Below are 72,089 nucleotides of genomic sequence, written 5' to 3' on the forward strand. Positions count from 1 at the left end.
ACTCAAATACGATGTTCACGAGGCAGTTATTTTGGGCCCGTGTTGTTTTCAGAATCCCTCATTGTTTGACAGGGCAGTACTGGATTCATAAATGTCAGCAAGTCTGTAGCTGCTCAAGGAAGTGCCCACGGTTCGGGGTCTCCTGCCTCAGGATGCATACGACCATCAGAAGAAGACAGAAAGGTCTGTACCAGCAATCGTCAGGGATGGAAGAGGCTGCTCAGAGCAGCAACGGCATTTGATATCATTCTGATGAACCCACACGAGTTTATGGGGCAAAGGATGTGGTGAAGAGCAAGGAGGCAGTAGATCTGAATCATCTCATTCACAGTCCACACTCTTCAGATTTATTAAATGCATGTCAAGGCATCAGTTGGTCTTATGTAATGAAAGCTTAGCCAAGAGAGCAATATTGGTGAATGAGAAGAAGAGGAAAGGAATGTTTATTGAGCACCTACTCTGTGTCTTGAATGTGCATTATCTCAGTTTTGTGAAATGGCTGGTATTTGCCCCCTTGGAAGAGGTGAGAAGACAGAGGCTTCAGAAAGGTCGAGGAACCTGGCCATGGTCACACAGCAGTAAGTGATAAAGTAAGCCCAGACCTTGAACCAAGGTCTGGACTCCAAAGCCTGTGCTCTTTTCCTGCTCTGTGTCAGGCACCACAGCCCCAGATGCCCATCCCACCACAGCATGACTTCCTGTAAGCAGGAGCTGTGTCCTCAGCAGTATACCAGAATATAGAGATATTGATTTATTTATTAAATATAAAGATATATATTTATCACAGTGGAACCTTTAATAAATTCATATTGAACAAATGAAATCAGGCAAAATCAAAATAAATAGTCTGGGTCGTGAAGGCACTCAGTCAGAAGAAGAGCTCCGGGGTCCTTTCCTGTCAACCTGGGACACTGCCACAAATAGCCACACACTCTACAAAGCCCCTGAGCCACCAAGCACCACTGGGGCCGGTTGGTTACACACGGGGACTGTCACACTGGAGCTCCCAGGAAGATGCGGGAAGGGTGGTCCACTTAAAATTCTGTTATACGTCATGCATTACCTTAGCCTTGACCCCAGGCTCCCAGTGGTGGTGGATAACTCTTGCTAAGCCTGGAGTGAAGTGTGATCAGGCCTGAATCAGTCAGCTGAGCTCATGGGTTGCAACAGCTGGAGATGTCCAGGTTTCTCCCTGCAGGGCTTCCAGCAGGTTGGGCTGGTCCCTGGCTGGTTGGGGCTTGGGGTTTTTCTGAGAGGCCAGCTAGGGTCGGTTCACACTGAAAATGAAATGAGGAGACAAACAGACTGTGGGTATGAGGGCAAACCAAAATGAGGAACAGAGAAATCATTTGCCAAGACCCAAGGACAGATGGTGAACAAAAGTCAAAGCTTCAGAAGCCAGATCACAGCCAGATCCACTGGAAGCTAGAAGGGATGAGTGAAGAGGGTCTGAGTCTATTGCTGTGAACAAGAGGGCCTGGGTCTTTCCTTATGATCCAGCAATCCCACACCTGGGCATATATCAGGAGGGAGCTCTAATTCAAAAAGATACATGCACCCCCATGTTAATAGAAGCACTATAGACAATAGCCAAGACGTGGAAACAACCTAAATGTCCATCAACAGATGACTGGATAAAGAAGTTGTGTATTTTTACAATGGAATACTACTCGGTCATAAAAAAGAATAAAATAATGCCATTTGCAGCAACATGGATGGATCTAGAGATCATCATTCTAAGTGGAGTAAAGACAGAGAGAGAAACAAAAATACCATATGATATCATTTGTATGTGGAATCTTAAAAAAAGAAAGGGCACAAATGAACTTATTTACAAAATAGAAACAGAGTCACAGATACAGAAAACAAACTAATGATTACCAGGGGGAAAGGGGAGGAGTTTGGGGTTTGCAGATACTAATTACTATGTATAAAATAGGATATAGACAACAAGGTCCTACTATATAGCACAGGAAACTATATTCAATATCTTGCAATAGCCTATAATGAAAAAGAATATGACAACAAATGCATATATGTATAACTGAATCACTATGCTGCATACTAGAGATTAATACAACAGTGTAAACTAATTATACTTCAATTTAAAAAAAGGAAAAAAAAGGGGGCCTGGGTCAATGGCTATGAGCTTGCAGCTCATCTCTGTGGGCTCAGCAGTCAGGTTGGGCTGAGGCAAAAGGTAGAGGAAACCTGAACCCCTCTTGCTCTCATCCTAACCTGGAAAGGATTCAAATGTCCTGGCCTTTGCAGATCCCACCCCCTCCTCCAGCAGTGCCGTGGAATAAATCCGAGATGCCTCTGAAAGCTTTCTCTTGCCGGGCAGTGGGAGAGGTGAAGATGAGCACTGGGAGTGTGCTGACCTCCCACCACCCATATTTTCTACGACACCAAGGACTGTACACCATGATTCTCCCCTTGCTTCTGGAATCTGTTAGGGTTGAGGGTGGGAAGAATGGGCCAAGTGTCTGACCCTGGGCCTGCCATTCCATTCAGGCCACGATGAGAACTGCACGTGCTGGAGTCATCACCATCCATGGAGAGAACCCCTTACAGCAATAGATCTGCTGACAGAATTTATGAATCCATCATTAGCTCCTCAGAAACAACGAGGCTATTTCTTGCCAGCACTCGGGGATGAAGGATGTGCTGTGCATGCTGACAAACATCTTTTACAGTTTATAAATACCATAGCACGTGCTCCCTGCTCCAACGGGAATATATCCGGTTTGCCTGCTGCAGACAAGGCACAATTTCATCAGATAATTGCTACTGGAAAAAGAGCTGTTCATGTGCTTCGTGCATCTGGCCTTACAGCATCATGGAACTTTTCAACAAAATGTATACTCATGTTGGTAGCTGGCAGGATTCATTTGGAAAGAAAGCCGTGTTAAAATAAAGCTACGCAAAATTTCAGGAACTATATTCATTGATTTGATGTTTTTTAATGACACAATAAAGCCCATCATAGATACACATGTAGTTGCTTCTTCTCTTTGTTTTCTGAGAAAAGGGCCTCGTAACAGCTTCTTATTATGCAGTGTTTGTAGAACATACATGAAGCATTTTTACATCCTCACAACTGTGATCTTGTTCCGTTTTCATGCATTGAGACACCGAGGCTGAGCGAGCATCCCAATCAAAAAGAAACAGATCTGGAATGCAAACAAAAGGTATTCTCATTTCAGGTCCAGTGCTCTTTCCCATCTTCAAATACATTGCATCTCAGTGACATTTCCTGTTCTCCAAAAGCCCTTACAATCCACTTAAAAGTTGCTCCATCATTAAATGTGATTCTTCTGTTTTAGATTTATATTTCTTAATTTGAAATTAGCTTCAGGTGTCTTTTCACACAATAATACTTCATCAATTTCTACTGACACCTGTAAATGTCTTGCATTGAAATTGTGTTTGATTTCATTCATGTACTATAATCAGACAGAAAATATCAGGTCCTGCCTGGGTACCACTTGAGATAAGTCAAAAGAAGACTTGCACTACAATTAACATGGAAGACCACTCCTGGAGTGCCTGTTCTATGAAAGGCACTGCACAAGACACTTTGTATTGATCGGCCAATTAAGTCCTTGCACTATCTCTATGTGCAGATGAGAAGACTTGGACTCAGAGAGGTTAAAGAGCTTGTCTATGATTGCAGACCAAGCTAGGATTCAAACTCAAGCTTGTCTGACACCAAAATCCATGTTCTTATCCAATGTTCCTTTCTCCTAACCAGTAAGATGCCCTATATTAACATACCATTAAAATGAAGGCTTCTTAACAATGGTATAACTTTTGGTGTAGTAGGCTGAATATTGGCCCCTGAAGATACCCAGATCCTCATGCCTGGAACCTGGAAATGTTACCTTATGGGGCAAAGGAACTTTACAGTCATGATTAAATTAAAGATCTTGACATGGGACAATTACCCTGGATTATCTGAGTAGATCCTAAGTGTAATCACAAATCCTTATAAGAGGGAGGCCAAGAGATGTGTGACACAGAAGAGAAGGCAACATGACCACACTGGCAGAGATTGGAGTGATGAGTCACGAGCTAAGGAATGCAGGCAGCCATCGGAAGCTGGAAGAAGCACAGAATGGATTCCCACTCCATGTCCGGAGCCTCCAGAAGGAACCAGCCCAGCTAACACCTTAATTTTAGCCCCTCAGACTTGGTTCAAACTTCTGGCCTCCAGAACGATGAGACAATGAACTTCTGTTGCTTTAAGCCGCTAAGTTTGTGGTAACTTGTCACAGCAGCCACCGAAACCTAATACTCTTGGGAAAGTTATTTCAGTTCTCTAACTACAACACCTACCTTCATTTGGGTGTTAGTCGAATAAATACTTTATCTTCTTCTCTTACCTTCCTGGAAAAAAAAAAAACCAAGTAAAATTTTCAAAACTGGGATTCTTTTTAGCAGGAGAAGAGAGCTCAGGATGGAAACTGAAGGGCTCGAAGAACACAGACATTCCTTATTCAGGGGCGGTTGTGGCTGGTTCCACCTTCAGGGAATGTGAAACAAGGACAAAGGAACTTTGAACTGCTGTCGGCAGCATTTAGGTTAAATGTAAGCTGTAAGGTGCGTTCTCTCAGCCGCTGGAGTTTTTTTTTTTTTTTTTAACTGAGAAAATAGTTAGGTATCTCAGATAATTTGAAAGTCTAAGCAGAAACCATTTCAATTACTTCTTGAGGCTCCCTGCTTTCCTGTGACTCTTTAGTGCATGATTTGTAGACGTTCCTACCTGAACCAGGTGGTCAGAGATGCCAGGAAACTGGAAAGTAATGGCTAAGCAATGCCTTCTAAGACTGGATAGTTGATCGTATTGAGAAATTATTATTGCGTTTTAGTTTTACGAGTGGCATTGCAATTGGATTTAGAAAAAAAGATTATTCTTTAAAAGATACTTACTGAAATATTTATGGATTCCATGATACACCTGGTACTTGCTTCAAAATAAACGGGAGAGGAAAGGAAGTGAGTTGGGGAGGAGATGAAATAAGTTTTTTATGAGATGGTAGTTGTTGAAGCTGGGTGGTGGCGCCTGTAGGTACGTGACACTGTTCTTGCAACTTTGCATGTGTTTGCAATTTTGTATGTGTTTGCAATTTTTCACAATTAAGAGTAGGTAAGAAGGAAGGAAGGAGGGAGGGAAGGAGGAAGGTTAGGGAGGAGGCTAGGGAGCCGAGGGGAGGGAAGAAGGAATTATGATTGTGTCCCCGTCTGAATTTGGTCCCTATGTTGCTTCATGACCTTGGGTGAGTCACTCATTTTCCTTCTTTTTGAACTGGGAAGATGGGCCAGGTGACCTCTCCTGTCCCTCTGAGCTGTCGCATTCCATGGCTTTGGGCAGTGCTTTGCCATTCTGGGAGCCTTCTCTTGCTCAGCTCACCCCCTCCTCTCTCCTGGGTACCTAACACTTTGGCATTCTTCCTGGGAAGGGCAAAGTAAGAGATGCTGAAAATGATGAAAGGTTAAGCCACGGAGTGATTGTCAAGCAAATCAAAACAAGGCACCCATTGATGTTCAAGAGCCCTTTCACTTACATCACCCTCTAGTGTTCTGGGGGCCTTCACCCCTCATCGCCACACAAAGGGAAATAAAGGAGTCTCTTGCAGATGTTTTTTAATAGCCTAAGTTTTAAGGCAAGCCATAACCTGTGCACCAACCACAAGAAATAAAACCTCATTAGTTAGGACTCGACTGATAGAGAATATGAGAAAAATTAGACAGCAGGTTAAAATCAGCTTTATGCAAATTTACAACGTAAACAAAGTTAAATGGGAACTAGCCAGTTTTTAAAAAGAAAGTCAACTACGTAAGTATCAGAGGTAGAAAGGAATCTGGTGGTTATTACACACACCTCCAACCTGAGAAGACAAGCTCAGAGAGGGGCTGCCTGGTCTCCTGGTCACACAGCTAATTAGCCCCAGTGCTGGCACCAAGTCCCCAGGCTTCCCGCTGTCCCACTTCTTCCTTAAACTAGACATACAGATGGGACGAGTCACAAGTTCTCAAGAACTTGAGAAATACCTTTTTGCTAACACGAAGCAAACTTAACCTTAAATTGAGCCATATGGAACCTGCTGTCATTCTAGGTCAAAAATGATAGAATAATGGCAATTTCATACGGCACAAATCACCCTTTTCTGGATGTTTGGAAAAGCTTCTCCAATAACATCAATCAACCTCTGTAAAATAGAACAGGGGTCTCAGAGCATGGAAATCCCAAGGCAATGGCCCGCCAAGACCTTGCAGACAGAGACAATACCAAGTGTCCACCAAACTCTAAGTTAAATAGCTATCAACACGCAAGGATGAGCTCAGGCTTGCACAAAAGCAACTATGACCAAATATTTCTGGCAACAAAACAAAACAAACAAAAGCAAGAAGAGCAGCAAAGTTACGAAGTCTACCTCTATGGGCATCGCTAGACCCCCACATGGAAAAAGTGGGATCAGCGCATCTAAAGGAAGAAGATCCTTTAACTAAAGAGGGGTGGTCGGAAAAGGCGGGGAAATACAGAAGCCCCAAAGGCAGGGATTAGCTGTGCCTGTGACTGGGACCTGTCCAGGGTCAGTGACGTTTTTTTTCTCAAAGGCCGAAAAGAACTCACTGGAATCTGAGACGATGCTCCCCAACAGCTCAGGTGTCACCTCCTCCAGGAAGCCTTCCCTCACTCACATACACATTCATAAGTCAGTAGACTTATCTATTTCCCATCAGCCTAATGGTCCCTGAGAGCAAGGACCATGTCTCATTCTTATATTCCCAGTTCCTATTCTGAGCACACATCCCAGTAAACACACAGGTAATGCTGACTGGAGACACAGGGAACTGAAATCCCCCAGAGGAGAAGGACTGGGAGGGAGGAAACCAAGCCTGGTGGGTCCCTGGGTGCTTCAATGGCCTTCCAAAAAGCCATGAAGAACTGCTGCTGAAGATAAAACAAATCTGAGGAGATGGAGGAAGAGGTCACAGGGTAGGACAAGAAATTTGAAAGAATTAAATTATGAAACTCTGGCCCCACCCAAATGAGCCCTGCTGCCTGGGACTGCTCACTCAGAAACGGGCAGCGCCACTTGGGTCAGGTTGCCTGGCTTGCTCCTCTCCCTCGGTGCTCACACCACTGCCAGCATCCCTGAGCAGCGGGCGTTCAGCACTGACTCAGCTCTTCCCGCGAGAAGGACCTCACTGTCTCAACACGTGGGAGTGAATGACCGGTGACTTGCGTGCGTCGCGGGAAAGCTGAGAGAGGCAGAAACACAAGAAGGCACTGCAGCTCTTTGTCACTAGAGGCTCAATGATGCAGCATGAGTTCCAACTAAAAAGTATGGCAGAGACTGAGCCGAGGTTTGAGGGAGAGATTTCCAGCTGGCCAAGCCCAGAGGGAAGGCACCCCCACCACTGGCAAGCTACCTCCAGGAATTAACACATGATATACAATTCCTTTAGGGCTCCAACCAGAAGAGAAAAAGGATCCTAAAAGAAGGATCTTCTTGAGTACCCACCATTGAAGAGACATCCCTGGATTCTTGTAGAAACCCAGGTTTCCCACTGCATCCATCACTCAGGGTCAGGGGAGGACCCTTGGAGCCGGCTCCAGCTTCAGGGCTCTCTAGAAAACTCTGCTCTGTCAACAAATGCGTCTGCTTTCTGAGTCGGAAGAGGAAAGGTACGTAAGCCAACGTTTCCCCTTTCGTCTCAAGTACTGGAAAAATCAACATCTGACAGAGTTTGTTGCTCCTCAGATGAGCATTGTCCTCACGTATCCTTAAATCCACTGCTGAGCCCAGCAGAGCAGGGGGCAGTGGGAGGCAATGTTCCAGACACTGGCTCTGAATCTGGCTCTCCAGGTTCTATGCCCAACTCTGTTACTCACTGTGGGAACTGAAGCCACTTTTCCTGTGAACCTCAGTGTCCTCATCTTAAAATGGACACAGTCATAAAGCCTTGCTGCTAGGATGAGGTAAGGAGTAAATGAGATGGTATAGGTGACGTCCTTACACAGTAGCTTATTATTATTAATACATCGTTATTATTACAATCACTGTTACTGTTACTGTTACTACATCAGCAGTCTTCAGTGATTTTATTACTCATCGGGAAATCTTCAATAAAACTGGATTCCTTCAAAATTATGCTCATGCCAATATCAAAGGCATTTGAGGGGAAAGAAATATTTTTTTAAAAGGCAGGGGAAGCTCCCAGATTGAAACGTGACTATAAACCGTGTTCAATTATATCCATCTCAGGAATTAGAGAACAATTAAAAAGAGTGATGAGTCAAAAAGTTACCTTCATCAGCCAACCCACAGAGAACGTCCTTCTTTCAACAAAATGCATCTACGAGCATAAAAAAATCGGATAATGAATCCTTGTGACTCTTCCATTCAGAAGATCTCCCAGAAGGAAGCCAGTCTGACAGCACACGTTAGGAGTCGCTGTGTATCTCCAAAATTCAGATTTTTAGCTAAATTCTCTCTGCATGGGATAGAATTGCTGTTTTACTGCCCTGGAATGAGTATGTACGCCTCTTCTTTCTTTATGAGGGTTTTCTACGGAAGAGGAGGACATGACTGCCTCTAAGGCTATTTTTAAATGTTGGCTCATTTCATAGCTGCTGGCGTGGCTTTGCTCAGTGATTCAAGTTTCACTCCTGTGGCCATAATGAGTCACATCTGTGTGTTTGTACAACATTTCTCCTTCTTCCATTCACTGAAAGCACCTCTGCCTGTGCGCCTGTAGGTTTACTCTGCTCTGCGTAATTTTCAGGTGATGGGATTTTATCTCAGCAGCAGAAATTATAAAACACAAGATATACACTGGAAACATATCTGTAAAGGCACGTGTTTCATGCACACATGCTGATATGAGTATGTCCTAAACATGTGGGTGCGTAATCGGTTTACAATGGACAGTGTGGTTTAATCATGAACGTGTTCTACCTCTCTGCCAACCACCACCGAGTGTCCTGAGCAAAAGAACCAGCCCCTTGTGGATGTATATTCAAAATTCAGTAACATCCAGAAAGGACTCTTGATGCTCCAAAAAGAGCATCTCCCTCCCAAGCCAATCGTGAACATACCGAAATGTTCTTCCTTAACATAAAAACATACAACCAAGACATTCTCTGTACTGAATTAGGCAGTTTATTAGGCTCCTAAATTCCATGTCTAGAGCATGAACATGGATTTACATGCATTTTCTCACTTGTGGATCTTACATGCATGTAGTCTTCAGTCAGCTGGGCCTTTGATTCTACTTGTCGGTAATTTACAATTAGCTCAATGTGAGTAAATGATAAACACAGAATGATACAGAAGCCACAGCAACAAGTCCCATCCAATACCATTTACCTCTTTTTTTTTCCAAAATCGTATTACAACTCTCTCTTGTAAAAAATAAATTTCAGAACAAGGCATTTAATTCGCCTCACTGAGAAAAATAAAGACATTTCTATCATTTCAGAGCAATGAAATGTCCGACTATGGCTGAAAAGTACACCCTGAGAATTAAATGATTTTAACGAACCCATTGAGGTTTATAAAGCTGTGTTAACCTAACATCGGGAAGGGGCACAAGATACAGGCACAAACGTCCCTGCTCATTTTGCTGTGCAGTTCTCCAAGGATGCCATGTTATAAACATCCTCGTTGTCTTCAATGCTTGAAGCATCCGTGGAATCGGGATCGCTCACCACGATTCCCACAGAAGAGAGACTGGTGATGAAGGCGTGCATCCGCTGGGCATAGATGTCCCTAATGTTAAAGTAAGGGAGCTCATGACACTTCTCTGGTGGGTCCTCGCTACACTGGTCCACATCAATGTCCTTTTGCTTCTGGTAGTACTTGGAAAACTTGTTGAAGATAATGGTGATCGGAAGGGCCACCACCAAGATGCCACAGATGATGCACGAGCTGGCAATAAGCTTCCCGGCCAAGGTGACAGGGTGGGTGTCTCCATAGCCAACGGTCGTCATGCTGATGGTGGCCCACCACCAGCAGACGGGGATGCTGGTGAGGCTGGATGAGTGGTCGTCTTTCTCTACAGAGTAGATAAGCACAGAAAAGATGGAGATGCCCACCGACAGGAAGAGGAGCAGCAGCCCAACTTCGTGGTAGCTGTGCCTCAGTGTGGCCCCGAGGGACCGAAGTCCCACCGAGTGCCGGGCAAGCTTGAGAATTCGGAAAATCCTCATAAGCCTGAGGATCTGGACCACCTTGCCCATGTTCTCGATGTCCTCGCTCTCTTCCTCCTTGGTGTCCACAGCCAGGGTGGCATAAAAGGGGATAATGGAGACGAAGTCGATGATGTTCAGAGGATTTTTCCAGAACTTCTTTTGACAGGGAGCAGCAACCAGCCGGACGGCGAGCTCGCCGGTGAACCAGGCGATGCACGCGATCTCCACGCCTTCCAGCACGGGGTCATCCACCTCCCCGTCCTCGTTCTGGAACTCCGACATGCTGTGGACACACATGGCTACGATGGAGGCCAGCACCACGCTCAAGGAGGAGATGGCGATGAGCTTGGCCGACAGGCAGTAGGCCGGGTTTTCCATTCGAATCCAGATCTTCTTCCGGAGCTGACCGAATCGCAGCTTGTCAAACTTCTCCAGCTCCTTCTCGAACAGGGTCGACTCTTCAAAGGAGGAGTCGGTGCTCACATCGTTGCTCTTCTGGTCCCAGTCCTTCTCGTGGCTTTCCTCCTTGCGCTCCTGGTAGCGACTGCTGCAGCAGGAGTCGAGGAAGAGCTCGTTGAGGCCCCAGTACTCGATCTCCTGGCAGAAGGAGAACACGCACAGCTCCTCCATGACATGCAGCTTCCCTGTGTAATAAAAGTTCAGCACGTATCTGAACAGGGAGGGGTTCCGGTCAAAATAGTACTCTTTGTCCGCCACACTGTAGTCATCACACAGCTCCAGGATGGCCTCCTCCGAGTGGCAGGTGAGCAGCTTCCCGAGCCTGGTGTGAGGGAAACGCAGGAGGGTGCTCTGGTCGACGGACTGCTTAAAGCCCCCCACGTTCAGGTTGACAAGTTCCTCATCTTGTCCGTGGCGATGGAAAAACTCACCAAACACCATGGTGGATACAGGAGGCTGAGAGCTGGCTGGGAAGGGAGACGAGGAAGTTCACACTGCGCCTGGAAGGAACGCAAGACGGCATTAGCGCTGTCCCCTCTGCCCTGCCAAGCTTATTTTTAATCTGCCCTTTCCACGAGGATGAATTACATTAAAAGCAAAATGGGAAATGGAATAACAAAAAGAGGACATGATCACATTTTGACTAGAAGAAAATCAACACAAATAGGTTTTGGGGTTTTGTTTTTTGTGTTTTCCTTATTTTAAAAAAAAATTTGGGTTTATATATCCTTTTTAAAAAAAATACTGTCATAATTTTTATGAACCCCAATTCCTATTTCTCTATTTTTTAAGCATCCAAAATTATCTCCTACTTTCCCAAAAGCAATGCGTTTGGGATACTTACACAATACAAGCATCTCCAGTCTCAAGCACGAGGCCTACCCATTTGGAAATGATAGGCTCACTGCTGCCTCGCTTGTAGCTCATCTCTCCTTGTCCCCAGGGCTTGGTCCCACACCCTCAGGAACAGCTATCTCCTCTGCTGTGCACCTTGACCGCAACCCACACATAACTAGGGGCTCAGCTCAGCTCTTACAAAAGATGTAGGTTTCCCCTTATGCACCAGTGTTTCACTCCTTTTAGAGAAAGCCCTGTTTCCTACTTTCAGATGTGGATAATCAAGAGGATATAATTATCTCCCTGTCCTTAAGTACCCTATATCTTGAAGATATAGTTACACTCCATGGATGGGGTTTCAGGTACATCCACAAGGGAAGAAACTGACTTAGGGAAACCTCTTTAAGTTAATTGCACTATCAGTTTCCTGACACAACCACGCTCCTCTGCCACCTCCTCCCTCCCTTCACAGTCTCCCACATACTCCCAATCTATGATACCCAAGACATAGTGGTCCAGCACATATAGGCCGTTTTAGTCCTAATGCTAACTGAGATGTACCCGAACCATTTCTCAGAGAGAAGATAATAGATTTTTGACCATCACCAATACAATGATGCTTCCTCAGGGCCAATGATGCAGGTAAAAGAAAGGTGAGACTGTCACATACAGAGTTCCAACTGAGACCTACCAGATGCTTTGTACATATTATGTCATTGAATCCTTCCAACACTGTAAGGTAAGTGTATAGGAAAATGGATACTCAGAGCAGTTGAGTACAAGGTCAAGAGAGAAGTAAATGGTAGAGCCACAATTTAAACCCAAGTTGGAGTAATCCCAAAGCCCATGCTATTTCCACTACACACATTCCACCTTCTCCCAATCCCTTCCTACTCTTTTCCTTATTATAATCCAATAACCCAATGTGGCAACTGCTATAATAGAAGTTGAGTCACGCGTCTTTGGGATTGTTGAGAAAAGAGCAGTGATCTCTGTCTGGAGAAGCTTCATAGACGAGGTTGCATTCAGGTCAAATGTTACAGGTTTAAGCAGAGCTGACCAAAGAGGGAAAAGGACGTCCCAACAGAGGGCATCAAAAGGTAGGCAGAAGTCAGGCTGTAAAGAGACCTGAGCATCAGTCTAAAGAGTCTGGACTTTATCCTGGAGGTAAGACCACTAAATCATCTCAATCAAAAAGTGAATGTGGATGTATTTGGGACTGTAACTTAGAAAGACCCCACTGACAACAGGAAGGAAGACTGATGGGGGGAATGGCTGGGCCAAGGAGGGAGGGCTTCAATAGAGCAGGTGAGATGGCCCAAACTCATACAGCGGTGGTGTGTATAAAGAGGAAGCGACAAACTCAGGAAGTTTATAAAGTAGAATTGACAGTACTTGGTGACTGATTGGAAAGAAAAGATTTAAAAAAGGGGAAAGTCAAAGCAAGGATATGTTTTCTACTCTGCCTAAGTGGGTGACATCATTAGAGGAAGCAAATTGTTCATGTGGGCACTTCTTGCCTTTATGTTTATGGAAAGTCAAGGCTATCGGCGACACAAGAGATTCTGCCTCTGAAAAGGGCACGTCAGAGGAAGCAGCCTTAAAATACAGTCCTGTGCCACCCACCTTACGAGGACACCCACAGTCATAAGGAATGCACGGCCATTTGCTCTGGACACAGCAGCACTGACTATGTTCCCGTGAAACCAGAGACCATGGCCTGGCACGGCAAAACACTTAATAGATTTGCTGACCTCTTTAAAAGAAGTGATTTTTTTTTTCTGCCTCTGCTTTCTATTTTTAGTTAAATATCTTCTCTGAAGGGCCTAAATCAGAACTCATGGCATCATCCAAATATTTATGGAACATCAGATCTATGAAAGCAGGCTTATGCTCATGGCAAACAGAGTAGTAAAATGCTCCAAGGAACTAGTTTTAGCTAAGCTAGCATTAAGACTTTAATGGACATTATCTTCTGGCGGATTAGGTTTGCTCTCCTTGGCCATCCTGGAAACCCACAGTGCGAGAAAGCCACTGTCTGCCTTTGTGATCCTGTCTGCCTAGGTCAGTCTCGTAATCAGAGAGTATGCCATCCAGTTCTCAACTGTTCCACAGTCACTTCTCCAAAGGACACTGTTATCAGCTGTAATATCAGTCTTCTTGCTCTGCCCTCCTTGCTTTTTAGTCACTCCATGCCAGTGAAAGAGAGCCCATTCTGAGATCCATCCGTTCCACAAAGTCTAATCATAAAAGCAACACACATCATTAAACCAGGGGTCTCTTGTTGAGGGACTTTCAGAAGAGAGAAAAAGGAAAGAATTTCTGGATCAGATCAAATGCTTCAGCTCAGGGGATGAGACGGGGCTCTGTGTCAGGGCGGCCAGGGTGCAGTGTGGATTTCTTTGGCTGGGTCCAGCCTGTCGCAGCCTACGGAGGTCAGGGAAGAAGGAGATCCCACCTTGACAAACTGCACTAAAGTCCCCTCACATGCAGATAGTCCCCGGCCAACTGCAAACAGTCCTTCTACCATTTGTTCCTCACCACTACCTTGGGATTTTGCAGAGGAAGCAGGATCAGAGGAGATGAGTGGGCATCACCCAGCTGTTAAGGGTCAGAGCAGAAGCCCAAGCCAGGGCTCCTTATGGCAACCCCTCTGCTCTACAGCGTGCTGGTTCGCACGCTCACAGTGGTGTAAGACAAGCAGATACTGAGCACCATTGTTTTTACGAGATTCCTATATTCAAACTAGTATTTACTTAACAACCATCATTAACTCCTATTCAGAAAATACTTAATTGGATCAAAGGTATATCTGTCTATATATTTAATATATATTATATATAATATATATTATATGTGAAGTTACATATAAATGTACATATAAAGGGACATATATACATACACACCCACACATAGTGTGAACCATATATATAGAACTATACACACACTAAATAAAAATATGGGTCAATTTCTCCTTTAAATGAGAAAAACCTCTCTATTATGCCTAAAATATAACCAAAAATGTTATTATATAGAAGCAAAAATTCTGATATGGAAAAACATGCCATAAGCAACATTAAAAAGAGAATGCAGGAAAAAAATACTTGCCACTTACATCACAGACAGATGGTTAATATACCTAACATATAAAGAGTTTAAGCTAGAAAAGAAAAACAATGTAGAAAAATGGACCAGATACAAAGAGACAGTTCACAGAACAAAATGCAAATGGGTCTTAAAACAAGAAAAAAATGCTCTATCTTTTTCAGAATAAGATAAATGCACATTAAACCTATTGTGCAGTATCATATCTAATAATAAAATGAAAAAAAATCCAAAAATTGGACCACATACTCTATTACCGAGTATGTGGGCAAGTAGGCACTTTTGTAAACTGTGGGTGGGAATGCAAAATGAAGGGATGTTGTGAGGAGGAACTTGGAAAAGTCTAACAAAGCCGCCCACAAAATAGGAGAATATATTTGCAAATCATATAACTGATAGAGGTCTAGTATCCAGAAGAGATTAAAACACACTTAACCACTGAGCAATAAAAAGACAAATGGGCAAAGGATTTTTATGGACGTTTCTCCAAAGATATACAAATGGCAAAAAGTACATGAAAACATGCTTAACATCATTAGTCATTAGGAAAATGCAATTCAAAATCACGATGAGATACCACTTCACACCACTAGAATGGTTATAATCAAAAAGCAATAATAAGTTGAGGAGGGTATACCTTAGTGGTAGTTTGTGGTCCTGGGCTTAATCCCCAGTACCTCCAGTAAATTAATAAATACATAAACAAACAAACAAACCTAATTACTTCCCCCAAAAATATATTTTTGAAAAAGTAATAATAATAATAATAGTATTGCATTATAATACAATAAGTGGTCGTGAGGATGTGGAGAAATTGAAACCCTCAAGCGTTAGAGGTACTAATATAAAATGGTGAAGCCATTTTGGAAAACAGTGTAGGTTCATTTTGCAAAAACTTAAACATAGCGTTACCATTATGATCCAGCAGTTCCACTACTAGGTATGTTCCCAAGAGAACTGAAAACATGTTCAAACAAAAACATGTACATTAATGTTCACAGCACCATTATTCATAATAGTCAAAAAGGAGGAACAACCCAAATGTCCATCAACTGATGAATTCATAAACAAAATGGTGTACCTACACAGTGGAGTATTATTTGGCTATGAAAAGGAACATAGTACTTATCCATGCTGTAACGTGGATTAACTTCGAAAACATCAGGCTAATGAAAGAAGCTGGACCGAAAAAGGGCCACATGTTGTACAATTCCATTTATATGAAATGTCCAGAGTAGGCAAACCTGCAGACACAAGTGGATTGGGGGTTGTGGGGGGCTGGGAAGAGGGGAGAACGGGATATGACTGCTCATGGGAATGTGTTTCTTTGTGGGGGTGATAAAAATATTCCAGAATTACATGGCTTTACAACCTTACAAATATACTAAGGACCAGTGGGTTATACGTTTTAAAGGGTAAACTTTCAGTGAAGTATATCTCAATAAAACTGTAATTTTTAAAAGGATCCCAGCTAAGGAAGAAAACTAAAACCTTGCCATCTTGCAACGCATAATGGAGTCACGAATCTAGGCAATGATCAGACATGGCTGGGAAAACCCAGATAAAAAGCTGATGGGGAACTTCATAACTGGTAGATCAGAGGAACAAGACCGGAACCCACTGATCAAGCCTGGTGTAATAAACAGAGATAAGACAGAATGTGCCTCCTGATGGAAACATACACACAAGTCTGAAGTATTCCGGCCAAAAAAAGAATCAGACCTGAACTTGATCTAGCCTCCAGATCTACAAGTTGAAATCAAATAAGGATTTCAGAGGAACACGTTCAAAGACGCTGTAGGGATGTAATCAGCAAAATCAAGACTGTCGGAAATCCTACAGGACAGACGACAGGGATCAAATAAATGACATATCACATAGATCCAGGGTGTGGCTTTGTATGGCTACCGAGTCTAGCTAGCCAAATGCTTTTAAAAATATATGTGAAAATCAGGGACACTTGAACACTAAAATAGATACTTGATAATATAAAATAATTACCAATTTTTCAGCGTGCTAATGGTATTGTAATTATGCTCTCAAAAAGAACCTTTCTCTTTTGGAAATCTATAGTAATATTTTATGGATAAAATTATACCACATTTAGGCTTCATTCCAAAATAATCCATTGGTAGGGAGTGGGGGGGACGAGGAAGAGTCATACAGATGGCTATGCATTAATAATTATGACAATCGTTGCAGCTGAGTGATGGTTACAGAGGAGTTTAAAGCACTATTCTCTCTATTATCATAGATGTTAAAATTCTCCATCAAAAATGTTTTAAGAAGGCTTTACTAAGCACCTTTTTGGGCCTTGCATGGTGGTAAATGCTTCCATATACATTATTGAGCGTCCTTTAATTCCCAGCAGTTCATGCAGTACCTGGACACTAGTCAGTCATGAGTAAGGATCACTCAATGAACAAGTCATTTCACTCAATTCTCCAGCAATGTAAGCGGTAGATCTTATACCCCATGTTGCGAACCTGAGGCTCAGGGTTTGACCAACATCAGCCAGCTTTTTTTAGGGTGGACTCTTTCCACTATGCCTCATACATGAGTACTTAATTTTTTTTTTTAAGTGGGAGGAAGGAGAGACTTCGGCTTTTAATTTTACATATTTTATCAGTCATCTTCATTAAAGAATGCTAATGCTTTGGTAGGAGATTCAGTACTAGCAGGCCAAGGACACACATGGTCTCAAATTAGGCACATAAGTGGATACAAAACACATCTGGCCACAAGGTAGAAAAATCAATTGCTACGTTCATTCTCTTCCTCAAGAAGAGCTTAGGTTCATCCTACCAATCCTCCTACCTTCTATCAACCACATCACCCATGGTCAGAACACCATATACTATATTTTGCCACCTTGTACCTCTTGGTGTTTGTAAGACTGAAAAGAAAGAAAAAGGTGTCAAAAATCCATGCTATTCTTTGGGAGCTTAAGTAAAAAACCACATTGATCCACTTATATCCAAGTGGCACCCATAAAGCCTCTTCAAAACGATTAACCTCTTACCTCTCTCTGCTTCCTGCTCTCAAACTCACTTTAAAAATGCTCTCAAAACTGTGTGTTTTCAATGAGAACCTACTGTATAGCCCAAGGAACTGTATTAAATTTCTTGTAATAAGCTATAAGGGAACGAATATGAAAATATATGAATACATATCTATGTATATGTATAGTTGAATCACTTTGCTATGGACCTGAAATTAACATTGTTAATCAAATACACTTCAATAAAAATAAATAAATAAATAAACAATTTAAAAAATTTTTTAAAGGATTAAATGGGTTAAGATGTGTAAAGCATTTTGTATAGGGTCTAGTAAGCCTCGATAAAATCTGAAATTAATTTAAAAATAAGTTTTTCTCAACTTGAAATGGAATTACTGTATTATATTTGCAACAGTACATAAAATAGATACAAAATATTTTACAGTTTATGATTCTACCAGGTTTCCAACTTATAAAATACAGCAGTGGCTCCACTAGTAATTGGAAAATAAATTTCCAGTACCTTAAAAAAAGAGAAAATAAATTTCCTTCTAACCTTTTTTCTGTATTTCTCCAAAATTGTCCATAAATGCAAAGTTGAAATATAAGTAACCATTTCCAAAAAAAAAAAAACCTGTGTTTTCAAGGCTGAACATATACAACCACATACATGCATGAGTGGTTTTAATAATGCATTTAGTTGCTCAGAAAAGTAACAAAAGTGTAACAAATACAAGCCACTTGTACTTGCTTTTTGGGGGCAGAACGACTTTTTAAAATCAATTCCATAAAAGTGAACAAAAACCTAGATTCCGTTTTCCTTCCCATTTGTCCAAAATCTACATTAGCTCAATCATCGAAGAAAACAAAGTGCATTCTTCTGCATTAATATTCCTATCTTTTTGGAACTTTCTTCTTAAAAAGATGCATTTCATTCTATTAAGTTTAAAAGAAAAATCATGTATGCTTTTAAAAAGGGTTGGGGGGTGTAGGTCATGCTAAATTCTATTTCTGGCCATGCCATGTGAGAATATTCCAAATGAAACTAAACAAGTGTAAACAGAATTGAAAATTTAAATTCAGTCCACACCCAGTATCAAGCATTCTCTCATCAGGCACCTCCCCTGGTGATGATCTTCTGCTACATAAGGCAGGCTCCCCGTGCACTGGTGTGGGTAACAGATAAGGGAAAGAACATCAGAAGTCACTGACTGGCCACTGAGGAGCAGAGAGTACAATGAAATGTCAGTATCATTGCACAGTCCATCATGACTGTGGATTTAGAATGGAGATGCTGATGGTCCTTGATTCAGGCCTCCGTAAGTCAGAGTGTTTTTACCGCAGCTAAAATAGTGCAATCCTGAGAAATAGCTGTTTCTGAGACAACTAGGAGGACATGCCCAGTGCAGAACACGTGAGACTTCACAGAGTCTTCTGGAAGCAAGTCTTGGTTTCCTGGGCTCAGCATTTCCTGAGCATCCGGAGGCTCCTGCATGGAGCCATTTCTGGCAGAAGCCTTCTAAATGGTCCAGCCCAGCCCAGGGAGGAAGCCTGGATATAATGTGAGTCCCACTGGCCAAGCAGACAGAAAGAAAACTCCCTCCTGGTCTGTTTCATGGCTGACGTGTCCCGACAGCATTAAGCACAGCTGATAACATGCCAACGGCATAGGGCCAATTACCAGGGTCTCAGGTCGCCCCATTTCAGAGCATTCCTAACCTAAACCCAACTTTTAAAGGTTGAACTAAAAGAAACGAACTCACCAGGTCCCTAGCTATACTGAACTATCAGAAGCAACTGAAGAAAAGAGGGGAAAGTTAGGACTCTGAAAACTCGTGTTTGAGCTGCCACTTCCCAGCTATGAGACCTTGGGTGGGTAGAGTCTTGATCTATAACAGATGATACACACACCTTGATGACACGATAGCAAATGCAAAAGTCTTTTAAAAACACAAAATGTAAAACCTTGTTCGCGAAATAAGAGATTATGATAACAGTACTTCTACCCGCTCCTTCCTACCCCTACTTTCTCCCTTCCCTCTCTTGCCCCCTCCACTTAGGACAGTCATATCAGAGTTGTGTTCATCCCCTCTGCATCTCTACTTAGTGTGGCCACCCCCGCCTCTGGAAACTCCAGGGATCCCTGTAATTCAAGCAGCTCCTCTCCAAGCAGGAGAGATGCTCAGGCAGCTGAGTGACTTCATGAGCCACATACCCAGGAATCTGTCCTATTTGTTTAAGAAAAAAAAAAAAAGCGAAGAACCACATATGAAAGATTTTCAATCAGAAACAGGAAGAAAATGTGGGCTTTGCCACAAGAGGGGAGACTTAACCCCTCACGTCTCTGACTGAGTCATGTGACACGGAGGAACCCACATACAAACGGCTGTCACAAGGATGCTCTTGTGTTCAGAAGAGGGAGTTTTGGAGAATCTGAATGCACCTATGACAAATAGTTCACCCCCACCCCCACCCCCACTTCCCAGCCCTGCTCACCTTCTCCCACAGCCCTTCAGTTATTTGAGTCCCCCCAATATGAGATTATAGCATTTTCACAGTTCTCTTTACTCCCTACAAATCCAACCATTGCCATCACTAGACACTAAGCTCTTCCATGGAGGGGACCATGTCCCATCATCGCCACAGCCCCCACCCCTTATGCTAATTGCCACCCACAGTCCAGTGAAATATACTCACTTTTATCTGGAAAAACTAACAAAAACTATCATTGATTTTGTCAAAGAGCTAGCAGAAGGATCTAGCTCAGACATGGTGAAATGAAATGCCTTCCGTGGCCAAACACATTAAGTTACACAAATTAAGTGGGCTGGTTGGGGACTATGGTGAACTATCCCCGCTTGTCTCAGAGGCAGAGGCTTCTCAGAACCAGAGTCCTTTGTGGGAACAGAGGGCCAGTATAGGTGTACCTTACCGTGTTCCAGGAAAACTCATAAATCATTGCTTTTATGTGGGATATCTCAACTTTAATTAGAACTGACCCAGAAAGTTTTCAACGCTATGTGAAAAATGTGTCTCTGGGCCAGTTAGTCCCAGTAAGTCCTCAGTCAGTCACCCAAGTGAGATTCTTACCAGTCCCAGCTCCACAGCACCCATGTTAAGCCAGACTTACTCAGACGGGCACAAATGGCATCTTGTCGCAGTAACAGGAGTGTCCCTTCCTCAAGACTGAACTACAAACAACAAAAGGGGAGTTGGGCAATATGGACCCACAGGCTCTCCCAAAGTTGACCTGCCATGTCCCCCAGTATGACTCCAACCTAACCCTTTCAGGCTGGCTCTCTCCTCTTCTCCCTAAGTCATCTGGCCCAACTGTCCAGTGGCTTTGACAATCAGAAGGTCTTCCCGAAGTCTGGGCTTTATTTCTGTCACTGCGCTGCAAGGTTCATTCTCCCCTTCCTTCGGTAAGTAATGGTGTCAGAGAAAACATCAGGGAGGCAATGCTTACCCTTGTGGTGTCGACATCACACTCCCTGCCCTCATCCTGCCCAGCGGACTGTCCATCGTCATCCTAGAAGCTCCGCCCTTCTTCCCTCGCTGCAGAGTGTGGTGCAGAGAGGCATCTAGTGGTCCAAAAAGAAGAGAAGACTCCTATTCTCTGGTTGTACCGGCCGAAGCAATCACTGGGAAATCACTCTCGCCTGCAAAAGGAGTCAACAGACAAGTTGTAAGTCCAAGGAGAAAACATGTCTATGAAGTTTAGTCTGAGACCCAACGCTGGGCATTTTACTGGTTAGACACGTATCTCAGAGCATCACCTAACTCTCGGGGAAAGGGCGGGGGCGGGCCCTCCCCCCATGGAACCATCACTCCCGCTGGACACAGTGGGTAGGGAGACATCACCAAGCCCCAGGACTTGATTCACAACCACTCTCAGATCTGGACCACAGTGGACTCTTGGGGCATCTGCCCTGACCCCAAGGCCAACAAAACATCCGAAGACAAAAGGAGGCACTAGAACTAGCATTCATCTCCCACACAGTTACTTCTAGGAGCATTATTTCCTTAGCTAATTCATCAAGGATATACTTATAAACCCTTTAATCCATTTTAGAGACGAAGTTCTGAGTGTGACTGCCCTAATGGAATTAGTACTGCCGCTCTAACTGGAGATCAATAGGTTTCAAAGGCTGGCCAAATTCAATTTTATTTCATTTGTCCATTGTCATGTTTCACGGATGAGAAATGACTACACGTGCTAGATCAGCGTCCTTTCTCTAGTTTATGTGCATGCATGAGTGTATGGTGTTTGGGTAGGGGGAGGAGGCAGTTAAGTTTGTCCCAAAATGAATAAAAGGACAAGTTTCAATTTTTTCTCTCTGAACAAATTAAAGAAAGCAAAAGAAACTTCACTTCCCAATGAGGTAAGCCTTGCCCCATGCTGGTGCATTCCCATAGATTTATACTAACATCTAAGCAACCATCCGTCGATTGTCGTTTTCCAATCAATGCTAGGCCCAAAAGAGGGGAAGATGAAAAAGAAAAGATTGATTCTGAGCTTCAGAAAGAAGTGCCTCCAGCCATGTCAGTCATTCAGCAAGCTTTCATTATAGCGGAGGCTCTGCCTGGCATTACCCGAGGCACGGGGATTACAAACAAGATGCGGTGCCTGCCCTCTCCCCCGCCCCGGGAGCTCACAGCCCCCAAACCAAATAACAAACAGCTCAAGGTGTCTGACCAACATCAGGGGGGCAATGGAGAGGGAGCCAAGCAGGAACAGTCTCCGAGCTGGTCCCAGCAATGTCCATAGCATCCTTCAGTGAATTTCCACCTCTAATAGAGATGACAATGAAGAAGGATCCAGAAGAAATGCGAATCTACCCAAAGTGAACTTCTGAGGTGGGACTCTTGGCAGAAGAGGTAGAGAAATCTCAACAGGGATAAATAAAATCAATTCAGGAGCTAGTATCTTCCTCCTACAGCTCCTCCTTCCTTCTCCCTCTCCTCCTCCTCCATGGCCACCCAGCAGCACCTCACTGGGTCAGCCTCTGACATCTGTGTTCTACTTGAAATGCAGAAACTTTGTTGTGCCTTTTTGAAAGGATCTAGCACACATATATAGGCTTCCATTCCCCACCAGACGCCTTTCCAAATGTAGCACATTTTAAAGAAGGTAAGATTAATCTGGCTTGGAGATAATCAATTAACTGCAAACAGCTTTGATATGACTATATTGACCACTGAAGAAAAAATTAACAAAGTTCTTGGGTTACTCAGCACTTCTAAGAAACCCCAGGCACTGCTGGGCACCAGTACATCACCCAGAAGGACAGGGCTGGCCCAGACTGTGAGGTTAGCCAAGCAGATCTTTTTTTTATAGAAGCCAGTGCCCAGTGGGTATCAATGCCTGATGAATAAATTACATCCCAGGTTGTCCCTTTCAGAAAGAGATTTCTCCAAAACTCAGAACTCTTGTGCCTTGCCTCACTTTCCATCACCATGATTTCTGTCCAAAAAAACTGGATTTCTGGAGAATAGGTAAAGCCAGTCCACACCTCTCTATGTGAATTTATATCAATTCACACCCTCTGCTTAGGGCATTCAAACTCGAAGTGTGACGTCTCCACGTAAAATGACAACTAGCATCTTCTGAGTCCCTGCAACATGCCTAGAACCTTCCCAAGTGTTTCACACACATCACCTCTCTCCTCAACCACCATAGGGTAAGTGCTGAAGTCCCCATTGTACAGACGGGACACTGAGGCTCAGAGGAACTGTTCACCCAAAGTCCCACGCCTAACGAGTCCCAGAGACAGGATTCACACTCAGGCAGGTCTGCCTGGTTTCAATTAGTGTAAAATATCAAGACCCACTTTTCATTGTTGGGGAAAGTTAAGGAAGGGTGGGGAGAGGTGGCAAGACGTGGCCCAAAGCAGCAGGTTTGGGGGGAAGAAAACTGTGTACACCCAACACAGTCTCCCCCTTCCTGCTGAACAACCCCACCAAATGGCCCTCGTGTTTCTCTGTCTTCCTATCAATGTGCAACTGTTCAAAAAAAAAAAAAAAGACAGGATCACTTGTGATTTAGCACTTCGGCAGGTTTCTGACTTTGCTGAGTGATTCAGCAGGATCCTGGCAAAACACATCAAGCTCACTCAAGCACTGCCGGCCTCTGCAGAATTCTTCTCTTCACAGCACAGAGGGAGACCCTCTGCGACATCATCCTCAGATGTCCCTCCAGCCTGGCTGAATTTCCCGGCGGGCTGACTACAGCATTCAGAAATGTACATGATGACTGTCTCCAACACTGAGAGGGGAAAGGCGAGGATTAAGTGGCAAATCAGACTCTTCTCATCATCCAGAGACCTGACATCCAAGCTTGGAACAGAACGAGGAAACCCAAATGGGCAAGCAGACAGTGCACAGGAGTGATGTCGGCCCACGTCCTTCTCCCAGGTCTCAGAATCACAGGAATAAGGTTTGCTCTCCCAAAAGTCAAACTGTAAAATCAGTGCCTGAGCTCAAAGCAGACATAGCAAGTGAGCAGACTCTAAGTGACACGGCAGCCTAGCTCTGTGTCCTCTGTACTGGCAGAGAACGCTGAGAGGACCTGTCACCGCCCTGCTCACATTCTTCTGAAATGTTGTCACCTCAGTGCCACCCACCAGACCGAGAAGCCTCCAGTTAGGGAGAGTGTCATAATATCAATCTTCAAATTAATTATCCTTGCTACACAATGATGCTCAACATGTTTTTATTGAACCAATTCCTCTTCCTCAAGCCAACAGGACTAAAGAGTAAATTAATTAAAAGAATCGTTACGGATCATGAAAGGCAGTGGGTCAGCAATGGAAGCAGAGGAGGAACGTGTAAAAGGCCAAAATTGGTTGCCAAGACCCATCCCAGCACTTTCTAAAGGAGAAGACGCAGCGTCACAACACTGATAAGATACATCTTGAGTGGAGTTCTAGGTGTCCAGACCTCAGAGTTTCAGGTATTATCATTTACCCAGAAATCTCCCCTGGTTCTGAGGCCAGGCTCCCGGAGGCATCTGCTGGTGATTTCTGTTCCCAGGCTCCTGACCAGCAGGGGAGCATACAAGCTATGTGGCCAACACAAGCGTCCACTCTGTCCAGTTCTACTTACTCGTGGAAATTAATAAGACAAAGGCAGTTTATTTACTCAGCATCTTCTGAGTTTCTCTTCCAGTCAGCCTCCCAGAGTTTGATCAGCTCTGGGACCCCGGGAAGTGAGTTTCTGAAGTGGCAAGGCTGACCCCGACCTGTGACAAGGTCATCCTGGAGCCCCCTCCTGGCAGCCGGCCAGCTTCCCTGGAGACATCCTGACCACGCACGCTCCCACAGCAGGGATTCTCAGCCTCAGCACTATTGACATTTCGAGGCCAGATAATTCCTTTTTGTGGGGGCTGCCCTAGGCTCTGCAGGATGCCTAGCTGCACCCCGCCGCCCGCCTCTACTCACTGGATGCCAGCAGTGCACCTCCTCCAGGCCCCCAATGGTGTGACAACCAAAATGTCTCCAGAGAGTGCCAAATGTCCCCTTGAGAGCAAAGATCATCCCCAGTTGTGAACCACCGCTCAACAAGTAGACTAGAAAAAACTTAGACACCTGCTGGGGAGCAGGAAGCTCAGGAAGCTCAGATCTAATACTGACACTTCCTCTGCTGACAGAGGCTGGGGAGAGTCCCCCAGAGCTCTTCTTTTCGAATTCACTCTTGGCACTTCCGGTGTCAGACAAGCAAACCTTGGCAAGTGAGGAAAGATAAAAGCAAGGCTAACCTTTTGTTGAAACTCAAAGTGTGCTTCACACAACTTGAGCCTGGAGTAAAAGTCAGTGATTTTTCTCTAAGAGTCTGTCTTCTAGTTGCTACCATTTTCAGTGCCAGAATAACACACAGGGCCTGGGCACTAATACAGTTTCAAAGATGTGGCCTACTTTCCAGGGTAGGGGTGGGGGGGTGGTGCTCCTGCTGACCACACCCACTCCAGACCAAACTGCCCCATCTTATGGAAACTAACTGATGTCCCAGGAAAATGCAAATAGATAGATAGATGGATGGATAGATAGATAGATAGATATGATAGAGATACACATGTATCAGTTTTGTAGTCTTGCCGCAATTCATCATCCACAGATCAATTTTCCATAAAATCTAAGAGTAATGAAATAATAGGAATAATAACCAAAGGTGAAATTGGACCCTATCTCTACCTTGCTTAACTCACGAGAATTGTGGTCTAGAGTTTTGCTTAAATAAAATTAAAACATCACAATCAGGCCACCATAATTGAATTTAGCGTGCTGGGCAAATTGTACTTGTATTTAAATCCTGTAATCCAAAGCAGTCAGAGTAATCCAACACTGTCTAGTTGACTCAGAAAGTAGATTACAAAGAGTATCTCCAAACAACTTTGTTTTTTTTCCAAATTATCAAATTTCAAGAAGTACCTTAATACAAAAAAAAATCCTTGAATTAACACTGATTTTTTTTTCTTTATTTTGCTCTGTCCCAAGAAGAAAATGAAAACTTCCCAGGGTCTAACATATTCAGGAATTAAAAATAAATTGATAGAGGTTCTGGTCTTTGGAGAGAAAACCAGTAAGTGCTTTCTAAAGCAAGGCCTCTAAATGATATCTGAAAGGTTAATATAAATCCTGTTTCTCTTGGCCGTCCAGAGTGCGTGAATGCAATACCATCCCCAGAAGTCCCAAGGGCTGGAAGCACAGGTAACCAAACACCACTCTCCTCTCCCCGGGTTCTGTGTTCCTAGACAACCTCCCCTGGGGAACAGTGGGAGGCAGCAGGCTGCTGCTGAGTCACCTCCAAAGACAATCCGCAGAAAGGAAGGCACGGAAAAGCCCAGTGGAAGGGTGTGCATCTCATAAGAAGCAAAGCCGCACAGCCACTGACCACTAACATAGTCCTCCCCACAGGTAGACAGGGCTCCGGGACTACCACCACCATTCCACTGGTCCCAGGAAGGAATTCCCTGGCTCCCTCCACCCTGCAGGAGCCTCCCAGCTTCGTGGCTGACCAAAAGCAGAGCTCAGGCTGCAGCCAGGAAACAGGCAAATCAGCCCACCTGGGGAATTTAGACCCTGGGCTTGGTCTCTCTCCATGTTTTCAACAGCTGATGCATCAAACATCTACACTAACACAGCGATAAAACGAGCAACTGCAAGCAAGCAGTTCTGGGGATGCAGAGGGAAAAATCTAATCTGCAATGGTAGCAGTGGTGTCAGTAGGTTAAAAGAAACCTTCTGGAGGACTCCGGCAATGTGTGTCACAAAATCCCACAGTTTCACATTTTGGAATGTATCCTGAGTAAATAAATCAGACACGTGTCCTAGGATGAAGATACAGGGATGTTCACTGCATCATTAATAATTCATAAGAGTAAAAAGTCGAAAGCAACCTAGAGGTCCATCAATAGGAGAATGGTTAAACATTAGGATTAGCCATGCAATAATACTCTGTAGCCATCAAAATCTCTAAAATCATAGCTCTGCAGACTGAGGCCCCGCTCTAAGTGTTTGCACTCTCGAACCTGTTTAATCCTCACAACACTCCTACGAATAGTATTTTTACTGGATTCATTTTACAGATGGAGAAACTGGCAAGTAGAGAAGTTAACTAACTCCCCAGGGTCAACAGCTATTAAGTGAGTTTCATGGTTTGAATTCAAACAATAACGCTCTAAAGCCATTATCTGATCCACTGCCTGTAGGTTGATGAAAAGAAAGTCACAATATGTTCAGTTTTTTTAAAAAAAGAAAATAATTATAATACAATAATGTCATGATCTGATCTTGACGAAATATATCTGAGTTTATGAAGTGAAAAAATTCTATAAGAATGCGCACCAACACGTTAAAAGCGTTCTCTCTGGATGATGGAATTTGGAATGATTTTTGCCTTCTGCTCGGTAGCTCTCAACATTGTGTGAGTTTCTTTACAAGTATTATGAAACACTTATGAAAATAGTTACTCCTACTTGAGAAAATAAAAGGTCATAAGCAGACTTGGTCAGTGTTTGGGGAGGGAGGAGGGGGCGTGGGGTAGACATGAAGTGAACTTACAGATCTGGGAGAGAGAGAACCCTCCGCCGACGTGCTCTGGCGTCATTTGCAGGAATCATAAGTTGCTTCTGCTGTTCATTCACATCTGCTTAGGGGCAGGCACCATCCTGAAAACTACAGAGGACAAAACACAAGATGGCTCTTGCCCTCAGAGCTTACAGAAGCTTAGAAGAGCTTGGAGGAGGGTAAACAAGTATGTAAATGACTGCAACCCAAGGCAGAAGGTGCCGGGGACCACAAGGAGAGGTGTCGAGAAGGTGGCACAGTTCAGAGGAGGTAAAGGGTCCCCCCAGGATAGGGAAGTAGGGACAACTACATGAACTGGGCTAACAGAGCTGAGCCACGAGGGTCAGGTCAGATACGAACAAGTAAAGGAAGCAGGTAAGATAAGAAGGCTGGTCTCCAAGGAGAGGAAAGAACACGTGTAAAGACGTGGAGGCAAAAAAGGCTTGTGGTAGGTACAGAGAGCAGAAAATATGAGTTTGGCCAGGAGACAGCCCTACGACCTGGGCATATTTAAATAGATTCTTTTTTCTTTGTATATAAAGAACTCTGCCTGTGCCATCCACACCTTTGTGAGCAAGAATGACCCAGGTGAGAGATGTCTGTGCAGACGGAAAATGAAGTGCAGGTGGCCATACAGAGAATCTGCTGAAACAGAGTGACCCTACCCTACATCTCCTGAACTATTTAGCCACAAGGAGCCAGTCCAAGAAATGAAAAAATCAAAAACAAACAAACTCTTGGGAGTTATCACTGTTCCTAGAACGTGTGAAAAATTAGAGGCTGCCCCTGGGAAGGGCATGGCACCAGGAACTGCAGTCGTCTGAAATGGCTAGATCATCTCTAAAGAGCTAATAAAGAAGAACATATATTGCTAGATCATAAATTGGTTTGACTACATGGATAACTATATTTCTGTACAATTGGATTCTTTTATATCCTGTGGCTTTTTTTTTTTACGTTGAAAAACTCTATTCTGAAAAGTGGTCCATAGGCTTCCTCAGACTGCCAAAGGGGCCTGAGGCACAAAAAAAGAGTTAAGAATGCCTTAGCTAGAGATCCTGTTAAATGGCAAGTCACTTCCTGTGACTCCTGTGTGCAACCCTGCATTGGTTTCCGTCTCAGAATAAATTTTTCCCTCCTCTTGGACTTACCTGATTTCATCTCCCACTTGTCTCATTTTCTTTCATTCTCATCTGGCATATTGGTCTCTGTAACAGTCCTTAATCATGTTAAGAAGGCAATTCGTGCCTCAGGGCCTTTGCACTGGCTGATCTCCATGCCTAGAACGCTGCATCCCCAGGTGACTGCACGGATTCTTCCTCACTTCCTTCAGGTCTTTACTCACATGATAGCTTCTCAATGATGCCTTCCTGGGTTACCCTAACAAAGTCATCCCCCAGTTAAACTCCTACCCACCTTCGTTACTTTATTTTTTTCTCTTTAGTATTTTTTAATCCCTAAATTACACTTAGAGACATAGACTTTATTTCTTTATCTTATTTATAGTTTATTTCCCCACTTGGACATGAGCTCCACGAAGGTAGGCATTTTTGTCTTACACATCACTGTATCCCCAGTGCCTTGAACCTTATGTGACACACATGAGATTCTTAAAACTGTCTGTTGAATTGATTGGTGAATCAGTTCATTGGTTGACATTTATCACATAGCTTGGCTACCGACTGCTTCCATTCCATGCTGAATTTTAAAGTCTGTCTTGCCCACCGAATTACTGGGAGAAAAGAAAATTCACAGCAAAGATGCTTTTGAAATTGTGATCACCACAGAAGAATAGCAGCTTATTTATCAGCCACCGCAGAAGGGAGATACATTTTTTCCTTAATGAAAAGAGTTTTACATGAAAGATAAGGTAGATAAGTTCTAACACACATACAATAAGTTCCTGGATCAAGCTATATCATAACAAATACAGAAAAGGTAAATGGAAAAATTGTCATATGGCATAAAACCAAGAAAACACACTAACCCAGAGTGCAATAGAAGCAATGCTGGTTGATAAGATCATCACAACAGATTCCACCTGGAAAATGATAAAAAAAAAATGGACAGCTTACAAACACAGGAGCAAATACAAGAAATAAAATCACCACGTGGGCACTGCTGGACATAACCTGTCACTGTTAAAAATACAGAATTACCCATTTGCGAGCACTGCTGCTTACGGATTAAAATAGCAAAAATGCATCTAACGCTGGTAAAATCTGAAGTTCGCTGTCTTCACGGACATATAAAGCCTGGGAGCATGTTGTTTTAGTAAGAACGATCTTTTTCTCATAGGATAATCTGTCAAACAACCAAAGCTGAGACTGGACTCCTTGTAGTTATAAAAAAAATTAAGGACAAATAAAGAAAGCGCTATGTGATACCACATTCGTCCTTATATAGATATGCTCCAGCCACTCACATATTAACAAACAACACACAATAAAATCTCCCAAGCCCAAATTCCTCTTTGCAGCAGCTTCTTGAAAGCACTTTTTACACTTCTTTGTTCTCCGACAATACTTGCCCTAATCCCACACTAAGCGTTTTTGCTAAAGGCGCCTCCAGGGAACCAAACTCAAAGGACACTTCCCGTCTGTGCATGACTTACTTGTCTAAGGCAAGTGTCACTGCTGACCTCCCAGACCCTGTGGTTCATTGGCTTGTTCTTGGTATCCTGTGACACTCTACTTCCTCTTTCCAAACTTAAAATCTGAGGTCACCAAATAAGATACCTGCAGGGACTAGACAGGTGCCCAGACTGAGAACAGAGGTCACCTGGCCACTGTGACAAGCTAGAACGCACTGGCCCTGGCAAGAAGGGACTGCTGTCCCTTATCTGTGGGCATCCAGTGGCCAGACTGCCCATGCTGTGGAGAGCACCCACAAATCTTACTTTTATGGGAATTTTCCCAACTTTGTAAGCGTTACCGGTTTTGTCGTTAATGTTTTAGTACTGAAGGCCAAATCAAACAAATCTGTAGCCAGGATACAATCTGCAGAACTCAAATTCATGTCACGTCCCCAGCCCATGGGTTCCGCCCACTGCTCTTCTTGAGAATTGCACTTAACTACAGAGTCCGGGTGCGTATTTCCAGCCCAGATCTCCCCACTGCGCTGCGGACTCATGGAACTGCCCACTGGAGATGTCCATTTGAATGTCCTAATAGGACCCTGAAATAATCACGTCCACACCCTCCTTTCATCCTGTTCCCAAATGTCTCTCAAATCCTTCTCCTCCCCCTCTCTCTCCTGCCTCAGCTTTAATTCAGACACTCAGTATTTTTCCATGATTTACTCTAATAGATTCCTGATTCTCCTCCCTGTCTTAGACCCATCCCCATTCTCCACCCTCAAATTCATTCTTCCTGCCGAGCTAAAGCTACCTTCTAAAATGCACAATCTTACAGCACTCTGATGGCTCCCTTGTCCTTCAGGATAAACCCTAAATCCCAGCTGGTTGGTCTGAATCCCAGCTTCACCACTCATCAGCTGTGTGACCTTGGGCCAGTTATTTAAATTCTCTGAGCCTCAGTTTCCTCATGGGTGAAACATGGATACAAAATGTCACTTACCACCTTGGGCAGTTACGGGAACTGAAAATGAGATAAGACATATAAAGCCCCCTGTGCTTAGCACCTCGCTAACGCTCCATCAGATGTTAGCTGTCAGTAACACTGTCATTCCTCATCCATTGTCCTCACCTGCCACAACCCAAGTCCAACTCTAGAACTGTAAAGAATTCCTTGAAATTCCCCCAAAGCACCCCCCAAATTCTCACTCATTTGCTCAGAATGCCCTTCAAGACTCATATTCTCTATCACAGCCTCCAGAACCAAGCCCTGACCCCCAACCTCCCTTATCCCTATGTAACTTGCTGAAATGCAGTGGAACAATTTCCTCGAAGCCTCCGCCATGACACTGTCAACCTTCCAAAGGCAGGGCCTATTTTTTCTTAATCTTTGCCTGCTTAATGCCCAGCAAGAAACATTCTATAAGCCCCAGATCTACCTAGAGAGGCAGGCATTATCATAATCACCACTTATGCGTGAGGAGACTGAGGTTCAGAATGGTTATGTACACACGGGTGATGGCAAGCCCAGAGCCCCAGCCTGGCTCTCCCGGGGAGACCCACGTGGTCACACTGCTCCTGCTGGTGCTGGTTTGCTGTCTGAGCTTCCGCACCAGGCTCATGTACTTACAGCCGACTTTCCTTCTGTCCTAGATATCTCTAAATGAGTGGGGAAAGTACATAGGACTTTTTCTCATCTCATGCTCTTCCTATGGTGATGTCCTTAAGATTTACCATCCCACCAAGACAATATTCAAAAAGGGAGGGATAATTACCCAAAGGAAATTAGGGGGCTGCAGGAAGAGGAAACAGATGTGTGGCCAAAAATTCCATTCCCAGAGAGTTTTCCATTCTTGAACTTAAAATAGAAATACAAAGAATGTAGAAGTCTAAGGAATTTCAAGCATCAAGGAACAGGTCAAATTACCTACCTGGGTGATAGAGGCCCTTCATTAATGCCCCCAAATCACACTAGTAGACAAGTCAGTGACATCATCTTGCCTCCGCTTCTTACTAACATCCCTTCCCTCTCCACAGACAGCCAGAGAGACTTTTCTAAACTACAAGTCAGAACGTGTCTATACCTTCCATAAACCTTCAGTGGCTCCCCACTGTGTTCGGGATAGAGTTCAAAACTTCTCCACTGACGTCAAAGCAAGAACTTCCCCGCCTGCCTCTCTGGCCTCTGTGTCCACCAGCATACTTCAATCCCCTCTGCTTCAGCCTGGTCGAATTATTTGCCATTCCCAACCTCAAAGAGAACCTAGTGCATTCTCTTTCCCAAGTCCCATTGAAGATGTCCTCTCTGTTCCTTTCTTTTCCAGGTAATCCCAGTTTTGTCTCCAAGAAATCAGCTCCAACGTCACCTGTTCTGGGACACTCTCCTTTGATGTACCACACTCCTGCACATGTGCACGCCCACACACACATCTAAGGCTGAACAGGCACCTCCCTATGTGCCAGCAGAACCCTATTTCTTAGCAATATCACCGAGACACGGTGATATCAGCACCTGGCACACAGCAGACAAGTGGGAGATGTCTGGTGGAAGGATGACTAACTGAATGTTCTGCTTAAGGGTATAAGGCTAGGATTTCGTGGTCAGAATAGAGCGGAGAAGGCTGCTTGGAAGGTGCTTTCACATCTTACAGCCTTTCCTGGAGGCTCCAGGACCCGGGATGAGAATGTCTGGCCGAGCCACGGTTTCTCTGTACCTAGTCTGAGCACCTGACACATTACGGTCTTCCCAAAGAAGTGTAGAAAAGCATTTATTGCTGCTAGAAGTCACAGATGTTGCCAAGTCATAAATCCTCAGCATGTTTACAACAAAACTCTGAGACAGCCAAGTGTCTGTTGCTGTAGTAAGTTGCCACAGTGACTATCTCATGGGGTGAAAGAAAAGTTTCCCGTAACATTTTAAATATGATGGTTTATATAACATCTAATCCATTATTTGGAAGGGAGGAAAAAATGTTCTTACGCTTCACAAGCATCCACATTCAGCTCCTGGAAGCTACCCTAGGAGGATTTTTTTTAATGCTTTGCCCAGCACTATCCACTATGACGAATTCCATGTTTCATCATTATGGAAATAAATTAAAAAATAATGAGATCCCGGGCGATTCAAGTCAGAAAGTTTTCAATTTGACTTTTGAAAAATTAATTCTCACTCCTCTCATTTGTCCAATCCATCTCCTAAGTGCGCTCACCTCTCTGTGAGTTTCCAAGTTCTCTGTACAAGGAAGAGCCAGGCGGGATGGAGCTGGACGGAAGGAAAGCAGAGACTCCGAAGAGCCCCCAAGCCCTCCAGCGAGAGCAGCAGTGACACGTGACAGCAGGGCCGAGCCCCGGGACAGCTTTAGGTCTGGTCTCTGGACAGCTGCGGGCTTTCCTCCTGAGATGCTGAAAGGAACTCCCCACTCCACAGTAACTAAGAATGCACACTTGAAAATAAAAAATAAACACACTTCGTATAGCCTGGAGTAAAACATGGCTCTCTTTACCCGATTTTCACACTCAAACTTCATGTCTCTGGGTTTCCTACTCAGAGCTTAGCATGGGAAATTCAAGATAGTAGTTACACACGAGACCAATTGGATAACTGCTGAAGAAGTTCACAGTAGAATGGTGCAAATAGGGTTTTTGTTGTGGCTGTTTGTTACATAAACTCAAAAAAAAATGACATGGTATTTTTTAAGGAGTCATCTAGTTCTTTTATTTGAAACCGTGGATCAGCAATACATGAAATTGCTCCCATTCAAATTCAGATAATATTAGATGAAAAGAGGCTAAAACATATAACATAACCAAAAATTAACTTTTATTCTATAGCAGTAGCTCTCAAAGTGTGGTCAGGGGACCTCTACGGCTCCTAAGATCTGTTAAAGGGTCCATTAGGTAAAACCATTTTCATAATAAATCAAGGTGCTACTTTCCTATTTCCCTCTCATTCTCTCACAAGTGTCCAGTAGAGTTTTTGAGAGGATATATGATGTTTGAGAACGTAACAGACTAAATGGAGAAGCAAATCTATGAATCCCACTATGTTCTGTTAAACCAGACAATAAACAAATTTGTAAAAGTGTAAAACAATGCCACTCATAATTATGTTGCTTAAAAAAGTTATTTTTTATAAATATGTGCCATTTATGTTAACACGTTACAGGATTATTGTTATTTTAAACAACGAATTAAATAATTTGAAATGCATCTATTTTAATTTCCAGTATACATATTGACAGATATAACCCACATGACAAAAATATTTGGGGGGTTCTCAATAATTTTTTAAGCATATAAAGATCCTGAGACCAAAACACTTGAATATGCTGTTTCAGAGCACTGGAATCTCAATTTCTTTTTTTTTTTATTGTGGCAAAATACACCCGACCTAAACTTTACCATCGCAACCATTTTTAAGTGTACAGTTCAGTGCTTTGAATGCTTTCATGATGCTGTGCAACCACCATCCATCCCCAGAACTCCTTTCATCATGTAAAACTAGAAACTCTCTACCCAATATGGTACTTTTTTTTGTGGTTTTGTCTACTTCATCCAATCAGCTAAGCAGCCCACAAATGAGCACCCTTCCTCCTCTAGGGTGTGTGTCTGTGCAGACGGGTGTGTGGAACAGAGCCCTGTCCCTGAGGGGAGAGAACTCCACCTGCTCCCTTCTACACCACACCATCCTGGACATCCATTGCACAAAGCATCTACTGCCCCACTTCTTATGACTTAACTCTGCATCCGCGGGGCATTCTGAAACCTAACCCCAATGTCTAATAACACTTACCTGGGACTTGCTGACACTAACTTACAAATGAAAGGTTGTAAAACAGGGTTTGCTGTTGTGTTCTTAACTGTTGACATGGCTGACAGCAGCAACCGTTATGAAAGCAACTGGCAGCAGACCCAGCAGAGTTTAGGGCCACGTTACATAACTGTGCATCCTACTGTGTACTGTATACTCTCTACTTCAAAGTCCCCTACAAAAGACATGAGATGAGAAGGCAGAATGTGCTGCAGCTTCTGCATTTTAAGTCTGGAGGAGCTGGGAGTAGAGAATTCAGGGCTCATCACCAAAAAGAGGAACCACACTGACATTTGATTTCTAACTAGATCAAGAAGCCTGGGAAACTGCTTAAAGGTGAAGCTCTCAGGCACCATGTGAACTTTCATGAGATTCCTGTTTTTGCATATCTGGGGAGCCTACACGGTAGGATTTGTGATCTAAGGAGATGATGAGAAGGTTGGCGATATTGATAAGCTTTTTACATTTTGGCAAAAATAGAAAGATAGATGGATAGACGGGTGGGTGGATAGATAGATAGATAGATAGATAGATAGATAGATAGATAGATAGACAGACAGATAAACGCTGTCATATAATGACACTTTTCGGGCAGGGAAGACAAGCTTCACCAAGAAAGCTCAACCCTGAAACAGCCCAGGGGCTAAATCTTGGCCAGGCAATATATAATTACCAGGGGGAGGAGGGCAGGCAGGGGTCCTCTGTCAGTGGACTCTAGAGGGCACCACACTTAGAAAACTGGGATCTTAAAAACCCACAAGAAAAATACTGCCCAAAAGGTATGACCTTCTTATTGACCTCAAAGACAAAAATACCCTTGCCAGAACCCAAGTGTCTCCTCTCAATCCAAATCTGCAAACTGGGGTCCTTAACCACGGAGTTCTCCCATCTCTTTAGCCAATTAAATTGTTATCTTGGGTGAATCATAGGAAATGATTTTAGGTTCACCTTGACAGGTCAATCAGGGCTTAGGAAAGCCAAACCAGTTCATGGAAGAATGAAAGTCAAAAAAGGTGAGCACCTTCAAGCCCCAAATGTCAGTCTGCTGGCATTCTTTTATCTCAAACCACCAATTATGTGCCAGGATATAGGTCAGCGTTACTGACACAAGTCTTCAAGAGGCTGATGCCTCTTAACCAGTCTTTGGCGTAATTTTCAACTCTACGGCCCTGTTGATGCTCTCATTCCCCACGACTACAAATTGGTACTGGGTACTCCACACTTCTTCAAGGCCCCATCAGGCCCTCTGGGATTCTCCTTATTGCTCTTCGGGCCAGCATATTCTGCTAAACATGGGTTCCCAGATGACAGACCATATGTCGCTCTCTTGCATCTTTCTACAAGATACCCATGGGTACAGAGTCTTATGTGATGGAAAAGACCAGGTAAAGAAGGATTCCACTGAGACACAGCAAGCTGGCTTCTAGCTATGCCTGAAGCACTGCATCGGCCTCGCCCCCATACATCTTGGAGACGCTTGGCATCTCCCCCCCACCATGCTTGTCACTGATGTCTCTCCATTTAAGCCAATTAGAAAGCAGCTCATTGGTGATCATCAAAGACCAAATGCTTAGAATCTCACCACAAATGTTCCCACATACCCACTCAAAGTTCTCCTAATCCAATTTATAGAAAAGATCCAAATCAACACATATAAATGACGCTACTGAAGGAGAATATTCGTAGAAAGATTATCTATTTTTTTTTAAATCAGAAAATCACCAGGCTGTGGGGCAAAAAAAAAAAAAAAATAAGGAAGGAGAAGTGATACACTTAAACATACCCAGTAATGGGAGACAAAGCCAGACAAATGTCTCATCTTTTGGAAGGGCTGGTACCATATAACTCCGCATATGGAGATGGGTGTGTGTTGGCTTATTGAGGAGCTGGACTCAGCTCCCTGATCTCAGCCACAGTCACCTTCCACATAGACAGAATAACTGTACCCACCTCCCCTGCACCTGCCCTGTCTCTCTGTTCCCTCCATAACCAACCTAAATATGCAGGGTTTCCACCTTGTCACCTCCCAGTCACTCTCACTCAGTCCAAGCTGGCTAGAGGTCCCACCTCTCCAACACGCCTCTAACTAGGCTCCCAGTGGCCATGCTGGAACCTCTCTAATCTTTTCTTCTCTAATCTAGTCTTTGCAGCCTTCACAGGTGACCTTCTAGAGGTATAAATTGGCTCCTGACAGTCCCCAGCCACAAAGCCATTGACTCCTTCCCATAGCCCTCGGGATAAACTCAAACACTGAACCTGGCCCAAAGCGCCCCGCACTGACCCCTGGCCTCCTCGCCCCACCTCCTGCCAGCCTGTCCTCCTCGGCCTGTTCTCCTGGAGTTTGCCCAACACTCCATGTTCATTCCTGCCCTAGAAGCCGCTCACTCCTCCTGGAGCCTGGAAATCTCTATCTCTGACTTTTCAAGTGATAAACTCCTCTCTGTCTCTCAAAATGAAAAGTCTTTTCTTCAGAAAGGTCTTCCCAGCTCTTCTGTCCAAACTGGCGCCCTCCCCACCCTTCTGTCCTTCCCCCGTGAAGGTCTTTAGAACAGTCGCCACTACTCAAATGTTCGCATCCATTGTTTAATGTCTGCCTCCTCCCCCAACTCCTAGCACAGTACCCAACATCGGGTAAGTACCCAAACACGTGTTGAATAAATGCCTGTATATATTTGTATATGTAAAGAGGCCATATATGCCCTAAAAAGTTAATCATTAAGTCAGCACTGCTGAGCATCTGCTGGGTGCTCAGTTGAGCTCAGTTGATCTGCACAGGAAGATCAGCAGGATGCTTCGATCCCTGGGGACTTCAGCAAGCACACTGAAGCCAGCTGCTGTCAACATTAACCTCCTACGTGTAACATGACCGGCTAAAAGCAGGTCTCAGGCCTTTATCATCCAACACTTGTGTAATTAAAGACAATTTACAGGGTATCTGCTCCAAGCGAACCATGGTACAAGATTCTGTAGGATTCCAAAGAGTGAGACCCCCACCCTTGCCCACAAAGAAAAATGCTGCAACTAAGCTAGGAACTATTTATAGCTTAGCAAGAAGGTTTACTTTTATAAGGGATAGGTGTACATGTGTTGCAAAGTTGCAAAAGTGACCCAGAGAAATGATTTTTAAAAAATGGGATGGAAATTCTTCTACATCTGCTCCCACATTCGACTGCACATTCTAAACATTGTGACTGTGTTCATCCTACTCGGGATTTCTCTCTGAGTTTCACATACCAGGTCCCTGAGTGCAAAAATAAGGCAACAGCATAAAGTACTTTCTCCTCCTTCCTTGCCCTTGCTAAGCACCTTGACTTAGAGCAGTCACCAAAAGCCAGCTGCAGGATGAAATTCAAACTCCACCACCTCCAAGGATGCTCTGCTTCCACTGCTCTCCTTGTGAAACCTGAAGATGATGGACTTGGTGTCAGAAGACCCCTGGCTAAGACCAAGTCCAGGGCTCCCTTTGCCTTATTTTCTTCGTCTGCAGCTTGGGCTTCCTAACCCCCGCTCTGCCTGCTGCTTGCCACACTCATATTTAGCATCTTGTATTGTCCTGTCTTGGGCTGGTTAATCTTGAGTTTCCAGGCCTGCTGTAAATTCAAGTTCAGAGAACATGTCTTAGATTCTGCCCGCCCTTGGTGTCTGTAGTACGGGGCACAGGGCACCACACAATAATGCCTTATGAGTTGGTTTGCTGGTTGGCTTTTTTGATGGATTCGACTCAGAGTGCAGCCTTCTGTGATTTTTCTGGGTTTCTCATTGATAATAAACATGTTTTCCGGAAATAACCATAGTTTACCTAGCCCATGATCTTTGTGGTCTTTTTCCCAATCCATTGGGCAGAATTCCATCATAAAGAAGAAAATTCTGGAAAAAGCAGAAAGAACATTTTTCTAGTATAGTTTTCAAGGTTCTTTTTAAGGTGAGATGGGGGCCAAAGAGTCAATTGGTAACTGCAGACCACCTCGCCCTGTCACTGTCCAACAAGCCCAGTCTGAGGGCTACGAAGCACAGGACACAGCGTCAGGGCTCTAGGGATAAACAAAAAACAGAATCTCACAGTGACTCCCACAGTGACTCCACACCCAGACTGTCAACGATAGAATCCTGTCGTCCTTGTTACATGACTTCACATACAATACTCATTACTTTCTTTTTCTTCAACTATAATAGGGAAATTCATGGAAGCAGAGATCAGAGTAATATAGCAATAAGCCAAGGAATGCCTGGAGCCACCAAAAGTTAAAATGGGCAAAGACAAATTGCCCACAGAGCGTTTGGAGGGAGTGTAGCCCTGTGGGCATTCTTGATTTGAACTTCTAGCCTCCGGAACTGTGAGAGGATAAATTTCTGTTGTTTTAAGCCAAAAATAAAATAAAATAAAATAGGGTAATAAAAGAGCTTACCTCCTAAGATTGTCATCAGGATGAAATGAGTTAATACAAGGAGAGCTTCCAGCATCGTACCCAGTACAGGGTAACAACAAACATCAGATGTCTAGATCCATGCAGCCAAATAGACTGCGACTCAGAGAAGCAAAGTGGCTTATGTCAACTCAAGGAGCCATAAGCAGGTAGAAATCGGGCTGAAGCCCAGGTCTCCAGTCCTAGTCTGTTCTCTGCGATGTCTCCTTGTTTTTTCACCCTGGCAGATCTCCCTTCCTGACACCTGAGAAGAAGGGACAACAAGCACAGCCACCTGCCTCCCTGGGCAGCTGTCCCCGCCCACCTGCCAGAGACCCTCAAGCCCCGCCCCGTCTCATTGTCTCCCCTCCGAGGCAGAAGGCCCTGCAGGGCTCCCACAGAAGCCCTGCAATGAAGGGAAGCCTCGCTTCCTAATGGGGTTGTTGTGAAGATTAAATGAGATAATGCCTGGCAAAGTGCCGAGCAGAGTAGCTGGCATACAGTATGCAGCCAACAAATGTTACCTATTAAAAAAGGAAGAAGAGGAGGAGGAAAACCCTGTGGTGCCTGCTCTCTGAGCTGACACACATCCCAGCCCCAAATGCCAGACACGAGGCAGATGGAGATCTCTGGTGCAACAGAGGGAAGCAGAGGCTGAAGGATTACAGTGAAGGGCAACATTCACTGAAGACAGAAGAGGGGGCTGGAAAACCCACTCATCCCCTCCTTTTCTAAAGAAACAATACTAAGGAAGAAGAAAAAAAAACTCAGCCGGTGCTTTGCTGGCAAACTCCAGCATCAGAGCATTTGATTTTTAATATTTTAACATTTCTGAACAGGACAAAGACTGCTTCCAACCTCCCAATTTGTTCTCATGCACTTGACCAGCAAAACCTTAGCTTTGCCGCATTCATTAATGGCTTTCCTTATTCGGGCTGATTTTCCAGATAATAATGGCTCAGACACAAGATTGAGTCAAAACAGATCCTGCAAGTCTCCTTAGAATATTCACAACATGCTCTGGATTCAGAGTTCTTGAGGACTTCAGTATCGTCCCCTCCCTACCCCAATATTGACAAGTCCTGGTTCTGAAATGACTGACAATACTAGAACAGGAGAAGGAAGGAATCCGGTGAGAAAAAATAGACTGGGAGCAGAAGCATGTGCTGTGTACTACCGAGGCCTGCCCCAGAGACGGTGGGCTGGCTGTAAACACCTACTAAATGAATCAATGTCCCCAAGCAGTTTCACAACCCAGGTGAAGCGTGAGACCCACCCAGTACACCAAGTGCAATCACAGAATCAGTGCCACCCTCTGTCATCTGAGACATGTGAGGAGAGAGAGGCACCAGGGCATACGCCTTTAGCCAGGGGGCAGGTGCTCAGGAAAATGCGTGCTTCCTGTTTACCTGAGCAGGAATTTGCAAGCAGTCTAGAAAGGGGAGCAACTAGGGATAACTTGCACATTTCGAAGTGAATGCTAATGCAAATCACTTAAGCAAATACATGAAAAGGGACGGGAGGTTTCTGTTCTGGTTTTCCTCAGCTGCCACACTCTGGGAGGGTGAAATGAAAGACAAAAACCAAGAATCGGGCGGAACCGCAAGTCTACTCTCCAGGAGGACGATGAGAAACAGCCCCACCCCCCACACGCCCCAGCATCAAACCAGGGCCCCGGGTCACTCCGGCGGCTGGAGGCTGTTCTTTGCTGCCCTCCATCCCTGTCACGGGCTGCCTGAGTTAGACTACTGGCCCAGTGTCTCCGCCGAGATGCTACAGACACCAAGGGCGCAAACGGTGCTCCTTTCCCCGAAAAAGACGGCAGGAGACAGAGCAGGGGAAGCAGGGGGGTTGGGGGGCGGGGGAACGGGGGGTCAGAATGATCCCTGCAATGCGAAAAGCGCCCGGCCTGGCTTGCCGCGGCCCCTGCCGGCAGGTCTGGTTCGCTCGCCAGCCGATTCACCTCAAAAAGTCGGGCAGCCACCCAGAGGGACCCGCGAATGGGAAGTTCCCAACCCCGGGGCACCCACTCCCATCACTACCACTGATCCAAACGCAGAGTCTGCAGGCGACTCCACACGGGCCCTGTAAGCCCCAAGCACTTCCCACCCGGAGCGCGCCTGCAGTTCCTGGGCGCAGCGCCGCCCCGGAGCAAGGGCCCTGGGTGCGCTCTTGCCTGCAGCTGTCGCGGGGCGCCTTGCACCGCGGCAGGGCAAAGGGGAGGGGGAGTGACAAAGAAGAAGGCGGAGCAGGCGGTCTGGGAAGCACTTACATTCGTTGGGAAAGCGCCTCCTCTCGAGAAAGAGAAGCAACGGCTTCCCGGCTAAGGAAACGCCCCAGGGATGCCCCTCCGCGAAGTGCCGCCTTTTCCCGGCCTCTCGATTCTCCCGCCTCCAGTCCGTCCTCCACCCCACGTCTAAGACTGGATTCTAGACACCCTCCCTGCGGCTTTCCGAGGGACCTAGACACTGTCTCCGCTGCCGGCAGCTCAAGCAACAGGCGGATCCTTAGGGCTTCAGCGACGACGGGCGCGGGGGACCAGAGGATGGGGAAAGCCGGAGACTAGGCGCCCAGCAGGATGCAGAGTCTCCTGCGGGTGTAGATCTGCAGGGTCGTGCACCCGTGGGCTGGGCCGCAGAGGGACTGGGCAGCAAAAGGTGGGGAAAGTTGTGGGGTCGCATGGAGAAGTCTCCAGGAGCGCGCGGGGAGGTGGGGACACAAGCAGGTACCTGCAGGAGTCCGGGCGCTTCTAGCTGGCTCCGCTCTGCGACGCCGCCCGCCCGCGCTGCAGGGATCTGGCGTCTCCGCGCGGCCCCGCGCCCGCCGCGGCGGCGGCGAGGAGAGCGGAGTGGCCGGCGTCGGTCCGTGGGTCGGTCCCGCCCGGCAGGAGCGCAGCGGCCGGGAGCCGCCGGCGGGGCGGGGCGGGGCTGGGCGGGACTGGCCGCTCGGCCGCCGCCCCGTTGGTCCCAGCTCCGCCCGCCACCTCGCTTCGGGCTTGCAGTTGATGCTCCCGGGGCCGAGGGCGCGGCGCTTCGCCGCGGGGAGTTGCTGGGGCTCTGGTCGCGCGACGCGAGGACTGATGGATGAACAGAGAGGCGGCCCCGCGGGGCGCGCGCCCCTGTCCAGGCCCAAGTGCAGAGTCACCCCCGGAGCGGCGCGTCGGGTCCAAGTAGGACCCGGAGCACTCCCTGCGCCTCCCACCTGCGCACCCTCGGCGGCTGGGAGCACCTTGACCGTGTGCGAGACAGTCGACCTCGTCCGCGACCTGGAGGAGGCAACACCCTCTTGAAAGTCGCGGCTCAGGCGACACTGTGAATTTGCCGGGATTGTCTTAGGAAGTATCGAGGCCCCCAAGTTGTTTTCAAACAAAGTGCGAAGGAGGAAACAGCCCCTGGTCCTGCCTCTTTACCACCAGCCCCGCTGCCTTAAGACTCCTTGCACAGTGCAGAGCAAGATTGGTTTACATTCTCCGTTCCTCGACTTACCAGGTCAGAAGAGGTGACATAGACTGAGCGGAAGGAGGACGAGTCGGGCCCCCTTGCCGAAGACTGGAAGAGGGGGTCAGAGGGAGATGACTTGGGCCGAGGTTGAGGAACAAACCACAAACTCAGCGAGGGCAGCGTGTGGTCGGGAAGGCGTCGGCCACCCCTCTGCAGTGAGCGAGAACGCTCAGTGAATCGCCCGAGGAGAAATGGGAAGCTCGGGGACCCACCCCCGCGCTCCCCCTCCCGCCCCCGAATTGCAGATTTTTAAGTTGTGCAGACTTGCAGTAATTCCTCGGAGCCAGCTGCTCCAAGCTGTAGGCGCCCAGTGTTCCCTGGGTTCCCGCCCCATATCACGCAATCTGCCAGCTGCCCCCAGCCCAGTACCTGCCGATCGCTCGCCTCAGACGAGAAGGACCACACATAGTTAAGTTCCAGGCCTTGAGCCATGCACACGAGAGGGGATGTGGGTAAAGGGACGCACGGAAAAGGGGAAAAGACTTTCTCTTACACCGAGGCACCCGATGGATGGTGTCTGGGTTTTCTCATTGTTTTCGTTTGATGGAAACCCACAGTGGGAGTTAGAGATAAGGGAGCAATGCTTACAGTATCTGGTAGGCTTTTAGAAGAAGCTGAAACCTGCACCTTACAGGGAGGTCTGGTTGAAGGGGTGGGTAGTCGCCATCAGGGACGGCATAGGAGAACAGAAAACATCTTCTTCCAGCACGTTCATTTGGCTCATGGACGGCCAGGTGGGGATGCAGATGGCTGCAGAACAGGTGTTTGGAGCCCCTCTGACCCTGGTCCCATGCTTCTTTGTTTCCATAAGCCTGCCCCTCTCTTTTGGAAGAGGATCTAAAGCATTTGTCTACACTGCTGTTAGCAAGCGCCTGATAAAGGTAAATTTTCATACATCATTCCTCATCTTTAGCATAAAATCTAAGATTATTCTAAAAATGTTTACATCATAGCAACACCTGAGAATACTCCCAGATCTGTCCCAGCAGTTGGTAGTGTACAGTACAATACTCCAGTCATACAGGAACATACATATATTCGTTTTCATATTCTTTTCACCATGGGCCACTACAAGATATTGAATATAATTCCCTGTGCTATACAGTATAAACTTGTTGTTTATCTATTTTATGTATATTAGTTAGTATTTGCAAATCTAGAATTCCCAATTTATTCCTTCTCATCCCCTTCCCCCCAACCCCGCCCCGATACCCATAAGTTTGTTACTTAATCATTTTTAAGTCACCAAGTTTATCCAAAAAGTCTGGCATTGTTTACTTGAGAATGAACTATGTTTTGAATCCCTAAGCACTGCAGAAGGCATCTGCAGTGCAGAAGAGTCAGGAACGAGGTCCTCATGCGGTCTGGATGGCACATGTGAACTGGAGAGAAGGCACACATGGGGGTCAGAAAGGGCCCCCACTTGGTATCTGTGAAGTCTGGGGACAGAAAGGACAGGCCTCCACTCTGGGCATATTTGGGGGAGAGGGTGGAGGGGCACAAATGTGAGAGACAGACAGACTGGGGTTCTCATCCTGCTGTATGTACCCTGTGGGGAGCCCTGGGAGCAAGTCACTTAGCTTTTCAGCCCTGGTTTCCTCCTCTGTTAAGAAAATTTTCTCCTTCAGAGGGTGATCATGTGGAGCAAATGAAATAATAAACACGAAAGCACTTCGTGGACCATAAAATATATGTCTGTTCCCTGAAAGCTTACCAAGGTTAAGCCAAGCCAAGTGGTGAATGCACTCCTACACACACACACACACACACACACACACACACACACACACACACACACACGCATACACACACAGCCACACCCTCGCCTCTGTGTCTAGAATCCTCTCCTCTGACCTCAGTCTCCATTACCACAATGCATGCTGGGATCTCTCTGACTGCCTCCTTCCTCCCACCCCATCAAAATGTCTTTACACCCCATGATAGGACACCCCATATTTCTTTCACTAACCACGCCCATAGGAAAGCATCTGGACAAGCCATGCATTAGACTGTGAGGGGTTAATCACCAGCTGCTAATAGTCCTCACCCCTCCATAGTTTCAGAGAGGACTCCCAGACTCAGTGGAGGCATCTCAAGCAAAGGTGGGATCTGTGCAATTCGTGGCCTCCATATCAGCTAATCTTTTATTCAAACATTTATTTTAATTGTTTTAATTTGTTTTATTATTTTTTAACAGAGGGACTTGGGATTGAACCCAGGACCTCGTGCCTGCTAAGCATGTGCTCCACCACTGAGCTATATCCATCCCCCAAAAAAATTTATTTTAATTTTTTAACATATCCCATAGGACCCCATCCAAATCTTCTCCACTCTAAACCCTGGAATGTCTCCATCCCAACCCAATCTCTGGGTCTCATCCTTAGCAGATGACCTGGTCACCTAATGACTGAGAAGAAAGAGACCATGAAGGTGTGGTCCCTCAACTTCCATCTTGTCCACCTTGAACTCTGTCTGAGGCTTCATGCATCTTCTCTTTTTCTCCTGCTTTGAGGAAGGATGCTTAAGCCCAAGTACTTTGGAGAATCAAAATAATGCTGACTGAGAGAGCCAAGAGGACAGAGAAAGAGGGCTTTAAACACACAGGTTTCAGAGTTGCGTCCAGGCTCGCCCACTTACCACCTGTGCTACCTTGAGCATGTGACTCTACTTTCATTCATTAACTCCTTCAACTTGCACTTGAAGGTCTGCCGAGTGCCAAGTGTACTAAGCACGGCTACAGTTTAACCATATGAAACAGGGTAATAATAATGCTCACTTAAAAGTGTATGATGAGGCTTTAGTGCCCCACCAAGCACAAGAGGGAGTAATAAACATGAATTATCATCCACTTTCCTTTCTGTCCCTCAGTACCCATGCTCCTATTCTGTATATAAAGGGGAATTTCTCATAAACAAAATAAATTCCTAGTTGGATAATGAGGAGTATCAGTATAAATCCCACATAAACTTCAAAGCACACCCTTCTGTTCTCACAATAAATTACTAGGTTATGAGTGACTAATTGAGCGGCATTCTCGTCATGTGTAAACCATCCCAGGACAGAGTTTCCAAGTCCTGCCAAATGATGACAGGCAGGATCCCTTAGGCAAGGAGCCTGGCAACACGTCTTCCAAATCTGCTCTTCTTAACAATCCAAAGAGCTACGTTTCTATTCCCTTACTCCCCTAGTCAACAAATGTTTTCTGAACATTGACCTCATACCTGGTTCAGTGCAAAGACCCAGGATTATTGAACGTGAATTTCAAGGACTCAGATTCAGAGCTGCAAATTTTTTTTTATGTTCTTTATTTCTTGCTCATTGACTTCACTCTTAAGAATGCACATCTGCATGGCCACAGAAAACAATCCTGGTAATTCCAGGAAAATCTGGTGATTCCTAGAGTAAAATTCTGTCAACTCGGGCTCCTCCCCTGCCATCTTTCCCTGATCCTCTGAGGCCTCTGTGATCCGTGGAGGGTTGTGTATCATCCCAGCAGTGGGAATAAGTGGAGTAAAGTCTCCACAGTGGGCCTCCACTGGGATGGACTTCCCACTGCTTGACGTCCATCTATCACCATCATCACTCATCACTGGTCTCCATGTTTTTGCTGGACCCTCAGTTGTTGTTGAATGCATTCTGCTCCCTCATGGTTGTGGCCCTAGTGCGTTGGGGCCATCACGCCACTTACAACACTTCTGCAGTATCCCTGCAGGATTCAGAAACTCCCAGTCCATTTTCCTGCACTACATGGGCCGGAAGGCACCCTGGAAGGTACACATAGTCCCACGTGCTGGGACAGCTCACTCAGCTGCCACTAATCTTTGGCTTGAGCACCATGCTGAGAGCACATATCTCTATGTGGTTTTCAAAAATGGATACTGGTATCCTTTGATCTCAGATCCTTCCAAACTCACCTGGGACACCCATCTTCCTCCCATTCTTAGGGTTTTTATCAACTCTCTCAGATCTAAGTCCCAAAGGTCTTTTTATCATCTGATAGCTTTGCTCTCTCAACTCTATGCAGGTAAACTGGTACCTTATCTACGCTCTTTCCCAGTCTACTGTCTGTGCCAGAACCTCGGCTCCTGAGCTTCTGTAATGAATCTCTTTCCCTGGAAATTATCGTTATGGGCTTTGAGAGCCTATTTTGCAAGTCAAAAGTGAAACTCTGACATTTCTTTCTCTCTGCATTCTTGTAACAACAATGCTTATCCTAGCCTCTGACTAAATAGGGGAAAGACTGTGAACACAAAATGTGGAAGGGAGAAGCACTCTGATTAATATGTTAAAATATTATCTCACTACAGATACATAACCGTACATGGTCCTTGCCACTGAAAATCTCACGGTCAACAGAAAATTTTCACCAAATGGCAAGTTAGGCCAATTGACCAGATTCAACACAAACTCCAAAGATGGGCTCTGATTGGCAAAATTGGTTTGTAAAGTAACCCATAGATCCAGCTCTAGCCCTAACATCTGTGGGCCAGGACAGGGGCACAGATCAACGTCCCCAGACACTCTTGCCTTCCCATTCTGGTTCCTTCCAACAGCATAAGGGAACCTCACTCTCAACCGAATAAACACACTAACCCACTCATCCAACACATCTACAAGGCCTGCTTTCAGAATAATTTTCTCAGAAGTCTTCTTATCCAGAGACCACGTTTAGGTTAACGCCTTGGCTAGGTGGTCCTGTGGACCATAAGGGAGTGTAAACATGAATCCCAAACCTGACTGTCAGAGTGGAAACAAATCATTTCACCCAAAATCCAAACCAAATCAGACAAGCTTTCTTGTCAGCTCCATTTGCCAACAGGTGGACTTTTTTTTTTCTTTCTAGCCTTTTCCTACGTATTTGTCCTTTTATGAGTCCAGACTTTGTGCAAGGGTGATAGTTAATTTCTGCAATCACTGGATTTACAAGGTTGATTAGAGCAAAAGGTGGGTGGGTCTTGGAGAATGCCAGGGTGATTATCTTTGCTCAAAAAAAGAGAGTAATTGGGAAGGTGGTCATAGCTCAGTGGTAGAGTGGGGTTCAATCCCCAGTACATCCATTAAAAAAAGAAATAAAAATTATTGGAAAAAAGAGGAAAGAGAGCAATTTAACAACATAAGGATGGAGACATATGTTTGGACATCAGCCACTGTGTCCCAGGGCTCTGTGTTTTAGCAGGTGACACATGTCTGGGGGAGGCGCTGCGGCTGGTTTGTCAGGGTGGTGGTGGCGGTGGCTGGGGCAGCAGTTATGATGTAGTTGCTGTGTTTCCGTTTTTTGCTTCCTGGACATCCAGAGTGCCCTTGATTCTTGTCCACTCCCAGTGTAATCTTCTGGGCTCTCAGGAAGTCTGTGAGCTCCCAGGAAATTACTCTTTGATTACATTTGTCAGTCATTTTTCAGTTGTTAGCTGCCAGGAACGCGATCAAATTCAAATACCACCAAAAAGGCCCGGTTTTTTTTCCCCCGGCTTCTCTGCCTCTCTGAATCTTCTCAAGGAACAATTTGCCAGCCTTTTATTCTCCTCCAGCTTGGGCAGGTCTGAGTGACATCCTCTCCTGCCGCGGTGACATTCCCAGGCTGTCAGCCATGCCCCCTTCTTTGGGAGACGGGTCCCTTTGCCACTCCAGATTGCCCAGGGTCTTCATTGCAAGTGATGCCGATGGTCTGAGAGTGGGTCTGGCAGGACAGGAGACCTAAATCCCCGCGCTTCCATCTGGTTGATGACAAAAGAGAACATTAACATTTGCTACAGCTGGAACCCAGGCCTGCCCCCAGCACCCCAACTCAGCCTTGATGTAATTATAACTACCTACTTTATTACTAAGAGCTCCACACTGTGAACGGGGTGTTGAGCTTTGCCTTCAGATTAGCTCCACAAATTTTGCCAACACCACAAGTGCTCCTCCTCCTCTTTCTCTGGATAGAACGCCATTTCCGAGCCTTTGAAGCAGGCATCGGTGTGTAATACGAAAGGCTCGTTAAAGTCAGCAGACCTCGATGTGGAATCCTTGTCTAGCCCTTCGTTGGAGTTCAGACCACTTCTCACAGACCTCAGGTCATCTCTATCCCGCGCAAGCGCAGAGGCTGATGCCCCCATCCATCCATCACAGCCCTGCAGGTGCCCGGGCAGTCTGTCTGCTGGTGAGAAACCTGTAATCCTAACTTACTCTTTTCTAACTGTCCAAACTCTCTTCTGAACACCACTCCCAGTGAATTCAGTTCTCTTGGATGGTGAGCCCGGTTCACTTGGTGCTGGAAGAAACCTTTACAGCTCAGAGCTCACTCCCAGGTAGAAAGCTGCCCAACACTTACTTCTCAGAGACCCTGGAGAACTCACACTTGTCGGGAAGTATCAGCTCTGGCTCCCCAGGGCAGGCTACCTCTCAGAGGACCATTTCTAACAGCCCTCCAACTCCTTCTATATAAAGTAAAATATGCAACCACGATCACACAGCGAATATTTGAGAATTCATTCAACCAGCTGCTAGAACAGGGCTAGCACTTTGGAGAAGACCAAAATGAAAAAAAAATCATAATTATCATCTCAAAAAAGTTGCAAGGCCGTTCCTTCCTTTTCGTCCTCAACCATGAATTCATCCAGTGATACTCACGTCTAAAATCTAACCCTGAAAACCACTGACCAACAGCCCAACACACTAGGGTATTCCAAACGTGGGTGTATTTTTAATCCATTTATTTAGTGTCCAGTAAGTCATACACATTTTAATTTTTCAGATTTTTTTTTGTGCTCTAATGTGAATAGAGATACAGACGAATTTAAGGTGTGCATATAATGTCATTGATTTCTTTAATATGCTTCCTTAAATCATTACTCTGTGACACAATGGTTCTTTGGGAAGATTCGTCTAATTTTGCACAGGACATATTTATACTCAAAAATTTAACGGAATAATACATATATACACATACACACACCTGTATCAGCTTAGCTGTTATCACAAAAATATCATAGACTGGGTGGCTTAAACAACACACATTTATTTCTCACAGTTCTGGAAGCTGGAAAGTCCAAGATCAAGGATTCAGCAGATTCGGTTCCTGGCGAGGACACACAGCCACTGGGTCTGTCACAGCCGCCTTCCTGCTCTGCTCACACAGCCTTTCCTTGGTATGCGATATGGGAAGAGAGCTCTCTTCTTTTCCTTCGAAGGACACTAATCCCATCATGAGGTTCCGCTCTAATGACCTATTTCAACCTTAATTATCATCACATTGGAAGCTGGGACTTCAACGAATGAATTTGGGGAGGACACATTCAGCCTGTAACTACTACGCTCACACACATACGTATATAGTGTGTGGATACTTTTTCTTTTGCTAAATCTGGCAACATATCTCCTACCAGTACATCCCCTGCATGCTCCCTCCCCAACCCCACCTTCAACATACGCACACAAATGCATTACCTTGAGAAACTGTTGGCATCCACACTGGTGCCCTGGACATCGCAGCTCCCTCTGTGACCGCAGATCCGATATCTGTTCATGTCCTCCTGCCAGCTCTGCTTTATGTTGAAGAGCTCGCCTCTCTCCTGAAGGAATCCAGCTTTCTCTAAAACACCCATGTTGAATGACATGCATTTATAAAATTCTCTGCATAGGTCGGAAATGTATTTCTCACAGTTCTGGAGAGTGGGAAGCCTAAGATCACGGTGCTGGCAGATATGGTGTCTAGTGAGAGCTGGCTTCCTCATTTATAAACAGCTGACTTCTCCTCGACGGCCTCACGTGATGTCTCACGTGATGAAGAAAGTAAAGTGGTCGGTGTCAAAACTGAATTGACTCATGGGACACCCAGTTGCTGTCCACAGAGAATCAGAGAATTGCTTACAGTGGCAAACCCACATATCTGGCGTCACAAGTGTTGTGACAATGAAAAATCATTTATAAAAAGAGTGGGGGTGGGAAGACAAGGGACTAAACTGCCTGCCTCCCTGTGATTGGTTGGGTCAGGGTGTGCCATTTCCCAAAAGGTCGAGCAGACACTTAGAAACGGAGCTCACCTGGGCCATCTCGTAGGTACCCCACATGGGAGGGCTGCCCACCGGGCCCAGGGACCCTGTCAGCAAGAGGCCCTGGCCTGGCGCTGGTCAGGAGCTGAGGAGGGAAGAGTTAGGTCTCCCATGTGCAAGGACTGAGCAGTGGGGAGCCTGGGGTCCCATTAAAAACCCAGCCCCTAGGGAACACCGGAGCCATCAGTATAAGCCAGAGCAGCAGGGTGGCAGCGGGCAGGGAGAGGGCTGTATCCGTGCCCACTCAGGTAAAGACCAGCCCCCCCCATCCTTCCTCCAGCTCACAGCAGCGTGGGACAGTTGCTACGGCACATCTGTTCCCAATTCCACAGCCAGTCACTCCATATCAGTAGCTGAAATCAGCCATGGAGGGAAATGTACCCCCTGGAAATCTGTGAACATTACAAATCTTTTCTAGGGAGCTGGTTGTTAAACGTTTAGCAGCACACCACTGCCCCCTTGCCCCCTCCCTGCCCCAACACTCTACCGGGTTAAACACTAGACTTGGTGGCAGGAGAAGCAGAGGAAGAGAAAGAGGAGGGGGAGACCGTGCCCCACTCCCCACGCCACGCCCCTCGACATGACAATGGCCTAAAATGGGCAATTACATATGAGGTGGCCCTCATGAACTGGACTGGACTGGACTAGTCCGAATGAAAGGAAATAGCCAGAGCCTGTGAAATCTGCCCAGGACATGGGAAGGGGCAGTGACTGCCCAGTGACTGAAGGCTGTTTATGCTCTTGAGTAGAGGGTCCTCAGAAAACCCGTTCCACCTGTCCACCAGGTAGAGCACCGAGCCCCAGATGGTGCTCAAAAGCACATTCACGAATCTATTTCTTAGTCCTCCCTGGCCACTGGGCCGCTGGTTAATCCTGGGTTAATCGCTTCCCTCTTGGGACTCCAGTGTCCACCCCCCCCCCCGTACGGAGGTGACCGGAGGGGATGCTCTGTTCTCTCCTCTAACAGGGCGATGCCCCTCTGTGAATTATACACACACACGCAACACACAACACATACACACAGCCCCTACACACATACAAACACACACACACATACATAACATACACATACACTCTGCAGGACCTGTCAGGTGGTTTTATTTGTTAAAAGCCAGGGAGTTTGAAATAAACCTGTAAACAGGTCATCACCCAATGGCCAATGTGCAACTTTTATTTCCCCAGGTCCTGCTTGGGCTTGAGGCTGAAGGGACCCAAAAGTGGAGCCGCCGGGGAGTGGAGAGAATGCTCTTCTCTAGGAGGGAGACCTCCCACGTATTGGGGCAGGGAGGAGAGAAAGGAAAACACAAGCATTTCATGTGTGTTGGGGTAGGGGGGTTGGGGTGGGGTTCTTTCGGGTTTTCTGTCTGTTTTTGCTGAACTGGCCATGGCTGTGGTCCTCCGTCAGTGGTCATGGCGCCTCCGGTTCCCACCAAAGGATGGTGATGCTCTGGGGTGACAGATGCCTGATGTGGGTCTCCCTGTTGGTGGGGATGAAGCGGGGAGCATATCTCAGTTCCTTCTAGGTCATTCGACTAACGCGGGAGCCTCCAGTCCAGGTTGTTGCGTCTTTCTTCCCCATCCCCCACTTCCTTCTGTAACTAGGGCCCCTCCCTGACAGACGCTCTCTGGGGGCAAACCTGGATGCCTCCGGGCCTCCGTGACATCCTGGAGGCCCACAGAAGTCTCGTGGCTCTCTCCAGGGCCACAGGGGGACAACAGACGGTTTCCCCACCATCCCTCCCCAGGGCCCAGGGCCCGTCTGCAGCACCCCTGTTCAGCCAGGTACCCAGTCTCACCTCGCTCCGTCTCCTCCCTGAATCTCCTGGAGCCTCCCGCTCCTGACCTTCGGGGGACACTTGCCTCTGCCGAGGGACTCTGCCCTTCACTTTGGTTCCTAGAGATGCGTGGGAGCCACACCCTTCAGACCCGAGAATGCCTTCCTCAGTCCCAGCCTCACTTCGGCACTTCGCCTTCGCTAAATGGGACCAGCGAATGTTATAAAGGAGGGCTTACGGCGGTTTTATTTCAGTGAGGAGCCTTTCAGAAATTAAGATGGGCCAGGTCTCGCTCTGCACTCTGCGCTGAAGTTGTTCACCGGCATCTCTGCGGCGCCTCCTAAAAGCCATCGGAGGGGCTCAGGCTCCCCCCTGTGGCCGGCTCCTAACATTGCATCTGCACGAACCGCAGCATCCGAAATTTTAAATAGCCCAATCCCACGCGCAAAAATCCTCACCTCACCATTCTGTTGTATTTACTTCCAGCAGACTTTCCATGTGCACAGAAAGTATGAAGATCTATGTCCTCCTTTTACTTAACTGCCCAAGAAAATTTTATTTTGCTATTCTTGGGCATTTTTTAATGTAAAAAATTCATTGGGCAAAATCATGAAATAATTGCTAAAATACTGAGAAACGATCACTTACTTTACACTCAAGAGTTCTCTCTTTCTTCACACACACACACACACACACACACATACACACACACACACAGGAAATCTATTTTTCCAAGTAGGAGTTGGAGGTGCAAGGGGAGAAAGGTGTTTGTTACACGTTTTCTTGAGCGTGTGTCCATAATTTGCCAGGTGCTTTTTACATGAGAATGTTATGATGACACAGTAAATCCATATTTTACAGATTAAAAAAAACCCTCGGTTCAGAAGAGTTAACTAACTTGCCCAGGGTCACACAACTGCTGAGTGGCAAGACCAGGAATCACTTTCACGACACCAGAGCCCTGTGATCACTGAGAAAGCAGAGTCCAGAGTAGAGCTTCCTCCTACCCCTGGAAATGACATCGGTCGGACGGCACCCACAATTTTTTGGATCAGGCTTACACATTCATCCCGAATGGCTCCAGCTCTCCCCCAATTCTCCCCAGATGGGCATTCACCCCGCCCTTAGGGCACTCGGAGTATCCTTACCTCCTCCCTGACCTTGGAATGTACATCCTGCCCACGGATCCCACAGTGGGATCATTTCCAAGAACGCAGCCTTGAGAGAGCACTGTGTAGCTGAGACCATCTGGATGGTGTGCATGACTTAACCCAAGCCCTCTGTATAAACATTTAAACTTCCAGGGGGCGGGGACCTACTCATCTTGCAACTACCCAAGACAAACGTGGTATGTAAGTTCCCTTGTTTATTCAATCTGCCACCTACCAATCTGGAGAGGTCCGCCCCCTTCTTTGGTCTCTCCCTGCCCTCCGTGCACAGGGGCCAGTTTCCAATCTCACATGACGGCCTGGGAGCTAGGTTACCAGGGGAGTGGGATGCCAACCACACGAGTAAGAGATGAACTATTTTGTTCACTGCCACATCCCTGGTCCCTAACACAATCGCTGCTAAATAGTGAGTAGGTTTCTTCATTAAAAGGGTCTTAACCCAGGACCTAGTCCTGCCATGAGGAATTCCTTCGTTCCCTGTTCATTCGCCTAGTTTGGGCCAAACATCTCACAGGCCTTTCTCGGCTACCCATGTAATTTACACATCTGACCAAAAGTGGCAGAATTTTTTTTTTAATTTGGAAAAATATATAGTCTTCCTCATCCTAGCTTTCCTTTCCTGCTCAGCAAAACCGAGACCTTGAAATAGGGGCACAAAGTTTAGCAAATAAACATACAGAATGTTGTGTGAAATTGGAATTTCAGATAAACTATGGATCATGTTTTTACACTATGTGTGTCCCAAATATTGCAGATAATTGCAGTATTTCCCAGATTGTCTGAAATTCTCATCTAACAGGGCATCCTGTATTTTCTCTGGCAGCCCTACTTGGGGGCCTCTCCTGGAGTGTTTGTGGAACATTCTGGCTGAGCTGGAAAGGGAAACCTTGGGAAGGAATCAGCAGATGGTGGGGGCCTCCTTGCAGGGCATCTGTCCCAGACCCTGCCTCATAGCTGGGAAAGGAGCAAGGGCCACTGAAATGGATTCACCTGGTGATTGCTGGCCCCACCGAGGACAGTTCCTTGCTGACAAGCCAAGCAGAAGGCAGAGCTTGTCTGTGGAAAATAAAGGCTGAGAAGCCAGGCTGGGCTTCTTGTTACGGTGGCTTTGTGTCTTGCTGTGAGGTGAGCGAGTCTCCCTGGATCCTGTCGGTCTGCAGCTGAGAGAGGTCACGGGACCTCAGGGTTCTGGGCTTTTTGACAATAGGAGTCAGAGTATTAGTCACTTCTCAATGTCTCCCACCCCCCAGCTCCTCTTTCTCACACTGTTTGGTAAATTTCTCTCACCACCTCTCAAAGCAGAGAGAGGGGAAAGCATTGAAGTACAGACTTAGCGGTAGCATTTACGCAGTCTCTGATCACAGATTAATTCTTCTAGGAGCTTCGACTTTGAGACATGGGACCCCTGTTGCAGGTGATGGTGAGGTTTCTCTTGTCACCTGGGCACGGCAGGGCTAAGCATGATATTCAGAGGCTCACTGCCCCCTTGTCTTTGCTTCCACACATGCAGATGGGGGCTTCCTGACTCTGGAGCATGTGGGAAGTGTCATGGAACGACCGTGGAGGACACAACACAGCAGAGACAGGTATCTGGACTTCCAAAGGAGTCTCTTCACCTATTTAAATGTCTGCAAGACTGCACATCCAATGGCTATATGGTAGTTACTGCAATGAAGCTGGAAGGAGTACCAGGCCAGTGTCCATCCGAATTTGCTTTACAAGACAAATGTCGCCAATCTGCAGTTGTTACCAGAACAGGTACGACATTTATGTTCAGTGTGAACACTTGAAGAACCAGCAGAAAGGTATGACTTTCATTTTATTTTTTTACCGCAAGCCTGTATCTTGCCTGTTTTCAATGAGGATGATGCTCTATTCACAACTGTCTTCCCTGACATAGTTTGGAAATCACATCCTGACTTGTGAGGACCATGTTCTTTGCTTCAGACTTGATCCTGTGTACCAGCAGGATGGTGTGCAGGGGAGGGGGAGACCAAAACAGAACAGAGATTGCTTTGGAAAGCTTTTATTTTGAGTTCTGCTTCTATGTAAGTAAAAGATTTTGATATTCCACCTCCTTTTTCTTCCCATCTGGAGTTTTGTGAAAAGCAGCAGAATAGGGGCTGGAGGTGAGGGAACTCCATTTTAAGCTTTGTAGCTAATGACGCCTGATGATTCAAGGAGAGTTGTATCCTTTCTCAAGAGATACTGTTGTATGTTTCTTAGGCTGAAATGTGCATATAGTCACATTTCATTATGGACCAAAGAAGAGAAACCCATACCCAGGGTTGAGCCAGGACTTTGTCATGTTGCCCTGACCACAAAGTTGTCCAAAAGTAAGTTCTTCTTGGTTGTATGGAAAAACATTTCATCTGTTGGCAACAGTGATACAAAAAAAATCAGCTGGACCTTATGTAACACTTCCTATCACTCTTACTTATGCCTGTTTTCTCATTTGTCCTTCAACCACCATAAGAGGCAGGCAAGAATTACTCCAGTTTTACCTGTCAGGAAACCAGGGCTTAACAAAAGTAAAACTGAATATTACAACAAATCACAGAAGAGAAGTGTTCTTAAAATGAACAGCTCTTATGAGTGAATGACTCACTGATATCAAATAAAAAGGTGGGTAAAGGATACATGTAATTTAACAAAAATACAAACATTCTATATATAAAAATGTTTACCACTAGAAATTGGAAATACAGATTAAAAGTAAGTTACAATTTCTTACCTATAAAGTTAAAATACTTGGCAAAGTGGAGTCTATGTTGGCAAAGATGTGGTAAAACAGGTGCTATCAATATTGTTGCTGGTGATGAAAATTGTCATCATCTTTCCAGGATACAATGTGATTCAAGAATGTGAATAGTTTATATCCTTACCCCTAGAAACATGTTGTAAGGAAATAAAATTTATTCAGACTCACATACAGATGTGGTCATCTCGGTACCTATCAATGTAAATATATATACACTTATGGGTTGAAATAACTAATACTCTATGGTGAGACAGATAATATTCCAGAAAGAGGGGAAGAATATTCCAGAGACTGACTGACTGATTTTTTTCACACTGAAACCTCTAAGAAAAAGGAAGTTATGGCACATCCAAGTGATAAAAAGTCTGAACAATGATATTAACTGTGTCTTAATGAGTCATTAGTCAAGTTGAGAAAGCAGTAAAAAGATGATGATAAAATAAAAGGAAATTGTAGATAAAACCTGAAAAATCTAGACAAAGTGTCCTCTGATTTCAAAATTTAATTTGAAATACTTGGCTTCTTTTCCTGACTTAGAAGGTGGCAAGTAATATGAAATATGAGATGTTCCTTTTTGAGTCCAGTCCTAAGAGAGACTAACTTTCAGTACAAGGTACATTAGAGGCAAAAATTCACTCAAACTCTTTGGGCACAGAGTGTGTATTAAGTATCGTCATCTACCAGGAATAAAGCCGTGCACAAAACAGAGCTTCTGCCCTCAGGGCCTATATTCATTTGGGAAGAACAAATGCAGGCATCACTGATTGCTCTAAGGAGACTGAAGGCTTGTAGTAACTACCTGGTGAGTCCCGTGTGGGGTGTGACAGTTACACTCCCTGAGGAGGTGGCGTTTGGATACAGACCTGAAAAGTAAGGCTCATCACAAAGAATCTGTGCTGACTATTTCAAATACCTAGAAAACTAATTAATAAAGATGTTTCTGCCTAGAAGTTAGGAATTCAGCCAACTGAACTCATTCCCTATGATGACTTTTCTGAGAGCAAATTCCATCATGTCCTTGGCTCATGTTGAGAATCAATGTAAGATCATCACATCTTGTCATCTTCTAGGAAACTGCGTTTGAAGATCAAGCAATAAAATGAACTGGCCCTTCTAAGACCAATTCTTTTTAGCACTTAATGCCATAAACATTTTATTTTGTGAATTTTGTCTTCCAGGACTTTTATTCCCTGCCTTGACGGCTAGGAGGCTCCAAAGTGAACATTTTATTTACCTGGAATTAAATTACTCTCCCTCCTCTCAATAGATTTCACTATTCTTGTACTGTTTCAACAGCCTTTTATTTATCTTGCCTCGTCAATATTTAAGATCAGCAAAATTCCTAATTTGGCATTAAGAGAGTACATAAAGTTAACCCTTCAAATCCATTTCCTCCGAAGAACTAAGATACTGCTATTACTCTGTTCCTGGAGCATGCAAAGAATCCAATATCTGGGTAGCGAAGTTTGTTTTGTGAGAACTTCAGACAATGAGAAACATTTAAGACTGTACTCTTTGGATGGAGATCTGGACTTTAGTTATAAACATTAATTGATGCCTTCTAGCACTGGTCTTATATAATAAGGTCTCTCTTCTTCCTGCCCCAAACTTTTTTTTTTTTCAATAAGCCATACAAATGCTGAAGATATCGCAGGAAACTGCCTGTCACCTTGTGAATGTAACTTTCCTAAAGTTTCCTTCCCACCTGAGGCTAACTGAAGTAAAAATGTTTATCTTCATGAAGGAAGAAAGCACAGCATTGGAAGAAGTGAGTGGGCTTTCCATTTATGACAATTTTCATACTTGCTCAACTAGACTTATTCAGTATGCCAGTGGATAGATTGAAGGCCAGGTGAGTAAAATTAATTTAAGACTTAGATTTGTCCAGTTGTAAGTCAAACTTATAGGACAAAAGAGAAGCCAGAATGAATGAGCAAGTCTTAATTCAAAATAGCTGTGGCGCTTTCTTTAACAAATGACCCCATCTAAAAAGCCACTGTCATTACAAACCATGAGATAGACTTTGAATTGTCGTTTTATTTTAACTTACAATTTTCTTGACTCCAGATCACTCATGATAGGTCCGTGTTTGGCCATAAAGTCTTCTATCTAGAATAATCTATATTTTGGGAGTACCCCTACGAGCATTTGCATATTAAACTAAATAGTCTTTATATAAAACTGGTATCATTGTCTTCCAAAATTTTAGAATCATTAGACCCAAAAGTTGAATTCTTTAATCTTTTGGAATTTCACTTAGCCTCTTCACCTTGATTTATTTAGCTAATATTGTCCAAGTTAATGAGTCCATACTACAGAGCAGTATTAGACTGGCAGCCTTTATGTGGTAAGACCCAATAAATTCCATTGGAATTGCTGCCTTGCCAGAATGGTGCTTATGATCCTGGCCAACTTTACCAACAAATGCCTTTTAATTCTTGCAGCTTTGTTTCCACTATAGTGTGGTAATATGTGATGCCAAGGTGCCCACATCAGACCTGCTTTGTGCAAGAAAGTGCATTCCTGGCAAAGAAAGGTCTGGTGAGCCACTTCGGCAATATTTCACTCTAACCAGATTTGGTTCCACAAAGCCAAAGAAAGACAGTTGGCCTATCAAATCATCTGAGTGATCTAACACAGATGTTTCTCTTCCCTGAGAAACTGGGATAGATATCATGTGGAAAACTGTTACAAATATGTGATTATTGCCTAAGATAGGACAACATACATTCCTGTTATCTCCTATCTTATTTTGGTATAAAAGAAGTTTCAAGGAAGGATCTGACTTTTTATAAGAATCTGGACTTCAGAGATCTGAACAAGAAGGGTGTGGAACCATCTTTTATAGAAGAAATACTTGTTTTCTGAAAAAGGAGAATCCAGAAACTATGGGCCATAAAAATTGAAGCAATTTCCCTAAGGGGATACTTTAAAAAATAAACAAGCAGGCACTAGAAACTCAGCCAAAGACTAGAATCTTTTGAGAAGAATTTCCTTGGAATTATATGCATGTTTCACCACTTATTTATCTACAGGAAGATGTGCTGGCTTATCCCACCCAAGAGAATCTCTCTTCCAGAGCCATCAACTCAGCCACTTCAAACACAAACTAAGCATCTTTTTACCCAGAAGTCAACGACACCTCTCCAAAACCATACTCTTATTTGTGTGATGGGTTTCTGAAGAGTCTAGACTTACAGCTTCTAATGTACACATGTGTGCATATGTAGCTTTCAAGCATTTTTGAACAGCATGATGAAGCTCCGTCTGGTCATTGGAAAGAGCCTTTCAGTGAGATCTCTTCCTTTCCTTCTTTGCTTCCACATGTCTTAAACCACATACTCAGTCATATTTAAAAATTAAGAATGATTTACATCTTGCTAAAGGTACAGGAATTGAGCTAATCTTGGTCTTCTGCCGAAGACTTACTAAGTACCTGATATGAAGGAAGATCAGCTGAGCCCTGACCTGGACCCCCTCAAGGTGGGTCTGGAGGTTGGGGTGTCTGCACAATAATAGTGAGTAGAAAAATACAGTAAAGTGAAATGGACAAGCACTCAAACTGTATTTTTACAAAAATACACTGTCACATGACCCCTTGCTGCCTCCAGCGGTGGTTTGGAAATGCTCTGCATTCAATCCTCAGACACAGAAGAACCTGGACAAAGGCACAGAGGGGAGACCAGATATCCTGTGTAACTTCATGTTGAGGGAGGGTCAGGGGTTGCTGCTGCCAGGGCCTCTGTCAGTGCTGGGCCACATTCAATCATCTGACAAATTACTGAGCACCTGTATTAGTCATGGTTCTCCAGAAAAACAGAACCAGTAGGATATATATGGAAAGAGAGAGAGAGAGAGAGGGAGAGATGAATTTATTTTAAGGAATTGGCTCCTGTGATTCAGAGGCTGGCAAGTCCAAAATCTGCAGGGAGGATCATCAGGCTGGAGGTCCAGGAAAGAGCTGATGCTTCAGTTCAAGTCATAAGGCCATCTGTGGGCCCAAGTCCCTCTTGCCCAGGAAGCCAATTCAGACCTTCGACTGATTAGATGAGGCTCACTCACATTATGGAGAGCAATGTGCTTTACTCAAAGTTTACCAATTTAAATGTTAGTTTTTGTCTAACAATATCCTCACAGAAACATCCAGAATAATTCTTAACCACACATCTGGGCATCACAGCCGAGACGATGCATAAAGTTAACCATTGTAGCATCTATGTGCCAAGTACTGGGGATATGGTAATAAATAATGTACTGAACTTGTTTACTGACTAAGATACATAAGCTAGCTTCAGGGAGCATTTATTATCATGAGCAGTACAAGCTAGGGTACCGTAGTTACGGCAGAGCTGAAGGGGATGGCTGCAAGGGGGAAAGTGACATTTAAGCTCTGCTTGTTGATCTAAGGAAAAAAATGTTTCCAGACAAAAGTAATAAGGGAAAAGGACCTGAGCTGAAAATAAACTTGATGCTTTTAAGAAATGGAAAAAAAAATAGTTTAGAGCAGAATGAGGACAGTGGAACATAAGAGTTGAATGGGACTCGGCAGGAACTAAATAAACGGACACGCTGCAGTGAGATGTCACCAAAGGCTTTTCCAGCAGGGACATGAAGCATCTGACTTAAGACGAGAGGTTGCACTGGCTTCTCTGGGGACTTCTGGCCGAACAGCCTGGCCCAGGGGGGCTCAGTTGGGGCCAATAATGGTGGCACCAGCAGAAGCAGGCATACAAAAGCCTGTGGCTGGAAAGCACCTACTGGTGATACTTCTTCTTAATTGAAGTCTCTTCCCCAAGGGGATCTGGCTCTCTCAGACGCATCTGTTCCACTTTCCAAAGACAGTCCCCAACAAAACATGACTGTCCCACATTGGGGATCTCGGCTTCTCCATTCAAAAGATGAGAAAATAGGCAAAAGTCATTCTCAATACTTCTATGGGCCAAATGCGGCCGTTCTTCTGTCACTAGAACACCATTCCAGAGAAAAGAAAAAGAAATAACTTTCCAGGAGGCTGAGAATGATTGTTGTCTACCCAATGGTCACATTCCCTTTTATTCTTACTTATAGAACCTCAACTTTATTGTCCTATATTTGGCAAACAGAAGAATTGAGAAAGTGACTTGGCCCGTATTTTCTCACATGGTTAAGAGGAGAAGCTGAGCTCCACAGTGTAGTAGGGTGAGCTATTTGGATAAGCACCAGAGCTTCCTCTGGCTTTGCTCTGCCTGAAGTATTTATGATATACCTGGTCCCAGCATGGGCAGGGTAGGAACAGAGGCCCCAGCCCTCTACTTTGCAGAGCAGTAGAACCATCTTTCAGTGGGGGAAGGTGTCATCAGCTTGCCCAGCACATCACGGGCAGGATGGGTGGGAGAGGAGCAAAACAAGGGCTGGACGATGGAACCAGGAAGATCTTCCTGGATGATCTGGACTACAAATTCAGAAGGGTCGGACTCTCTGGGCATCCAGTACGAACTTTAACAGCTAGCATCTCACTGACATTGTCTCTGAAGCTCTCTTAGAGGCCTTTTCAACTTTGTTTTTCGGTCATTGCTGAGTGCCAATCCCTGCCAGCGTTTAGTCTCACAAGGAATTGGCCACCTGCATCGAACAGGATTTCTCAATCATGGTAGTAAGTACAATGTTAGGTGCTATGATTCCTACTTTATAGATAAGAAAATTGGGAAAACTTAAAGCCTGATGGGGTAGGGGAGACTCTTCTCTGTTACTGCTGGTGTGGAATCCCCCTTCCAAAAGCTTCTCTCACTTCCCTCCAGGACAGAGAGGATGGAAGCTTTGGGGGAGTATGTGCTAGATTTTATTTTAAATTCTTGAATCTGCTAGTGGAATTACTCTATACTTTTTGATTACTCTGTTATTCCCTTTTGTGCTCTATGTATTAGGCTTTTCCATTATATAGTGAATTTGGAAGCCCCACCCAGATTTTTCTACTTTTGTGTCATTGGCCAGAACTAGTTCACATAACCATCCCTCGCTCTAAGGGAAGCTGAGAGACTTAGGTTTATTTATTGCCACTGCCACTAAAATTGAGGTTGTGTTAGTACAGAAAAAATGGTGAGTGAACACCGGGCAGGCGGCAGTAATTCTCAGCCCCTGGTAAGCTACCTCTCTTTCTATTTTCTGGGAGAGCGTATAGAAGATTGAAATGGTATGTTCCTTACGTGTTGGGAAGAATTTATGTGTAAAATCACTGGCTCCTGCTGTAGACAGTTTTAATTATTGAATGCATTTCTCCAGTGATGACAGAACTACTTGGATTTTGGACTTTTTCCTTGAGTGACTTTTGGTAAGGAGTATTTTCCTTAGATATTGGTCTGCTTGCTCTAAGTTTTCAGCTGTATTAAAGTTTTATGTAGTATTTGCTTAGCTTTTAATGGCCTATTTTTTTGATCCTCCGATAGTTCATTTCTGCCTTGTCTGTGTTTTTGTTTCTGGTTTTACCAGAGGTTGATTTTCAGAGAACCCACTTTTGATATCATTGATGACACTGCGCCTTCCCTGTGCTATTAATTTACCAGAGCTCTTGAACTGAAGGGAAAGGACACCAGCATTCAGTCACACTGTGCATGGAGCTTAATGCCGCTGTCCCACTCAGTCTCCACGCCAGGCCCGTGAATAAGCTTTGTTCCCCCATTTTGCAGATAAGAAACTTACCCAGAACTTTGGACCCTGTGACTTTGGAGACATTGCTAAGTAACTGCAAGATGGAGCATTTTTCACTAAACCACCAGGCCTCTCACTGTCTCAGTTTCTCAGGCCTTGAAATTAGAGCCACAGAGCTGTTCCTCTGCCTTGGTACCCAGCTGGTTCCGAGCCCAGCCTGGCTGTGAGGAAGCCACGTGGCCTTCGTGCCTCAGGAGCACACACACACACACACACACACACACACACATACACGAGCTTCGCTGAATGTCCCATCCGCTCTGCTCTTCCCTCTTTGTAGTCCAGGATCAGGTCTGCAGGAATGCTTGCTTGTCCGGAAATTAAGTTTTCTGAATGGATTCCTTGTTTTCCAGCCACAGGGCCTCCCCGGCCGTGGAACAGTCTGCCTTCGCCCTTCACTGCGAGCCTGGTAGGGTCAGACCCCTCCCCCATGACCCCTGCGGCAGCTCCTCTCTGAAGAGCCCAGAGAATAGAATCTCATGAATATTTACTGACTTTTCCAGATGCTTAAAACCACCACCAAAGGTAAAACATTAACTACTTGATGATCGAGAGCACACAGCCCCCAGACCTTCTGGCGCCCAGGGGTTGATAGTGTTGACCACCATGTTCCCTCCACATCAACCAATCAGAGAATAGTACCCTGCGACAGCCCCCTCCCCTTACTTGACCTTTAAATATGCTTTGCTGAAACCCTTTGGGGAGTTCAGGGTTTTCTTGAACACGAGCCCCCACCCCCACCCCCTCCTTGCTCAGCCCTGCAATAAATTTTTCTCTGCTCCGAACTTCGATATTTCAGTTTCTTTGGCCTCATGGTATGGAGGGTACACGAACTTGCCTTCGGTAATAGTTTCAGAAAAAAATCCCTGTTCACGGGATGGGCAGGCGATCCCAAAAGTGCAGGAAGTAGCATCTGCCTCCGGTTCCTGCTTCCGCAAAGACGCGCTGTTCTATTAAGGTCCTCAGCTTTGTTGGATGTAGCCCGGGCTCAGTTATGGAAATTGTTGTTCCTTCCTGGTCTTTAAAATACACACACCCAAACAAGCAGAAAACAAGCCCTAGCGTTTCCCTGGCACCTCTTTCTCCTTTTAACTAGAGCCCTTTATGATTGAGCCTCCTGGTTCCTCCAGTCCCCCAGGGGCCCCCTTTGGCGCCTCCAGCCTTGTTAACAGCGTTAAAAGCCCGCTCTGGGAACACGTCGGGCGCTCACCTGCTGCAGGGAGGGCTGGGCCAGGGAACGCCAGAGCAGGATGGACGGAAAGGACCTCTTTTGCAAGAACCAGAGACCCCAGAGAAGTGACTGGAGCATTTTGTTCAGTTTTGTATACCTATTTAACCCCTTGGGATTTTTGAAAAGGTCATCCCCCAAACAAGAAAATGTAAAGATTAAAATTTCCATTGCCTTAAATCAGCTGTAAGTGGAGAAATAAATCTGCTCTCCCCACCATTCCTGGAGCTGATCATCTTTAAGAGTTAATCGTGGGGAGTACCATCTTCAGAAGCCTCCTGAGCAGTCATTGCTCCCATGTGATCATCATTCTCTGCTTTCTACTTTCAGGTTCTTTACCTGAATCAGGGGAGGGCTGCAGAGGGGGCGGGGGAAACTCTGGAACCAGTTAGCCCTTTACTGCCATAGGCCCTGTTTTCTCATCTGTAAAATGGGCTAATGGCGTCTACAGCACAGCCCTGCTGGGAGTGTTAGGATGTGGAGGCAGGGGTGAGCAGTCTGCTATTGACAGTGATGCACAGAAGTGAACATTCAGGAGCAACAGCATGGCAGACTGATCAGAACTGGGTAATGTCTTTTACGCTGGCTTTTCCAGAGCTTTCCAAAGCAGGCTCACCTTTCCCTTCTCACGACTTCTCCAGCCCCTCATTCACCCTCCTCTCCAGTTCCCCTGGGATGCTCTGCTCTCTGCATCTTTCCCATCCATCCAGCCTCAGCTCTTCCTCATTTTGTAACCCCTAAACTCCTCCCTTCAGCACTTCAAATCCTAGAGAACATCCCACCAACCCATGGTTTCTGGCAGAATCACTGTCTGAGCCACAGTCCTCCCTAACCGGTTCTTCCCAAACTCAGGTCCGGGTACTCACCACTCAAAAGCTAATCATCGAGAACCAAGCATCAGTAGAAAGGAAAGGAGTTTTAATTAGAAAAGCTGGCCATCTGGGAGAAGGTGGACTTCTGTCCCGAGACCAACTCCAGAGAGTCAGCTCAGCCATGACAGTTTTTAAAGGGAAAAAGGGGGAAAGAATCTTGGCGAGTCACTGAGGCAGGAGGCTGAGTTCTGCATCACTCCCCATTGTGTGCAGGCTGACTCTCTCTTCAGGTGTTGTCTTGCCCACATGTCCTGCCTGCAGGATTGCTAAGGGGGATGTGGGGGTGGGTAGACAGCTAGTCATTCTTTAACTGCTTAATTCTTCATTCATTCTTACTTCTTTTAATACAGGAAACGAATCAACACTTTAGGCAAGGCATAGTGTGCATTCAAGAAAGTGTAAGTCAGGAGTTATTTAAATTGCCTAGTGACCTCATTCCTATAATTCGGTTCTTCCAAGGTTGGAGGGGACAGAAATGGGCAAACAGGAAAGGGCAAAAGAGCTGTTTTCACAATCATCGGATCTCATTTCCGCCACTAGCATGGAAACTTCCAAAGGCCTGGGATCCTGTCTCTCTCTCGGAAACCCAACACAGGCTAAGAAACATGCCGTCAGCTCAGCAATTCTTGTTCAGTGAATAAACTCATCATCTTCACATACTCTGATAGGATGAGTCAAACAAAAATATAAAGGTGTTTCCTAAGTCCCACCCTTTAGCTCGTCTGTACCTAAACTCACTCTTCTAACAGACCTCTGTCGCAGCCCACGGACCCTCATCTGGGGCCTCCCACTGGTCCCTGCCTTCATACCTCTGTTTTTGCTCTTCTTTCTCTCTGGAACTGCCCCTGTGCCCCATCAAGATGCCACCTACCTGCCTAGGTTCAAGTTCAGTGTCAGCCTACCTACAAAGCCAGGTCGCCCCATCAGACAGAGCTCCTCTGTTACTTGCGCCTTACAAGTGTGCTGTGTTCTACTCCGGGTGCTTTGACCAGGACACAGATAAATAACCACCTGTTTTGTAGACAAGTTCATTAGTGTCTTCTTTTTTCTGTTTGTAGATTCCACATATGAATGGTATCATGTGGTATTTTTCTTTCTCTTTCTGGTTACTTCACTCAGAATGATGATCTACAAAACAGAAACAGACTCACACCCATAGTAAACAAGCTTATGGTTACCAGGGGGAAAGGGGGCGGGAAGGGATAAATTGGGAGTTCGAGACTTGCAAATATTAACTACTGTATGTAAAATAGATAAACAAGTTTCTTCTGTACAACAGAGGGAACGATATTCAATATCTTGCAGCAACCTATAATGAAAAAGAATATGAAAATGCATATATGTATGTGTATGTATGATTGAAACAGTAAGCTGTACACCAGAAAGTGACACATTATAAACTGACTATACTTCAGTAAATAAAATGATAGCAGTCTGAGTTAGCCTCTGTGTGAGAGGGGCTTCTCTCAGGGTGAGAGTCAGCTTCCCCACAGCTTGAAGGATGTGCAAGCCCTCAGCCTCCCACGCCTGCTTTCCTGTCCATCTCAACCAAACCAGCCCCCTTCTGATCCCCAAACCCTTGCGTTCTTTCAGATCTCTGGGCTTTTGCATACGCTGTTTCCTCTGTTCAGCAAGCCCTGGGCTCCCTAGAGGACAACTTCAAGAGTTTCCTCCAGTGTGACGCCTTCTCTGAGCTGTGCAAGGAGCATCGGGTCCTTTCATCTCTTTCCTTGTCCTCCTCCCTCGCTAGGCTGTGAGCATCTCACCTCTGCATCCCGTAATCCAGCACCATGGAAGGGCTGACGCTGAAATCTGACTCCGGTCTCCTTCACTGGCCCTCATTTCTGGTCTCACAGCTCCCACCTTCATTGCACGTAGCCTCTCCATCTCAGTGCCAGGGTCCTCAGCCCACGACCCGATTCTCAGTTGTCCCAGAATACATCAGACCTTTTGATGTGTGTTAGAATCCTGGAACTTAAATTACTTAAATGTCACCTGCTTTCCCTGCTAGGAAGTAATTAAATGTGCAGTAAAAAGAGTGATAGTAGTCTCCTGGGGGTGCAAATTCTCGAGTTATGAAGGGGAATAAAATTCTGTTCAAGGGTTTAGGTTTTCATCACCCTTCCCTACATGCAGGCATGGATTGTTTTGTGTGTACATGGATTAGATCCAAAAATTCCAGAAGGTTTAATGCAAAGCCCACCTTGAAGAAACAGACCATAGAGCACATTTTGCTGTTCTGCCTTTATGAAGATTCCCTTGGAAGTAGACTTTAGATTTCCTCAGGAGACAGAAAAGTTTAGCCAGAAAGAATCAGACTGGGAGTTTTCAATTTTGGATTCTGGTGCCAGCTCTTGTCATTTATTAATAATTATGGTATTTTGTCATTACGAACTTTAAATCCCTCATCTGTAAACTGGACATAACAATCCCGGTTCAACGTCACATATAATGAGTTACAGGTTAGAATTAAATAGGATGATGTATGTAAAATGCTTTGTGATCACTAACCCGATAAAAAGATACCTGTGATACAGTAGTAGGGGTTTGGTGTGGTACACACCTGCTAGGGTCTGCTGCTGCCAAGTTGCGTGAAATTTCCCCTCTCTGTGCCTCAGTTTTCTCATCTATAAAATGGGGATAACTTTAGTTCTTATTTCATAAGGTTGTAAAGTAGTTATTTCTTACTTCATAGAGGTTAAAATAGTGATTTCAGAACAGTGCCTTATCCAGAGCAGGCACACAATGAATATTAGTTTTTGTTGCTATTATTATTATTATCATCATCATCATCATCATCATCACCATCATCATCATCATTTTTTGTTTGGTAATTTTGCACCTAAAAGAAACCGAAGGAAAAGATGTGAAAACTGTAATCCCTGGGAACATGTACTTCTGAAGTGTGATTTATGATACCTTTAGAGGCATACAAATGTGCCAAGATTGTTGCAAAACTCCCACACTTTTCTCAAATTCCATCCTATGAGAGAGAGAAAAAGAATAGTCATGCTTTGTACCGTGTGGTGTGGGAGGAGACCAGGAAGGTTCTCACAACTTAAAATATGCCCTGATCTCTGTCCATCCTAGTACGATGTTTGCACAGTGCACATGCAAATGCAAATCTTTTCAAATGAGAGCGCAGACTAGTGGAAACGGCTCGCACGCGGACTTCCCTGCAACTTGTTTTGTTTCCTGCCCATTTCCGGCACATGGAGCTTAGTGCTGTGAAAAGAATGAGTCAGGCAGCTGTGGGTGGAATCCTGGGCCCCATGCCAATTGCGTGACCTTGGGCAAGGTGACTTGGCCTCTCTGAGCTTCTTTATTTGCAAAGTGGGCTAATATTCGCTATCTCCTCCTAGTGTTAAGAGTAAAGGAGAAAAAATAGATAGAGCCTTTGACCCCGAGCCTGACCCGTCAGCTAACGAACCCACAACTGCTGCTGCCCCGGCTGGGGTTCGCTCACCGCAGCTCCTTCTGGACTTCCGTCTCTCCTACACGCCCCTGACCTCCAGCCCTGCCAGTCACCCCACTTAATGAAGAGAAACAGAAATCAATAGTGTTCAGCTGAAAAGAACTTAATGGGAGACTCTGCTGAGGAAAGGAGGGTCGAGAGTCCCAAACCCCAGAGATGAGCAAGGAATTGTCTTTTCTCTCCAGGCTTCTCAGGTTCTTTGCTTCCTTCCTCCTCAGGGTTCAAGGGACTTTCTGGAACCAAAATGTTCAGATCAGGTCTTTCTAAGAGGCATTGCTTAGTTTTTGGTATTTTATTTGCAAAGCAGATGTTATCTTGGGTTCCCCGCAGGAGGACAGGAGGCGGATACCAAGCTCTGGTGGCTGTCAAGCCAGCCCAGGGCCGAGCCCGCCGGGGTCAAGGCCCAGGTCCAGGCTCCTTCCTGCAGCCTGGAGCGTGTACGGAATCAAAGGACGCCTCAGAGTCACCACAGAACATACCAAGCTACTGGAATGCGAGGTCAGAACAACAGCACCAGCGCTCATTTATATGTGCCTCTTCTGCTATCTTTTTAAAAAAATATCTTAAAAGTCAAGGCAATTCTGTCAACTTGTCAATTTGCAGAGACTCCCCCCAGCCTGCCCTCGCCGCTCTCCGCTCTCCCAATGAGCTAATGCAGCAGAAACTACAAGAAGAACAAAGAAACCTCAGCCCGGTGTGAATTGTGGAACATTTTATTGAACACAAATGAGCAGAAGAAGTCAGTCAGGTTTCTCTGTGGATTAACAAGGACCCTAGGCGCCAGCAGGGAAGTGAAAGGAATTTCTGAGGACATGTTTGGGGTGGAGGCAGAAGTTCAAAGGGACATCTTTTAAAGGATGAGAATAGCCCCTTCAAGAAATGCTTCAGAAGGTAAAAGACAATGAGGGTCCCAGAGATGGGGAAGCAGGGACGAGGCTGAGAAGCCTGGGAGTGAGCACTGGCTGAGAAACCTCTCTGACTGCCCAGCCCAGGGCACGCGGCGTCCTCTGAGCAGCCGGAGGAGCAGGCAGCATGATTCCAAAGGACAGGCCCAAGCTTTGGAGTTAAGAGCTGACGCCTACCTCAGTAGCTAACTAGTCAACCATGGGCCACTGGCTCATCGTGTGGCTCTGCCCCGTTTAGTTGTCCTAAACCTTTGCTTCCTCGTCCTCAAAATGAAACTAATAGTTCCCACCTCCTGGGGCTGTTAGGAGGATTGCATGAAATAGCAAATGTGAAAATTCTGACTACAACATAGAGGAAATCCATGAATTGTGGTTCCCTCTCCAAGCACCAGAAATAAGTTATTCTGAATCCTGAGCTACGCCCGAGGCAACAGCTTTTAAATGCTCGCTGGGGGGAATCCGGGACCTGTTCCAGCTACCCTCCCCATCAGGGAGGCAGCTGCCCTGGGCGTTGCTGCAGGAGTCAGGTGCTGATGGGCAGCTAGCTGTCTTTCCTGGACAGGGCCCACCCGGGGCTGCAGGTGGTGTCGGTAAGACAAGGCCCTGGGCCAGAGGCTTACTCCCAGGAAGCTGTCACCTTCTCCAAGCTCTGCAGATGCCTCCCCTCCAGTAAGGACCTTAGGAGTCCTGAAGGCAAGCCCAACTGGTAGCTGGGTCTGTGGCTTTCCAGAATTTTTTGAAAATGACGACAGGGCTTCCCAATCCATCCACAACATTTGGTCCCCAAGGCAACCAAAATTACCCATGCTCTTGATAAACCATTCTTAATGCTTGCGCTGGAAAAAAATCAAAAGTCAAGGGCATTTGGGTTCCACTCTTTTTAAAAATGACACGGAAAATAAGTCAATATAAACACTGATCAAAGGCTGAAAACCCCCTTTCCCATATTACAGTCCTCTCTAATCCTTCACCCTCAATACGTGAAACACCATGCACACACACACACACACACACATACACAGGAACAAACACATGTACACGTGCACACACGTGCACACACATACACTCTCACATGAACACCTGTGCATGCACAGGGTAGAGTCTCTTGAAGAAAATCTTGATATTGTTCAACATATTCTAGATTCTTCTCTGAAACATCAGCAGCAAATTTATGAAAAGTTGATAAAATTTGTATACACAGGATGACATTGTAGCAATTGTGCCCCAGCACCACCCATCACCCCCAGTGACAAGTTTATACTTATCCTGCATTTATAAAAACAATAATCAGAAATAAAGTTAGAGTCCTTCTTTGCACTATAGACAAAAATAAATTTTCAGGTAAATTAAAGATCCATCTATAAATAACTATTAAAATATTTTTTTTAAATCAGAACATTTGAATAGCCTTGGAACTGGGAAAAGTTAAGCAAAAGGAAGAAACACACAAGCCATAAGAAAAAAAATAGACGAGAAACTTGATCATACAAAAATGAAACACTTCAAAGAGCAAAAGATATCAGAATCAAAATCATAAATATAAGATACCATAAACAAAGATTATAACAAAATGATAGATTGGAAGGAAATATTTTCAATACATGTAATGTACAAAGAACTCTCCCAGTTTATTAACAAGAACATAAAGAACCCAATAGAAAAGTGGCAAAGAGTATAAACTGGCCTGTTATAGAAAAGAAATCAAAGTGAACAATAGTCACATAAAATTTAAAAAGATGCGCCATCTCAGATAGACCATAGGGCAATTCAAATTATCACAAGAACAGCATAAACATGTTTTAATCCATTAAAAATTTCAGAAGATTGAGAAAATCCAGTGTCATCATGGAACAGCTGATTCTGTCGCAAAATGTTGGGAGACCATGAATAACTACAAATTTTTATAAAAGCCATCTAACAGTATTTATTTAAATTTAAAATGTGCCCACAACTCTGATCCAGAAATCCCATTTATGGGAACTTTCAGGCGAATGAAAATATCCGTGGATAAAGCTAGTTGTCTGGGATGTTTGTTACAGCATTTCTTTGTAATGAAAACAAAATATATATGATTCAAAAGGTGATTCATTAAACAGATCATGTGTAGCCTAGCACACCTGTGCTATGAAGCATTGTTCGAACCTCTGCTTTCTAAATATTTTTCACATGTGTGACTTCTTAGGGCAAGTCTGTGCTTCAATTTCCTCAACTACAAAATCAAAATAATAA

At 45.1% G+C, this 72,089-nt stretch overlaps 1 protein-coding gene across 3 annotated transcripts; it reads right to left on the reverse strand.

The window, feature by feature from the left end:
- Positions 1 to 9,157: 9,157 nt before the first annotated feature.
- KCNS3 (potassium voltage-gated channel modifier subfamily S member 3) lies at positions 9,158 to 42,332 on the reverse strand. Of its 3 annotated transcripts, XM_015241817.3 has the most exons (5): positions 42,188 to 42,332; positions 29,658 to 29,711; positions 27,665 to 27,778; positions 21,073 to 21,265; positions 9,158 to 11,163 (listed from the first exon to the last, which is right to left on the reverse strand). In XM_015241817.3, the coding sequence occupies exon 5, from the start codon at positions 11,102 to 11,104 to the stop codon at positions 9,629 to 9,631; it is 1,476 nt and encodes a 491-aa protein (XP_015097303.1). In that variant the 5' UTR covers positions 11,105 to 11,163; positions 21,073 to 21,265; positions 27,665 to 27,778; positions 29,658 to 29,711; positions 42,188 to 42,332; the 3' UTR covers positions 9,158 to 9,628. The 3 variants fall into 3 exon arrangements, with proteins under 3 accessions (XP_015097303.1, XP_015097326.1, XP_031540648.1); XM_015241840.3 differs by lacking the exon at positions 29,658 to 29,711; XM_031684788.2 differs by lacking the exons at positions 27,665 to 27,778; positions 29,658 to 29,711.
- Positions 42,333 to 72,089: the final 29,757 nt, after the last annotated feature.

The sequence above is a fragment of the Vicugna pacos genome, chromosome 15 (assembly GCF_048564905.1).
Source record: "Vicugna pacos chromosome 15, VicPac4, whole genome shotgun sequence".
NCBI lineage: Eukaryota > Metazoa > Chordata > Mammalia > Artiodactyla > Camelidae > Vicugna > Vicugna pacos.

Excerpts from the sequence above, each read along its gene's own strand:
- KCNS3 (XM_031684788.2), bottom strand. The coding sequence starts at position 11,104 with ATGGTGTTTGGTGAGTTTTTCCATCGCCACGGACAAGATGAGGAACTT.